Source organism: Solea solea, chromosome 17, assembly GCF_958295425.1.
Source record: "Solea solea chromosome 17, fSolSol10.1, whole genome shotgun sequence".
Lineage (NCBI taxonomy): Eukaryota > Metazoa > Chordata > Actinopteri > Pleuronectiformes > Soleidae > Solea > Solea solea.
In genome coordinates this window covers 14,716,193-14,788,281 of record NC_081150.1, presented here as the reverse complement: position 1 = coordinate 14,788,281, position 72,089 = coordinate 14,716,193, and the positions used below count along the sequence as shown (strand labels likewise).

The 72,089-nt window shown below is 40.1% G+C and overlaps 3 protein-coding genes across 4 annotated transcripts; all 3 read right to left on the bottom strand.

The window, feature by feature from the left end:
• Positions 1-4,103: 4,103 nt before the first annotated feature.
• Positions 4,104-7,932, bottom strand: hlx1 (H2.0-like homeo box 1 (Drosophila)). 2 transcript variants are annotated; one of them, XM_058612645.1, is made up of 4 exons: positions 7,292-7,931; positions 6,557-6,733; positions 6,203-6,387; positions 4,104-4,942 (listed from the first exon to the last, which is right to left on the bottom strand). In XM_058612645.1, the coding sequence occupies exons 1-4, from the start codon at positions 7,752-7,754 to the stop codon at positions 4,604-4,606; spliced, it is 1,164 nt and encodes a 387-aa protein (XP_058468628.1). In that variant the 5' UTR covers positions 7,755-7,931; the 3' UTR covers positions 4,104-4,603. The 2 variants fall into 2 exon arrangements, with proteins under 2 accessions (XP_058468628.1, XP_058468630.1); XM_058612647.1 differs by lacking the exon at positions 6,557-6,733 and having other exon boundaries at positions 7,292-7,932.
• An 8,817-nt stretch (positions 7,933-16,749) lies between these two features.
• On the bottom strand, positions 16,750-22,369 carry slc35f6 (solute carrier family 35 member F6). Its single transcript, XM_058614384.1, has 6 exons — positions 22,167-22,369; positions 19,948-20,020; positions 19,515-19,686; positions 18,996-19,211; positions 18,734-18,844; positions 16,750-18,298 (listed from the first exon to the last, which is right to left on the bottom strand). The coding sequence occupies exons 1-6, from the start codon at positions 22,241-22,243 to the stop codon at positions 17,811-17,813; spliced, it is 1,137 nt and encodes a 378-aa protein (XP_058470367.1). The 5' UTR covers positions 22,244-22,369; the 3' UTR covers positions 16,750-17,810.
• A 15,624-nt stretch (positions 22,370-37,993) lies between these two features.
• Positions 37,994-70,141, bottom strand: kcnk3a (potassium channel, subfamily K, member 3a). The gene is made up of 2 exons (XM_058612648.1): positions 69,747-70,141; positions 37,994-39,325 (listed from the first exon to the last, which is right to left on the bottom strand). The coding sequence occupies exons 1-2, from the start codon at positions 70,027-70,029 to the stop codon at positions 38,409-38,411; spliced, it is 1,200 nt and encodes a 399-aa protein (XP_058468631.1). The 5' UTR covers positions 70,030-70,141; the 3' UTR covers positions 37,994-38,408.
• Between the last annotated feature and the right edge of the window lie 1,948 nt (positions 70,142-72,089).

The window sequence follows — 72,089 nt, the reverse complement described above, 5'->3', positions numbered from 1 at the left end:
AATGAATTAAGTAAACAACGTATGAAGACAACTTGCTTATTATAGTTTGAATACACTTCATTGATTTATTAATTTGTTTCTTTTAAATCTTGTTGACCATTTTCTTCTTTTACAGTGAACAACATTAAGCATTTAACATATTTTTTTTACCACATTTATTCACAATCATCCTTTAATGCATGAGTTTCTCAAACCTGATTTTGGGCACACGCTTTTAAATGATTCACTATTTATTATGTAAATCACAACAAACACATTTGTGCCGAAAATATAACATTTCTGACCATTTTCTTTTTTTGATTTGAATTTTAATATTGAATTTATGTGACATTTTCTATAGTTATGTACAACTTTTATGTATTTATTTAATGGATCTTTCCAAAAAAGAGTGGGGAAAAACATCAGCAAATTTGTTTAATGAAAGTTTTATTTCTAGGAGAATATTATACAGTGATAAGATAAGTTAACCCTGAGGTCAATATTGCTGTTTTAGTTTCTCATAGTTTCATGTTTGTTATTGTATTGTTTCTGAACAAATACATGACAATATTACTGCCTTTATCATCCTAATCTGCGGGGATGAAGCCCAATTCCTGAACCTCCATCATTTGTACTTTCTCAAGCACTTGTTGAGTTATGGTATATCTTTTTCTTCCCATTTCTAAACCCACTTTTACACGCAGTAATGCCTCCTCTGATGCATTACAACAAAATCTCCATCAGCCTATCAAACATCCTCACAGATAATACCTCAAAGCGCGGTGAGACGTCACCGCTTTGAGTCCCGTTAATCCCTCAGGCGCTGCAGACAGACGGGAAGCCCCTCCCTCCCCCTCGTGCTATCACAGAGGCCATTTGTTTTTAACACAGTTACTTTTTCAAAGTGTTAAATATTGAGTGAAATCTGTGAGGCCCGGCTTGTTTTATGGGGGTAACCCTGTCCCGGGGTTGCCAGGAGGGACAGAGAGGACAGTTTCTTTTGGTAACGTACAGGGGCGGAAAGGCTGACATTAAATACCGGCCAGATGGACTTTCTCCTGTCCTGCTCATAAAAGTTCTGAGGACAGTTCACAAATCAAGGCCTCTCGGTATTATGTTAAGCGTTCGGATTGTTATTGTTATTGTACGTTTTGCAAATACTCGCGTAATTTATGGCTTTCCGAGCACAATTCGAGACTTAACCCACCCAGATATTCAATATGTGAGCGTTTAACAGTTAATATTAAGTTGATAAAGTGCCTGCAGGGTTGTTGTTTCTTTTTTTTACTGCCTTCCATGGAAACTGGCTATCATAACTCTGACAACGTTTCAAGCCCAGCGTTGAATTAGGAGCGAGGGATTAAGCCAGAGAGTGCCATCTACTTCATAACGTCACAGGCGGAGTGAGTGAGTTAGTTTATTGGGGGGGGGGGGGTGCTGGCGTTTGTGGGTGAAATATCTCCTGCGTGGAGAGGAAAGTAAATGCAGCAGGTACAGTATACTGTACGACCGAGCCAGAGAGAGAGAGAGAGAGAGAAAAGTGAAATTCAAGATGCTACGCTAAAACGGAAAAACTGCAGCTCTCTGGGGGTCAGTCCTCTTTCCGGAGTAAAGAAAAGTGGACCATGTAGTCGAGAAGGAGAGAGAGAGAGAGAGAGTCTGTGGTGGTCCAGGTTTTTGGGTCACTCACTATGATGTTGCTGCTTAACATCACAACAAATAAACCATAAAGGCTTTGAGTTTTCTGTCCGAGACACTTTAAACCCAAGGACTTGAACACCACATTATAACAAGGGTGCATATTAACCATGATATTATTCTTTACAGTACAGTTAAGTAGTATTTGGGGGTTATCTGCGGTCAATACGCAGTTTATACCTGTACTTCCACTTCAAAACAATTGTCTCAAATCTATATAAAAGTACACGAAACAGTAACAAAACATGATGAAAATAGCACTTGACTGATACTTTGATATGTGATATAACTTTTATTTTTTCTTCTAAGATAAGATAAGTAAACTATTATTGAGAATTAGGGGACACAGCATTGGTTGTTTAAATGACATAAATTACACTATTTTAAATAATCGTATAATGAAATACAATAATAATGGACCTGTTTGTTTGGTCACACGTTATATATAATCTCTTTAGAGAGAGAAGGGTAAAGGAATTTATGCCCCTTAAAACCTCGTCTACGGCCGTGCTGACAGGCGCAGCTCGGCACAAAAAAAGAACATTTATGATTGAAGTGTTTTTTATTACCAGTACTTTCTTCTTCTTCTTTTTTTTTGTACATTATATATATTGTGTGGACGACAGTGTGGCACAGCTAGTTAAACCGAAGTAGGTGATCTACATAGTTAAGTGAGAGCGAGCACGGTGAGGCTTATTTTTCCATCAACAAACCTCTTAACGGCCGAGACAGACAAACGGTGAAAATTATTCATCATTTATACGTTTTCTTAAGGCACTGAAACATTTAAAATTCCTCTGACATAACACACCAATGTTTGTGTGAACTTAAAGGTTTTTTAGACTTAAAGGTGCAATTGAACAACATTTGTTGGTGAAGTTACAATGCAGTAAAATCAGTAAAATAGGAAACACGGTTAAAAGAAGAACAACAACAACGGCAGATGAAGTGATGGGAAGTGTGATGACTCTATAAAGGACATTTTGCAAATGCTGCAGCTGAATTATCCTTCACTTCACTCTCTCAAAGTGCCTTGGAGAAACGATGTAGTCTTCTATTACACAACAACAATTCATTGTGGAAAAAAAGTACAATTATTTCACCTTGAATTAGTGCTAATACTCGGAAAGGCATCATTTAAAGAACTAACTATGACAATTTGGCCTTGAAGAGAAGCCAGCGAGGTTTGTTTTTAGATTTATGGCGATCTTGTAAAATATAATTACTCTCACAGAGACAGAGGGATGCAATGGACATGTAAAAGGAGGGAGAATGTCATGACATCATGTCATTAAAAGCTGGTTTTATTGTGCTGCACACATCAGTGTGTGTGTGTGTGTGTGTGTGTGTGGAGCTCCTCTATCTCCTGTTCTCCAAGTCACCACTGAGCAGATCCTGATAAGGCGGATTGAGAAATTACATTTCGACACTGCAGCATCCTCTTCTAGTTACATCAGAGAGGGCATGGTTTTCTTATTAGTCATGATATTAAACAAACACGAGACAAGTGATGTTGGAATATTAGCGGTTTAGAAAATGGCTGAGGAGGAGGAGGAGGAGGAGGAGGAATGGGGTTGGGGGGAGAAGTTATGAGCAGCACTATAAACGGAGATGTTGATTGTATCTGTGTCTGGATACATAAATTACACTTCATCCGGGTCGTCGCTGCTATCTGGAGCCAGCAAATGTATACAAACTATAAACCAGCCTCTTCTCCTCCTTCTTCTCTCGCTTCTCTGTGCCAGGAGAAATGGATGTTCATGCTCATATAGGAGACGAAGGCCTGAAGATGTATACATTTATAATGGAGGTGGGTCTCGGGGCGACTCAGCTTGTCTGTTAACAGTTTTTTTTAAGTATAAGTAATCTGAAGCAGAATCCCCGGAATCCCATTGAAAATGTGCGGGATTTATGCATTTAACGCATGCTGACGTGCGTAATGTGCGACCTATACGCAAACAAGTAGTGTTATTCATTTTCGGAGATGAAATCACTTAATTCGGCGTGAGGTTGACTTGTCAGTATAATTGTAAAATCTCTTATAATAGGCTCCGGCGTCCATTAAAACACGCAAGGCCCCCGAAACAGTCAAGAAGAGAAGTTGATTATGAGTATATACATATGAAACAAACAAAATAGATTAAAATTATATTTAACTGAAAATTGACGAGTCAACCTCTCGCCGAATTAAGTGATTTAATCTACGAAAGTGAATAATAATAATTATGTGCGTATAGGCTGCACATTACGCACGTCAACATGCGTAAATGCTTAAATCCCACACATTTCCAATGGGATTCCGAGGACAGAATCAGAATCCTGACATAATCATCATCAACGACCGGCTTGCAATTTTATACTAAATGCTAATAATAGGCATTATGGTAATAATAATAATAATAATAATAATGGAAGGAGAAGAGGAATATTTTTTTAAAGTAAGAAACGTTTTATTTACAATACTTTCAGTGCAAATTATTCTTAACAAAAATAACACAATAAACTGTTTTACTCAGAGAAAAAAACAACAACAACATTAACATCAATAGGGTACATGAACACTGCGTGATGCTCTGAGATTTCATTTACAGCGTGGAAAAAAGAGAGTGGTTCATAACCTAACAATAAAATTCACAACCGCATTATTTTCCTCCTTCACATGAGGAGGAAAAAAAAAAACATGATGCACACAGAAGTGACCGGAAGTCTGACTGTTCGACTAAAATACAGGCAGTGGTTTAAATCTGGAAAATAAGAAGAAGAAGATCAAATAAAATTGAATTTGGATAAAGTTCCTGGTTTATGGGCTTTAAAAAAAATAAAAAATAAAGTTCCTCTTTTAGTTGCTTGTCAAAATTCACTGTGGTTCTTCTGTGGAAAATAATAATACAAATTATAATTATTATAATATTGTCCATGACCTCCTTCATATTAACACTTGTGAGGCCGCTGTGTCTGTGACCGAGGCCGCGGCCGCGCTGCTCCCAGGCGCGCCCCCGCTCATGATCACGCTGGGTTTATTCACGTGATCGGAAATGTCCACGTCGTGCGCGTCGGAGTTTTCCTCCTCCGCGGCCTCGTCTGACTCGCACTCGCTCCTGCCCTCGCTCTCACACTCGGACTCCGTGGGCTCCTTGGCGGCGTCCCTGCAGCCGGACTCTGACGCGCTCTTGTCGGGCTTCTCGTCCTTCTCCTTGTCCTTCTGAGCCTGCGCTTCTTTGGAGTGTCTCCACTTCATGCGCCTGTTCTGGAACCACACCTTCACCTGCAGACAACGCACGTGCAAACGCCACATGTCAACAGCAATTCAAGGACAACACATCCATGTATTTTCCTTTTATTTTTCCCCATAAAAATAAACATTATAACAAAAAAATATTGCAACTTCTAACTTTGCATGCAAATTCTGCACAGAATGGATAATATTATTTAACCAAATCATATGGTGGCATAAAACGTACAACTATATTAAAATTCAGCAAGAAAATGTTGATAAAGTGATGGTAATTATTTAGAAATACTCCATGTTCTAATACAAAATCATTAATGTAACAATATGTCTACTTTTATATTTATTATGTCTTTCTTATCTTGTTTGATTTAATGACATGGAGTTGCCAAAAGGCACAAGATAAAATGTTGTCTAGCTGTATAAATATGTATCCTCCTCCTCAGTTAATAATAATAGTAATAATAATAATAATAATTGAAAAACCCAGAATATAATAGCATGGGTAATATAGGTTCTATAGGTAAAATATCAATTAAAAAACAATAAGATTTAACGTTATATACATTTAAGCTGCACCACCTGACGTCAAAAACCTGGATTGAGTGATGATAATTATAATAATAATAATAATAATAATAATAATAGTACAAATAATAATTGATTCATAATGTTAAGGTTTTAAAGTTAAATTTGAATCAAATAAGTCTTTATGAAGACAAATCCTAGTTCCTTCTGTGAGGAATATTGATGTTGGACAAAATACAGTAGATTTTCCTGTGCAGTACACACACACACACACACACACACACACAGGACACTGAGGTCATGACCACCCTGTCTATAATTCTGGAAACGTGGGAGTTAAAGCACAATCTGTCATCCGTGACTGAGTGGGTATTTTAAGAGTCTATAGCGTTTTGCGGGGAACAAACATTCAAAAACACAAATTCTAAACACAATGTAATTAAATATCACTATAAATTAAAAAAATAATGTGTTAAAATGAGGTGTTAAGACCTATTATTTTGTGTTATTTTACAAAAACACTGCAGCCTGCCATTGGTTTTTAGGCCCAGATTAAAAATCAGTATACAATAAGTTGCTAAGGTTTATCTTATTTATTTTTAAAGTATGTCCTCTTAAAAACGCCATTATTGTAGACATGTATAAAGGCTTCAAGTCAAATTTGTTGTTGTATACACACACTATTCCAGAGTGTGTTTGGTCACAGTGTCAGGCTGTGCAGGTCAAATCTAGGCCTCTACATGTTGACCTGTGCATGACTTCTCTCACCTGAGCGTCTGTGAGCCCCAGCATGGCAGCCAGCTGCTTTCTGTCCGGCTTGGTGACATACTTCTGGATCTCGAACCTCTTCTCCAGCCCTTTCCTCTGCAGGTTGGAGAACACGGCCCTCGACCACGACCTTTTCCTCTTGTACGTCTGTGGCATTGTGTCTTTCGTGAGTACAGCGTATGGACCTAAAAGACACGTGAGGAGGACACAGGACATCATGAGAACGCATGGAAGGAAAACCCTGGACCCACTGCAGGTGTGTGTGTGTGTCTCTCTCTCTCACACAGACACTGCAGAGAGAGGACAGGACAGGCCGTGCCTCCTGTCTGTCTCAGTCCTACATGAGTCCACTACCTGGGAAGGTGTCCTGAAACTGATGCTGGCCTGATTGTCTGCTGCTGCTGCCTGAGCTCAGCATGGAGGACGCGTCGCTCATCCCGGGGTCTATGGAGGAGAAGTACTGGCTGGCCGGAGGCTGAACGGGGATGTGGATCCCTGACTGACGGTTCGAGCTAATGATGGACGTGAGATCTGTTACAAGAGCGAGACATGATATGGGCTTCAGTCAGGAGAGAGTAATCGCAGTAAGACACAGGCAGACTATCACTGACTCTGCTCTTTCTCTTCTCTTCTCTGTTTTTTGTGAAGGGGTAAATGGACTCAAGTATGGATGCAGTGAGACTGAGCTGCAGGAGGCAGGAGAGGAGAGGCGAGGATTCCCCCACTCATCTCTTTAAAGTGCTGGTTGATGTCACATAGGATGGAGCATTTAATAAAAGAGTTACGTGTGACTTTGCAAACGGCACATGAAAAGACGCAATAAGGAGAATTGATGTGTTATCTCGATCTCTGTTTGCGCACAGACTCAAAGTGCTTCAGGTAACATAGTCACTGCTGCTCTGCTGCTTCCACTTTCTAAACTTAGACATGTTTTGTCTTGTGTCAAAAGTAATGATGTCATTAATGGCACCAGGATGTCACAGTATATTTTTAAAGATTTAAAGATGCCACGGGTGGAAACATCTCCACACACTTTACTTCACTTTTTTTTTTTAAAGGGGAGTTTTGAATAAAAACCTCTCTGCTCACCTCTTAACGTCGACGTTTCTTTTCCTTTTGGATCGAAGTCTGTCGACAATATCCGATCAATTCCGAATTTGAGGTCCTTGCTCGAAGGCGGAGGCGCTTGCTGGGAGTTAAATTGTCTGGACACAGAGGTCAAGTGTAGTCCGTGTCTGTGGTACGGGGACGCCGGACTGAGCCTCGCGCCGTACGCGGACGGCTCCGGCGCCACGGGGGAAGGACGCAGCGGAGAGCCGCCGGAGTGCGCCTGCTGCGCGCGCTGCTGGTGGTGGTGGTGCCCGTGGTGGTGTCCCATGTGCACCACGAGCGCCGACGAGCCGGGGATGTTCTCCGCCTCTCCAGCCTGCAGGATGTCTGCGATGCAAAAGGACGGCTTCTTTATCGTATCCACAGCGAAGCCGCCCGCGCAGTACGCGGACCAGAGGCTGAAGTTGGACGCGTAAAACGGGTTGAGCCCGGCCGTGTACATCCCGCAGTTGTTTTAGCGCTTCTTGTTGTTTGTCAGGAGAGAGTTTAAAAGCACAGGCATGTGTGTGGGGGGGGGGAAAAGCAGAAGATGCAGTGACAACGCTTTAAAACAGATCTTCGTCCGCTTTGTGCAAGTGCCAAAATCACTCTCCCAACTCTGAGATCCTGACCCTGCTCTTCCACTCCGAAGTTCCTCCACTGACACTGATTGGTTGCTGTCTGGACCAATGGCTGTCGTGGCACTCGCTCACATCACACACACATGCAAATCAGGATGATGCGCAACCACACACACACACACACACACACGTAAAGTAATTTTGATCCTGAGATGATGGATTGATCACTTAAAGAGAACAACTCCGTTTTTTTTATTGCGTTTCACTGAACAGCATATTTATTTCCAAAATCAGCTTTGACAGCGTGAAAAATTAAGAAAAACATGCACACATTTGGGAAATAATAATAATAATAATAATCTTCAGAAGATAAATATTTTGTGGTTAAATAGAAATAGTGCAATCAAACCGCCCGAGTGCGCGCGCGCGCGTCTATTAGCTCCGTCTCATCCTGTTTTTGATGGACCCGTGATTCGTGTTAAATGAGCGGATGCGCCTGTTAGATTTGCCCCCAAAATAGATCCTGTTTCAGTATTTTTAGGATGCAGCAGAAATCCTTATTTCTTCCGGAGCAAAAGGAGGGGTGGGTGTGGGGTGGGGGGCTTTATAATGACTGTAAGAGCTTCCCCTTTTCAATATTTGTGCAACTTTATCTCGAGCCGCAAGTTGCACAGTGACGCAAATCCGTCCCCATGCTTATAATAAACAAAGGAAATCTATTCCCTCTTTAAAACCAAAACACAATTAACTTCAGAGGGCGATACTTCAACCGCGAGGCCCCTGCAGGATTCACACCGTGGGTCCGAGACTGGAGGAGTTTAGATTTTATAATGTGAGCAGTAGAAATTAACTTGGTTAAAGTGGATTTAACCAGTCTTGTATAAAGTACCTTAAGGGATACTTTAAGTACAAATATCTTCCAGAAAATGACTTTGGTAGAAGTTGAAGTCACATTTTTTTTTTAATATGACTTAAGTAAAAGTCTTAAAGTATATGACATTTACTGTCTGTTAAAGTCTAAGTTTTAGAAGTAAAATTATTATTTTTTTAAAAGTGAGAGTTAGGATTGAACCCCATGTTGCAGCATGTGAATGTAAAGCAGCTCATCAAGACTAGAAAAGCTCAATATAAACAGACCATAATACCAACTCTTCTTCTCCTGATTTGATTTGGTAGTAAATGAGTAACAAAGATAGTTAGAGGAAATCTAGTGGAGTAAAAGTAAAAGATGCGAGAAATATAAATAACAAAGCAAAGTACAGATACGTGAATTTTGTACATTACCACACTGGATTTAACTGAACCAAAACCATTTTTTTTATGTATTTAAAATGTTTTTTTTTTGTGAGTTTTCAAAAGAATTTAGTAAATTAAAAAAAAAGACATAGAAAACCAAAAATCACTGAACACCATACATGGATAGAGTATAATAACAAAACTTTATTTGTTTTAACTGCCAATAAAAATGACCCTCCTCCCCCACCATCCCCCTCACACACACACACACACACACGGAGTTCTCATGTGTTGTTGGAACAATGGTTTTTCTGAAGTCCGCGTTCATTTCGCTGTGATTCATGCGCGCGGAAGCGCCGATGACCCTGAGCATATCATGCTGTTTCGAGTGACACTTTTCCTGCAGGTTAAAATTAGAAACGGTATATTTTTCTCTCTCTGTGTGTGTGTGTGTGTGTGTGTGTGTGTGTGTTAACGTTTGCCCTCCATCACGCAGTCAAAACAATCCAGGGAAGAGGATGTTAGCAGCCTGTGGTTATTTCAGGTGCTGATGAGCTTTTCAGATCAGACTTTTTTCAGAGTTACAGTCAAACACGGACGTGATGGTCAGTGTCGAGTATATTCACTCCTTCTTCAGTAATTAATACAGTCTGTCAAATGTGTATTATCAGGGCAAACATACAGTATATATATAGTGCTGGTTTATTAATACCGAGGAGAAGAATGTGAATAAAATACCAGAATTAAGATAAAATAATCCTTTATTAATCCCACAGTGGGGGAATGTACAGTGTCACAGCAGCAAAGACAGCAAAGAGTAAGGTAATAAATCATAAACGTGCATTTTTCACATTTGTAAATGTACAATGGGAACAATAAGACTATAAAAAGGTAAAAAAAAATAGACATTAAGTTACCAGAATATACACTGAGATTGGTAATTACAATATAAACAGGATTGGACATGACATAGTACATGGATGTATGAATTATGTGAAATCACAGTATAGATTCTTATTTTTTTAAGAACGGTAAAATAAAAATAATTCAACCCTCACAACCCATTGAACAAAAAGCAACATAAAGTAGTAATTTAAAAACATTTTTAATTATTATTTTAGTTTGTTGGTTTGTAACATAACTGGAAATTAAATACAGGCCAGAAGGCGTGATGCATAAATTAAAAATTCAAATATTGCACAATGAATACAGAATATCACACATTATAAATGCAGCCCAAAACAAATTGAAGGAGGTTTCAGATCATGAGTGCTGCAGATATTCTTTCACCTGTCACACAGTGTTCAAATAAAACAGGTCACTGTAAATTATGTTTGTTAGTTTATGAATGGCTGAATTGCCAGTAAACAATAAATAGAATGTGAGAATGTTTTTCAATGTTCTGGCAACAAAGATGTGACAATAAAACAGTTTTTAAACCATTAGGAATGCAGCTATTTTTGACCATGTTTTTTTTTTATTTATTTAACCTTTATTTATGCAGGTTATCCCATTGAGACACAGTATGGTCTCATTTCAACAGTGCAACACAACAATAAAGGAGCATTACTGTATTTAAATAATACAACACAAAAGGATTCCATGAAGCATGTTTCCTATACACTAAAGGGTCTAATAATATTTAGCTTTTTAATTACAAAATATACAGAGTGGCTGAATCTCTTATGTACAGAATATTTACACTGATAAGAAAAATAAAAGTTTCCATGGATTGATTGATAGATACACATGCACTCCAGCATCAATGTGTTTCAGCCATCAGAGCATAAAGTCAGCTGTTACTTTAACACATAGAAGAATAAACGCTGAACCTTTCCTCTGGTCTCTCATATTACTGAAGCCATTCTCAGGTCTAAAAAAGTGAATATTGTAAAAAAAAAAAAGAAAAGAGAAGCACATTCTTATCCACTAATCACCTGCAGTATAGTGTGGTATGGCTTTTGCAGCTTGCTCTCAGCTCTGCTGGATACGATTATTCACGTTTATTTCCCCCCTGTTTCCACGTCAGCTCTGTGTGGAGCTGTTTAAATTATGGTATGTGGGATTAGAGCCAGTGCCAGCGACTCTCTTGCCTCATGGTAAAGAGACTGAAAGCACATGAGACGTGAATTTTGTCCTCAGCAACAGAGACAGCACAGACAATAATTGAGATGTTCTTTTTAGCCTGAATACTGGATATTTTATTATATACCGAAGGGTTGTTTTCACGTGTTTTTTCCAAATAAGGACATTTATTCGAAGACTATTCTTCATTTTCAGTTCTAAATATTTTACATACAAACATATGGCTTCTCAATTAAGATGACGCACTGCAAGATTAAACTGCACGGCGTCCCTCGCTGTAATCCTTCTGGCTTCTTAAAAAGGAATCAGTCTCCATCTGAGGCCTCAAGAGTCTGAAGCGGATTTGCCAAACTAATACGGTTTCACTGGAATAAGTGTCTTAGGAGTAAGGGATAAAGGCAATGAAAATGTAATGGGGGGAAAAGGAGGGTTAAATCATTAAATATTAAAAAAAAAAGGGGGGAGATTAATCACTTAAATATATTAAATATTGTACAACAGAACCCAGAAGACTGGGCAAAAGCAAGCCCTCTGTTAAAATGCAACCTTTTGACCTTTAGGATCCTTTTTTTTTATCTTAAGGAAGAGTCCATTAAGTGTAAGTGACAGTCCAAGGCTTTAAGAAGCCTTTATTTTTTAATAAAGTAATTATATGATAATAATTTCTAACGTACTTACCAGGTAACAACTTGGTAAAAACAAACCAAATCGTGAAGAAAAGCACATTTTAACCCCAATTTGTCAGTCAGTCAGAAGCAGTTTTATCTCCAAAATAAAGCTAGTGTGTGTAAATACTGTGAAAGAAGACATGATTTCAAAAAATAATAAACGATGTTGACCCTAATCCAAAGCATTTTTATGTAAAGATATTGCAGTGATGATAGCTTCTATAACAGGCCTCTCAAACTCACCATGTGACCTACATGCCACTGAATGTCTAGTTTGGTTTAATGTCAAGTGGAATAAAATTTAAGTACATTTTTGAGTAAAATATATCTAAGTTAAAATATAGACACATTTATGATGCAAAAAACATATGGAAGTAACTCAAATCATAAATCATAATAATATATTAAGTGGAGGGCCGCATGAAATTGACCTGGGGACCACATGTGGGCCGTGGGCCGCGAGTTTGAGACCTCTATCATGTAGTAATTCTCACTGTCAAGCTATTGGCAAAATATAAGTATCATGCAATTTAATGAACTGTAATATAACCTTTTTACCCTTTTTCTTCCTTTCATCTCATGACCCCTCAGATTTAATTGGTGGCACTTTCAAGGGACGTGAGCCCCATGTTTGGAAACATGCATGGACATCACTCTGCAGAGGGTATAAGCCAAACTTTACTCTAATGCTTGCGTCATAAACGTCACACTTCAACGTGTATGTTTGCTCTGGCTGGTTTGTGTGTCCGAGCTGAATCTTTTATTTTTCATTCTAAAGGGATTCAACTCTTATACGCACATACTTATGTGTAATTCTTACATTAAGATGATCCAAAAAGTACTAATGTATTTTATTGTTTTGAATCATTATTTTACTTGGGTGGGTAATGAGAGGGCTGGTACATGCATACAAGAGTCCATTGCTTGTCAGAGATGTGGGAAAATTGAAAATAAACACTGGCTCTTTCAAACACAAAGCGGTGCTACTGTGCTCTGTTGACTACCTGGGGTCTGGAGCAGCTGACGGGGGCCTATTGTTGTCGCCTGATTGCTCGCTGTGTGTTTTTCAGGAAGCCTTATCAGGCGCAGGAAAACTGAATGAGCGCCTCCGACTGCAGCCCTGCTGGATCTGAAGCTGCCGGACAGAATCAAATGATTACCATTATTACACCGAGAATGATTGCTCCCCTCTGTTAAGACTCCGCCTCGGGCCAAAATGACTATTTCTGGCAATGTTTGCCTCAGGAAGGAACTTTCGCAGATTTAATGGGACCTGGGCCATTGTACACAGCCTTCTGTATGGCACGCTGCCATCATTTCCACAGAGAGGAGAGGAGAGGGGGGAAAAAAAAGAACTGAGGGATGAGTCTAAAGTCAATTCAAAACAAGACTGCCCCGTTTATGTGACCCTGAATACATCTAATATATCTCCAACGCTGAACTCTCGCTGAGGTTCAGATGAACTCACACGATATTTAATTGCAGGTTCAAAGTGTGACAGTGAGAGGACGTCTGGTTCACGACAACATTTCCTACACGTCTCATATTTAAATGAGAGTACTGAAATATTCCACTCAAGTAAAATTACTACTGTTTTGGTCACGTTTTTATTAAGTACAAGTCAAAGTAGTGGTCTAAAAATGGACTCAAGTTAAAGTAAAAAATTGTTTGAAATTTAGTCTGAGTAAAAGTTACTTTTTTAACAAGGTTGGGGTTCTTTCTTGTGTCGTGCAAAAAGGACAAGGGGACACAAATCTCACATGAATTGTTTTTAATTAAAGGCAAACCTTTACAAATTAAAGTGCTGACAAAATAAAATATGTTAACACATAATGTATCAGTCAACATGGGTCAAAGGTCACAGATGTCACTCACTCAGGGACCCTTAATTAACACCAATTCACCTGTCTTCACATGTCCTCATCATTCATTCACCTGTTCTCATCATTCACTGCCAAAGTTTCCAATGCGTGATTTTTATTATTTGAATTCAAGCTAAAAAAAATTGACGCATGTGATTTAAAACGTAGTGAAGTACAGTAAAAATACTAATTAAGTTTTTTTGACTGTGATGTTTCTTATGTTGGACAACAGAGATGCATTTGAAGCATAAACAGGTACAAGTAATTCAAAATTGTACTTGATTTCTACTGCAATTTACCTCAAATTGGTCATAGCTCTGAAGAAAATGTTGACATATACTTATGCAACTTTAAAAATACAGTACAATGTAAGTGTATACAGGCCCACAAAGTCACTATATTTGCAATATGATCACAGGAAAATCTGATGTATGAATTCAATTCAGAATAATAATTTCTACAGACATTATACACCATTTAGTGACAGTAATGAACACTAAATGTGCAAACAGCTCCCTCCAGTGACTAAATCCTTTTACTTCCTAAGGTCATTTTCATTTTTGATGAGGATTAAGTGAATTATATTCCTGCAGTTACACACAATCACATTTAAAATCACATGGATGAAAAGGAAAATGGATGTTTCCCGGTTGAGTTTGTGGCTCTTTGCTTTCTGCTCTGAGTTTAGAATATGAAGTGGTCATTAGAGTGGACATTGGAGTGGTAGACTAATCACACTCAGCACCGCCTGCCCTCTGCCGTAAACACGCCAAGGGGCTGCTGCTTTAATGAAAACTGTTAAATATGAATCAGAGTAAAACCATCCGTTTAGGGTAAAAACAGCTTTAAGCTGCCTCTTTGTGTAGCAGCTCAGGGCCCACGGTGGCTCCGGCGTGCAAATGTACACACACATACTGCAGGAGACTAACACAAACACAAAAGGTCACAATAACAAAGCTTCAGCTTCTCACTGCTGTTTCTCCAGAGAGGTGGCGAGCTGCCATGAGGAGGAAATTACATTATCCTCAACAATAATATCACAACAATAATATAGTTAGCTAGCTATCTAGTGTAGAGATGAAAGAACAATTTGTTACACCAGCAGCTAGCTAGCTAGCCTGATTTTTGACTAAAAAATAATAGCAACAATATTAAAACGTTTGTGTTATTACAACAACACTATCTATCTAGCGTGCTAGCTAGCTAGCTAGCCTGATTTTTGACTAAAAAAAATAGCAACAATATTAAAACGTTTGTGTTATTACAACAACACTATCTATCTAGCGTGCTAGCTAGCTAGCTAGCCATCTATTTTTGCTGTGTTTTCAGATGAAATTTGTCTCAGGGGAGGACACATTTATCCGGCAAACAGCCAAACTGCTACTGGAAATGTTTTTCCATGCTGTCCCAAAAGCGTCCTGTGGTTTATTTATTTATTTATGTAATCAGTGATAGACTCATAAAATTCATTTCCAGAGATACTACTTTGGTTTAAATGCACAATTTAACATACATTGTGTTCCTCTTTTGTTATTACATATTACCTGTAGGCTATTATGAGATACTGTGGGTCGTAACAACATATTTCATCGCTTGTGCTGTTTTGAATTATTTAGTTTGTGGTCAGTTCAGAGCTTAGTTATTGTCCTGCACTGTAACATATTTATACGCAGATTTATAATACAGTTATTGTGTTTTATGACTCCACTGTTACCACGGGCAACATAATGATGTGATGTCGTTTTTTTTTTCTTTTCTTCCCCTCAGTACATTGACAGAGTAGCAGCCCATAACCAAAGCCAGCCACACACAATGAAGAGCTGGCTGTTCCTTGCTTTCCTTTTTCTTTTTTACAGTAACAAACACTGCCATCTAGCTGTGACTGCCCGCTTTACTCAACAAGAATCAGTCGAAATGATGGAAAGCAGTGACAAATAATTAATATGCTAAATGTACTTTTACGTATTTATTATTCTAATTAGTGTTTGTATTAAATGTGCAAATATGTTTACTATAAGAATAGATTCAATATTTTCAGTGTTAAACTGTCATACATTAACTATTATATATGACTGCATTGACTGATTTGTGTGAAATGCATACTGTTTTACACACAAAATAATAATGTAAAATGTATATTTCTCTTAACGAATGTCATTATGTGGTTAATTGAAATGTGTGAGCGAGTGTATGTGGTCAGTTCTCACATTTTCCACGAGGTCATGATCTCGTACAGATCTCGGGGGTCTCCTGGATTTAACCTTTGACCCCATTTAAGTGTGAGAACGGCCTCCGGGGAGGATGTTGGGTCGACTCAGGAAGTGAAGGCAGGTGTCAGCTGCTGGTGTTGGTGACACTGGACCCTTCAACTGACCATTTCATTTTTGTTTCCCCCCTAAACCTTTTTTTTTTTGGCTGAATGCACGTTTGTTGTATCATGTATAGTTTGAGTCAGCATTATTATTATTGTAAAAATACACAGATGAAAAACACACACTTTTGCACAGCATTCGGTGTGAGGACCCTCATAATGCATTCCCAAGCCCCTTAACCTTACCTTAACTATCACAAATAAATGCCGAAACCTAACCCCTGAACCCTGATCTAAACCCAATGCTAACCCTAACCCTAAATCCTGGTATTAACCCGAAAAAAGCCCTTTAAAAGTTGTGTGGACCAGCCACGATGTCCTCACAAATATAGGTTTGCTTGACAATTGGGACACACAGCCTTCTTAAGACATGTACGCACACGCACACACGGTGACTCCCAACTCCCAAAAGCATGTTCTGGGAAAAAGCAGATGTTCAAGTTATCATTCCTTTCCCCTTTCCATGCTTTATAACGACATTATGAGATAACAAAACCAAAACCTGCCAAAAAAACATAATGTATGTTGATGTATCCATTGTTTTAATTAATAGATTATACATGTGTCATTGTTTAGTATATGTAATGCCATTTAAAAAGTGCATTATAAGAGTGTGGGACACTACATGTTGTGCAGGTGTATAAATCACAGATAGTACCATTTAACAGGTTTGATTTAATGACACTTCCCTTTTTTTCTTGCTGTACATTACACTCAATGCCCCAGATACCTGAAAAACAGAAGCAGGATTTACAGTAACAAGTGCAGATCCTGTGTGAAAGTCAGAGAGCAAATATACAAAACACACTTTCCTGCGTACATTTTTGTGTATCAGATAAACTGAGATTAAAAAAGTACTATCTATATGTATAGTGGAGTTACAGTGAAATGGCATCCAGTGTGCAATCCAGTGCACACTAGAATTATCTTTCTTTTTTTTTGGCACACTCATACCACACAGTCAGCAACATTAAAAAAAAAAATAAAACCCATTTTTAAACACATCACATCACATGATGTGAAGATGTGCATACAGGACCATTTAGACAGATTTAAAATCAGCATCAGGAACAATATAAAATGACTCATCATTTAAGTATTTTGTTTGTCAGTAATTCTTACAAAACAGGGCTTTAGTGATTATATCCTAAAAACACTTAAAATCCATCAGTTTGACTTTCTTAAAATAAAAAAAAATTGGGCGCAAATACTGGCTTTAGATCATTACATAATTTCTTGTTTCTGGACAAACACATCTCTAAATTAAAAGAATCCGTTAAAAAAAAAAATTACAATATAAAAGCCCCCTCTATTAGCAGGTTGAAATTCAGGGAAATGCACATATTTTCTTTCTTGCTGGGAGTTAGCTGATGAGCCTGATAGCTCTCTTCTGTCTTCACAGAAATAATGGCAGTGCAGTAATTTAAAGGTAAGCTAACCGTCTTTTGTTTACAGCCTCATGTTCAACCAACTGTTATGAGATCGGTTATCAGTCTTGTCATCTGACACCAGAAAGAAAGAGAATATGTGAATTTCTCCAATTTCTTTTTTACCCTAAATGCTAACGTATCAATTCAAAGATAAAAACTACGACACGATGAGCATAAAGAGGGCTTAAACTGACAGTGTCCAAAACAAGGTGCAGTGTCTTTCCAGAGACGGCTGCGGCCACTGGGATGACGTCTGTGCCAAACGCGTGTGAACCACCAGTGACTTTTAGCTCTCGTCACTGCCCTGCACTCTGCCGGCATTCAGCAGTCTCTCTCTTTCTTCTGGGCTGCTCTCCTCATCTGCACTCACAAATCTAGCACAGCAAGATATCCTAAGCAGCAGGGGGCGGTGCAGTCCATTGTAGAGCCCTGCGCCCAGCAGCAGGACCAAGAAGCCCAGTACCTGAAGGCCGTGAAACACCTCCCAGCCCAGCGCCATGCTCACCACCCAGATGACCAGCGTACGCAGGCTGTCCAGCACCATGCGGGTGGTGGCGCTGATCTCTTTAGTGACGCTGATTCCAGCAAAGTTGAAAAAGGCGATACTGACTGTGTTGCCCAGCAGAGCCAATATGATGAGAGGCTGGTGTCCAATCTGACAGAAAGCATCCAGCGCGTCCTCCAGCACCTGGCGAGGGTTATTCGCAAAGTCGCCCACAGGAATGAAATACATGGGGATGAGCAGCAGTGAGAGGATGAAGAACCCAAAGAAACCTGGAGAAAGAGAACCAAATTTAATGAGACATTTATTTATTTATTCACTGTATTTCTCGACGAAGCAAAGATGAGTGGAAGGTCTAAAAAAGTATAGAACTTTTTCTCGTTTGTGAACTAATTTTGTCTTATACAACCCATAAAAGGTAATATAACAGAACAAATGACAGCCATTTGATGAAAGCAGGTCACAAAACAGTTAAATGGATGACTTTGCTCACTCAAGTTTGGTCAAAACTTCACAACTCTGTTATAGATATCTCCTCTTCTTTGCATGTGACTGTTATCTATTTGAAACCTGATAAACCTGCTCTATCTGTTGTTGTTGCTCCTATTTGACGACCTTGTGTCGTCATTTTCCTCATCCACTCAGGACAGTTTTATCAGTCTCTTTCTTCATGTTAGATGAAACTGCAGATGAACAATTTCCGTTACCTTCGGTACCGACCGCACGTAGAGGGTGGACGTCGTGCCTGTAGACAAACTTTTCTTCTAGGACCATCTGTACGGAGACAATGACCTGAGCCATGATGATCAGAAGGTCTCCTGCAGGAACAAAGACAGAGGAGGTGAATTTTTCAGTACGACTGACAAATTCCATCCTGCAGCCTCTTTGGTTCTTATGGTTGGCATCACAACCAGTTGCCACTTGACTGTGACATTGCATGTTGGCTGACACAAAGAATTTCCGCCTCACCTGTGATGACCTCACTGAGCTTGTGCGAGTCATCCCGGTGGCCGCTGAAGAAGTCGGCGAGGCCAACTATCACCAGGCCCAGGATGGTGATGAAGATGCCGAGCCACTGGCTGGGAGCCAGGCGGCGGCCCAGGAACGCCACAGAGAGCAGACCAGTGAAGATAATAACAGCTCCGCGCAGCATCTGGAAGCTGGAGGCACTTGTCATGTTGAGTGCTGAAAATGACAAGACACATTCATGGAAAACAGAGTCGTCGTTAAGTGCGGCATGAGTTCATGTGTGCATTTGTGATCTATATCTCTTCGTCCATTTCCTTTCCAAGTCACACAGACAAACACTTCAGGTTGAATTGTGTTATCTTTGACCCATTTATTTTTCCTTCCTGATGAAAGGCTTCTCCAAATAGTCAAAAGATTACACTACATGTGACCTTTCAGGGGCAGATAAGATTAAAAAATAAAATAAAATATAAATGAATTACATGTTCAAATGGGCTTGCGGCCAATGTTTTCACTTACCAACATACATGATGGAGGTGGCCGTCATGTCACACATGGCCGGGGGTAAGAAGAGGAGAGGGTTGAAGCTCTGGCCCGGGTTAATCCTGGGCTCCGGTCTACGTCTGTCATGGCAAATTAAGATGTAGAAGACTGCGAGACAGCTGAACTCACCCAGAAACATACCCACGGCCTGAAGAGACGAGAAGGAGTGATGAACTTACAGAGAGACGGAACAGATATTTATTTACTCAATGGTTTTGGAAACAGCAGCTGAGAAGAATTAGACACAGATGCGTCAACTTCTTTCACTTTTTAAAGTTATTGAGGGGATTTTTACATGGAAGTTTGAAGCATTTGAAATTTCCAGTTATAGACTGTAAATAATAATTGGGCTGCAAATACGATAAAATAATCTGCATTCTTCATCCAGCGTGATTCCCCTGAACTGTACCTGCAGAAATGGGTGAGAGAATCCGTGTTCAGGCACATCACGGCAGCCCTTTGCTGAGAACAGGTCGGCCCATCTGTCGAACAAGACGACATTACAACAGTTTAATTATACATTATAGACTAACTGTGTGAACTGTTGGGTTTCTTATCTCTTCCTGATGATGTGAAGTGCATTGAGATAATGTGTATTGTGATTTGGCACAATACACATAAAACTACATTTGCAAATATTTGATAATCATGTTATTAACTACAAACTAATTACTGATCAGTTGTCCAATAGAACCAACAGAAAAACAGCACATCAATTTTACATAAAATACTGAGCATTAAAGCAGACAATCTGTGGTGATGAGGTCATCTGTCACTTGTCACGTTAATGCATAACTACCACACATTGACTTTTATAGTGGAACAGACAGAGGTAACATGACCAGCATGTGAGCATTCTCTGACACAGCACTTCCTTCAAACGCACAGCGAGCGACGTCTGAGCTCGTCATCGATTATCTCCAGAAACAAAGAGGAAATGAGAGAGAGCGATTGCCGAGGGCTGATCCAAATCTGATAACAATCCCTCAAGTTATTTGTAGTTAATGTTCGGATTAAATGTCCTAACATGGGAAAGGGAAAGAAAGAGGCAACTTGCACCAAATACATCAACTGTGCTGAGCTGTAACGCTCAAAAGTCAGCGAAGCAGCAATGTTTGATGAGGCCGGTTTCAAGTGGCTGCCATGAAACTTTAGCCGTTTGTTTCTGTTCCCTTCTGCGAGCAACATGACCGACTTGGTTTTTTCTAACACAGTAAGACACAAACGTGTCAAGCAGTGGAGAGCTGACATCACAGATTATTACAGAAGTAATAGACTTAAAGACATTTGTCAGGAGAAAAAAAACTGCTCTACATCATAATCTATTTTTAAAAGTTTAAGACTTCAATTCTAAAAAAAATTAAATCTTTGGTTCCAGCCGTTACCTAATTATGACATAACTGAATGTGTCTAGGTTTAGGATTTGGCTTGAAGAAAAGCAGAAATCACCTCACTATGATTAAATAAATAAAACAAAGAACACATTTATCATGAGGGAGATAACTTCTAATTTGTGACTGTTAATTATTAATTCTTACTTTTCAATAAGACAAGTCTCTGTGTTTCCCCATTGTGTCTCCATTTTACATTGTCATTGGGAAGTAAACATGTTGTGGCTTCTTTTTTTAACATTTTCTAAGGTTTCCTGAATTAAATAACAAATGGATGCATTAAAACATAAACACAATTTGGGTAAAAATAATTAGTGACTTTTCATGTTCTCATTCTTGGAGGAATAATGCAGAATAGAGACTGTTTTTGGGCATCTGAATTTTCTGCTTTTTCTCCATTTGCAGTCATTTCTCTGCAACTATGCAAACTAGCTTCAGGTTAATAACACACACACTTCTCATTTTAGGAGCATTTTCTACTTTTCTCTGTTTACAATAATATCAGTGTAACTATAACAACTGCCTCCACTTGGCACTTTTTATTGTGAGGCAAACCTGCTGTTAAATTCTTATTGTTTTGAGTATTTTATTAAGTATTTATTATGGACCAAGATGGTTTGTACAGCAAAATGACAACACAGCTAAACTGATTTAGGTTTTTTGGATTGTTGTTCAGATTAAACAGTAGGAAACATCTTTGTGGTACAGTATGAGGAAACAAAAGGTGAAACAACAATAAAACGATAACGAAAGTATCCCATTTATGCCAGAACAGGTAAACCTGTGAGGAAGAAGAAGAAGGTTGAACCTGAGTCCTGAGGTAACAACGACACAACTCATGATAATAACATTACATTGAGGAGAACTATGGGCTAAGATAAAATATCTTAAGGGTCTTAAACAGCCATTTCCTGTTCCTATAATGTTATCAGTGAAAATCATTAGTATTTCCGTCCCTGTGATAAGCACAGCTTTAGCTTACGTCAGCTAATGCTAACTGCTAAAGGCGACTCCCACTGAACTACAAATGAATGAAGTGTAAAAAGTGTCGAGTACGACTGTGTTACAAAGGCGTCATAAACAAAACAGTTTCGAACAACAAAGCTAATGATGACGAGAGCAAATGAAGCCATTCACACTGTGTTAGCTTAGCTTAATTAACTGCCTACTGCAAACCATTGATTTACTTTAACTACAAACACGTGACACAAGTGAACATATAATTAAATGTACTCACTTTGCAGATAGTGTGTTTATAGAGCCAGTTATGAGCATAAGTCCCGCAAGGAAGAGCTGGTATCTGGTCCAAGCCATGGTGGAGGAGGAGGAGGACGTATGAGGACAGAGACAGACGGAGACAGAGGACTCAGAAGACACAGAAGACTGCTGTTTTGTTTTCAAATGACCACAGTTGTTTTTCAAGCTCTCTCTCCCCCTTTCTTTCTCTGTAAATGTCACATGACACCCGAGTCAGCTGATCACCAGCAAAACACGGCGATGCCTTCACGTTCTGTCGGAAATTTACCTTTCCTTCTTGTTACTTGTTTGAGAAGAAAGAGACAGACGTATACGCTTAAGTTATTAACCCATTCCTCAATTTACTCACCACTTTACCCTCTCTCCAGCTATTTACATGTGTTTAATTACTAGCAATGCAGTGAAATTACATTACAACGCTGTAAACGAAAGACTGAGCAACATCACTCACAGTGATTTCATCAAAAGATATATAAAAAAAGATAAAAATCAAAAAAGTGGATTCTCAGAAAAAAAATCTGATGAGAATGATATTAATGAATGAATCAATTAGAGAATCTCACATTTAAAAGATCCTTATTTCTACATCTGTTGACCACAATCACAAGTTCCAAAATGTAAGTTGCACTTTACAGAGAGCACGTGAATGCAACACGACAGGCCTAATGCAACGGTTCATGCATGACCAACAGGGGGAGCCAAAGACCAGACTAATGCAACAGCATCATGTGAAAGTGGGTCCACAGTAGGTTTTCCCCTCTGTGGCCTCACAGTGTTTAAAAATAGAACATGCACTCCACTTTAGATGAGGATGCTGTCCCATATTTAGTTTAAATAGGGTAATTTTCTGTTTTTAAATGTACACATGACAGGTGAAACCATGAAAGATTTCATATTTATGTTAGGATCACAGGTTAATGCATGTCTGTCATATAAGGTAAAAGCGTATAGCTCGTTGTGAAACAAACACAACATCTAACTTTCAACGTTTACAGTACCTGTCACTCTAAAAATCTGACGAGATTAAGAGAGCACACACAGACAGATATACAGATAGATAGAAATAGAAATAGAGAGAGTCTATCTTTGCTGCAGAGAGCTATTCTCATTGCTTCCCTCCTCTGGTGTTACTGAGGGCTAAACAGTATTTTGGTGACGTAGACAGACAGCTGATGAGAACAGCGAGCGAGTCCTTGGCTCGGTGACTCTCTCTGAAAAATGTCTCGTTTCTTTTTTTCCTTTCACTGCAGACGAGCAGTAAAAAACCTTTTTGGCTTCACGTCTCTTCACATTTGGTTACAGTATCATTAGTCTGATGGCATGTCGTCATACCAGCTAAAAAAGAAATAGAGAAAAAGGGATTTGATCTTGTTACAAAATGTCCAGGACAATTACAGTGAGTGGACAGATGATCATCTATATTACAAGCAACGCAATGTCATACATTAAATAACATATAATTTCCACTGACATACAAGTATTTAAGTGAAAGGTCAGTGGTTTACCACAGTTGTTAGTATGTATCCACTAATTTTACAGATATTTGTTCATCTTTTTTTTTAGACCTAGAAAGAGTATGAACGCCAAGAATGGTAAAAACAAATTATATTCAAGAGTGAGTTTTCATTTCTCAAAACATGATAGGACCTAAAATGGAGAAAAAAAATTATAATTATAAATTTCCTGCTGTAACCTCTAAAAATAACAAAATGACCAATGCATAATATTCAGCATGGCAACACATTTCATGTTAATTTGTGTCAATATGTGTCAAGATAGAAAAGACTCAGCTACTTAACCCGTCATGTTAGTTTCAGTAAATTCGTCTTTATTCAAAATGTAACCAACATCTTTGGCAGCCATGAAGAAGACACCAGCACCCATGAGCTTCACCATTTCATGCTGAATGGCGCGGAAACATCTGATTGACAGCGAACATCCAGTGGTGTGAGGTCGGACCTGCGGGAGGACACTTCATACACACGCACAGCTTGTGTGAGGCCACTGAAGTGTCACACGTGGCAGAGTCGGCTGAACATGCTGAGGTGAGCTGAGAGCTTATCGCAACACTTCACGCAAGAACCTTCCACCGAGAGCAGAATAATTCATGAGCGCCAATCAGTTATGCTCACCTGTGCATACTTAATATCGCTGGTTTCCTCTCGTTTTAGAGCTGTTATATAACACGCACATTACTGTGCAGTGCACACGCAGGGCTGCTCTGACCAAACATCAAATACTGTCAGTGTGATCTGTCGTACAATTCACTGTGAGGCGAGAAGTTTTTGTGTCTGTGTTGGAGCCGCTCAGTCCTCTCCAGCACCTATTACTTGTGGAGTGCCTCAAGGTTCTATTCCCGGGCCTCTTCTCTTCTCCCTGTACTTTCTTCTTCAAGGATCAATTCTTTGAAAAAAATGGCATCACATTCCATCTTTATGTTGATGACAGTCAAATGTATATGCAGCTGAAATAGGGAAAGGTAAAATGAGTGCATTGCAGAAATTAAGGCATGGACGTCAATTAAGTCATGTTGTAGATTTGGGTTTCTTTAAGTCAATACAACGATACTGGATTTGATGCACAGCTTTTTTCAACTCCACAGATTAACCATTTATTTTTCTGCATCACTTTTTTAATCCATGCTTTTATCACGACTCACTTAGACCACTGTAATGCACTCTATGTTGGGCTTAGTCTCGCTTAATCTTTTTTGGGGTCTGTACCAAATTGTAAAAACAAATTAGTTGTTTTAATTTGTGTCAATATGTGTCAAGATATATCTTAATCAAATCCACTGTTTGAGTCATCACAAAAGTGTGGATTAAAATCTCAAAGAAATGCTCGACTACAGTTGGTTCATTGGCTCCCGGTTTTTTTTGGGATTGATTTTAATATTTTTTTTATTGGACTTCCAATGTCTTCATGGTCTTGCCCCACAGTATCTGTCCGAGCTGCTTCAGCTGTACACTCTCTCAGGTCGACAGATCAGTCGCTGTTAGTCGTCCCTGAGACGAAGACAAAGCTTGTAGGCCTTTGAAAGGTCGACTCACTTCCTCTCTTAAACACATTTTTTTTCTCTTTGGCTTTTAAAGCAGTCTGAGATGTTGGCTTTTAATCGTTTGACTGTCTTTTATCGTTTTACTTTTGTATGTGTCCTCATATCTGTGCGTACACAGCAATTTGGCCAACTGTGTTCATTTCAAAGTGCTTTATAAATAAAGGTGGATTGGAGGTTTCAAATATTCACTTACATTGAATTGTCATATTAAGGAGACATCCAATGCAATAAAAATAATATATAATATAATAATCTGTCATATACTTTACATAGCTTTATGTTAGCCATATTTTATAAAAGGTAAATCACTTTACAACTGGGGCTCTCAAGCTTATGGTGTATCATGTATCGCTGCTTTTGATTAGAAAATGAAACACATAATCCACTTGTCTTAATAGATTGTTATTACACACTAATGTGCTGTGTTCATTTATTTATATATACAGTATATATATATATATATATATATATATATATATATATATATATATATATATTCACATAAGAGCATGGCTGTAATGATAATGTGGAGAGAAATTTGATATAAAGAAAATTAAAATCCATGTGTTCGTATACAAAGCCTATCTATATGAAAGTCTGATCTCCCTGTGTACAATCATCTTGATTGTTTGGGGTTTTTTTTTTGAGCAGAACATGTTTGTCAAAATTTCATTTAAATGAGGCTGTAATGGTTCATTGAGGAAACACCGTACCTTGCAGGCCAGGAATCTCCAGAATCATAACTCTGATCAAATGCTCTCATGCATGGCAAAGAAAAGCAGACTCTCTCTCTGGTGACTAGATTTCCAATAAATCATTGTCTTGTAGAATCAGGGCGATGGCAATCAGTAACAAATAGATATGGGGATGAGGCTTGATTCTTTTACCGCAGTGGGAACGTGGTGGAAGTTATTCAGCAACATGGAAACATTTAAAAACCACTAAAAATTAAATTCTATCCCCCCTTCTATCTCTCTCTGAAAACAATTTATTTGTCTCATTTGGAAGTTCTAAGTTATTTCTTATTGCTTTGAATATATGTAATGTAATCTGGACCTTTTAGAGTTTGTGCGTTTTTTAGAGCTTGTGCGTTTTGAAGTCTTGAAAAAAAATAAAATCAAATATTTATCCATAGTAACTTGGGTAATTCTTTACTGAAATATAAATAAGAATGGCACAAATGAATGTGCATGAGTTTATCAGGCAGACGACACAAATACAAGGCCCAACAGAGAAGAGACTGCTATCTTTTAATGTAAGTGCGCCACATGTTTTACTGCTTTTACTGAAAGTGTTTTGACCTTTGGCATCATCTGCCGATTTGGAAATGCCAATGTCAGGGAAAACAGGCGGCAAAACCAAGCACGGGAGAGCATCTACATCTACAACTAGGGCAAGGTCTACCGTGGGTGATTTTACACCACAGGCCATTAAGTTGTTAAACTTACACAACGAAATGTGGGCTTCAGCTGGTCAACTGAAGCACGTTACACAACACTGGAAAGTTAATAGTGCTTCAGGTGCAGTGAAGATGTAAATGAGGTGTTTTAAATACGATGGGATGTGATCCTTGTTATTGAGACTTTGTAGAAATGCCTTGTGATTGTTGCTGTAAACCAATTTTCCCACAAGGGGACAAATAAAGTCTCTATATATCTGTCTTTTCTTGTTAATTTGGCCAGAAGGTCTCAGGATATCGTGAGCTCGACCATCTGTCGGAAGGAACCCACAATTGTTCGCCTAGAAAACAGTGGTTCGTCCTCCCAGGAGCATGAATGTGTGTACAACAGCAAAATTAATTACATTGAAAGGCGAGTTTAGAACCTAAAAACGGAAAGAAAACCGATGCAGCATGAAACTATTTCCCGACGCACTGCTTCATAGAGGACACAGAATAAGAGTGAAATCAAAAAAGAAAAGAGTCATTCAAAATGAGCTGTCACAGTTATCTATCCCCGTGCACCACATTGATAAATTACATTGAGTGTCTGTTGAGATGAAGCAGGTGCAAGTTAGTGGCTTTAACCTAATCACCCCTGTTGCTAAGCTACTGTACAGCTCATCAGACCTGTTTGATGACTCCTCTGGCCTCTGTAAATCAATATCACTGGTTTTCTGCGTCATATTTACTTTGAAGTTCATGCTAGCCTCGCGACTGCTCACTTACATGCACACACTTCTACAGCAGTGATGCTCTAATACTTTTTCTTTACAAAATTGTACTCGGAAATTCTCTATCAAATCCAAATCTCTTTGCTCAGAGATTATAATGATCCTATCAGGATTATGTGATGGTTTTTGAGAACCCAAATCTTCCTCAGATGAAAACGATTTCAGAAAGTATAAGATAATGCCTATTTTTCGACAATCCATTAAATCTCAAACGTGTGGAAAATAGGATAATACAATGAGTTAAACATTTATCTTTCATTTAAAAAGGTAGAACTTTCTTTTAACCTTTAGTTGTAAATTGCTGTAAGAATAATACACAACTCCTTATATGGACATCCTGGGGGTGTGTGCTTATAAAATATATAAAAAATGTGTTATTTTCGTCTTCTTATGTGTCGCTGAGTCAAAGTTATGATTAATTCTATATCGCATATTAAAAAGACCTCAAACGGGAGTAGCAATAATTGTGCAGAACTTAAAAAGAATGTTTTTAGATCAGTGGTGTCCTGACGTCTCCTGTTGTCCTCCGGGTTAGGGTTAACCCTAACCCTAACCCCCATACTTTTGTGACATTGCCCTTAAAAGGTCTGATTGCTGTGTACAAGTGAAATGACATCATTGTCATTTCATTTTACTGTCCATTGTCCTCTTAACTGTATCATAATTTACAAAATTAACATAATGTTCTACTGCAGAAGACTTCAAAACTAGTTTTTGAGACCATTGATGATAAGCCTTTTATAACTTATTATAACAACATTGTTTTTCTGTAAAGTCGCTTACAAATATTGGTAATATTAATATTATTGGTCAAATCAATTTTGGGCTTGTTGCTAAAGTGGACTTGAACTATCAGGCTGATATTTTTGATATGCTATTTAAATGCAGGATATCTTGTCCACTTGTTGGATTTCCCACACACACCCTGCTTCTGATTGGCCCTGACCTTGATGGCAACTAGCCAATCGGCGGTAGAGTTGGCCTATTGAGCCTTTGTTTTTTTTTTACCCCATTTTAGTTGATTTAAGATATTTTAGACTTGGTCGTTTGTTCATTAGAGCACAAACCATTTTATTGCTGCAGACTAATGTTGACATTTACCTGTAGTTTCTCCTCTCCTGTAGTCTCTGTAATTCTTCTGCATGCGTGACACAATTTCCAACATTTGTCTGAATGTTAAGTCACTTTATACTGTCTCTTTTTGGTGAGAGATATATTTAAAAGAAGGACAATTGGTTAGTTTTGGTTTTATTTCATGACATATACTGTAAGTCCTGGAACTAAAAGAAAAAAGGAAGATGAGCACATAAGTAATAATACATTTATGTCTGCAAAATGTAATATTTTTCATAATGTTAAATGAATGTTAAAAAGCTGATTTAAGTCCCTCTTGTGGTCATAGTGAGAGGGAAGTCGCTTGTATTGGGCTTGTTTTCATAGGCTCGGTTATTTGTTTCTCTCGCAAGCTCTGGCAACACTGCCATTGACTCATGACACATTCTGCATCAATTACTTTCCCGTAGACTCCAAACAAACACTTATTTTTGCTACCAGTGGAGTAACTCCCATCTTACTTCCTTGGCTTCACTTTTCAAACTACAAGGCTATGTTCATTTTTATATTCCATCCATTTGGCTCCCGAAAAGTCTCATGAAACACCTGTGCTTTCTTTCCGCTGTCCTTACTGGTTTATACAAACAGACTATAGACCGTTCCACGACACAAACGTTACTGTTACTATGATGCACGTGCAGTGGCACCTGTTGCTGCTCTGTTGCTCATGTTGTTGCTGACGTTTCCAAGGAAAACATCATATTTGTCACTGAGGATGATTCACGTTCACTCAGTGGAAAACTGTCCAGCGAACCAATCCACTTGTTTATCTCTTAACCATCCCAGCTGTTTATTCAGTAACATGTGCATCCATTAGTTGGAGCAAAAAATCAGAACCTTTTTCAGCTCAACTTTCAACTGAAAACAGGATATTGCATAAGTGATCACTTAGTTGTAGATTAATGTAAAAATAACAATGCTTTTGCGTTTTCTGATCACTTTCAGATGATCATCCTGTGACTTCATCGCGGCCGTCACTGCTGAAACAGCAGCTCACAATTACCGGCACTGTTTACAAATCCATTTACTGGACTGACATGTATCGCATGTGCTTTTAATACGGTACTATAAAGTCCACTGCAGACACAAAGACTTCCAGGCAGAGCTTATAAATATTATTCTTTCCATTTATTAAATCTTACGCTGGGAATAAAAAGTCACAACAAGAGCCGAATTGAATCCCTCACGCCTTCACTTTGCCGAGGTTTGAAATCTCGAAAGGTTACGATACTGTTCACCATTGTTCCATGACAGAGCCGCGGCACGCTGCAGACGTGCAGGCCAGTAACTCAGGTCCATATTTGGACACAGTATCATGAAGACGTGTCTCACTTGCAGGGGGAAAATTCTCTTTAAGATTAAGGGGTGTCAATTTATGGAATAGGTTTTTTAAACCATAAATAGTTTATAACCTCAGCGCAGGAATCATCTCATAGCTGCTTTTCTAGATTCTATTTTGTATTGAGTCGTTATTGTCTGTGTGCATACTATATATACATATATACATATATATATATATATATATATATATATATATATACATATATACATATGTATATATATATATACATATGTATATCTTACATACTTCATATATATATATATATATATATATATATATATATATATATATATAAAATCATTTCAGAATCTTTCTTAACTGTGTGGTTGCAGACTGAGACAGAAACTAATTGCCTTTTTCAAAATACAACAAAACCTCTGACGCAGATGCTGCCGACCTGTGACCCGCTGTCTTTCCCGTCCACTCGTCCTCTATTATCTCCCGTATCAGCAACAACACCGGGACAGTAGTTGTTTATGCATCAGCCGCGGAGGCTGCAGGAGCTGCTGTTTGCTCAAGTGCCAACGTGGCATGAAGACCCCATCAAACACACAAGGTTTTATGGAAAAATCTCTTCCTGAGAGAATGTTAAAGCTGCAGTGCATAGCATCTAAAAATACACACATGTCTGTTCCAATCAAATTATTGTCAAATGAGTTCACACAATTATGATCAAGCCAATCAGTGCTACATAACTTTCTGTGTTTCTCAGTTTCTCAGCTCAGATCTGGTCCTTTCCGACAATTGTGGGTGTCTTCCGATTTTAGGCAGATTTGAACAGATTATCTGGCCAAATTATCCTGTAGTGTGAGGGATTAACAGACGCGATGGCATCTTTTGTTTAGAACTGTAACTTGTACAAACAAAAGTTGATTCCAGAGTTGTTTTACATTTCTCAGTGCAGAACATCACACACACAACAGCTATTAACTGCCGACAGTCCGCCTCCATGTCTTTTTATATTCTGAAGTCACGTTAAATCCCTGGAATCTCCTTTCCTGAAATTGTCTGATTAAATGCCAGGTACGTGGTCCTGCGTCTCGACTGGGTCGTCTAGTCTCTGCTTTCTCAGGAAGTTTTTGAAATCAAGTCAAATTTGAAAATCCTCTTTCGTGTGGGGGCAGGCTTAACGTGACACCCAGAAGCAGATTCTACTGCTAAAAATAAACCGAGATGTTCAGGTTCACGCTCATATTTTGCCTGGTCATTAACATGATCGTCTTATATTAAAAATGTGTGCTCCGCCAATAACAGTAATGAAGCGCTCCCATATGAGCTGCTTGACTATGTGCCTGTATGTTCAAACACAGCTGCTGCTGTTACCTTCACCATGCAGCTCCAATTAAGGTTTCTGGGACACAGTATGGATAAGTGATAATACATAAAAAAGACAGCTGTACAACATATAACTCACTAAACCAAAGAAACACATCAGAAGACAGCATGCTTCTTTCTCTTTGTGGGTATGAGTTTTGTTTCAGTGTGTGTGTGTGTGTGTAGGCAGAAAGGATAATGCAGCCTCTGATCGCCACCTTGGGACTGCACTCTATTTTTATATTATTGGCTTTTATGTTTTAGCCTGCCTGCCATTATTGTCAAGAGTTGCAATGATGAAGTATCAAAGAAGAAGAAGAATCAGAGGAATCCTCAGTGCATGTATATACTGTATTTACATCATGTTAAAAAAATGGGGTTCACATACAGCTTATTCAGCATTTTCAGTGAACAATATTATACTTTCTATTTAATTTGTTTCAAGATTGTCTGCATTCATTATAATAGCAAGAGAAAGTGCTTATTCTTTGATCAATTATATTGTTGTTGTTTTTATTTACAGGTGTCTTTCGCCACGTTTCTTGTCGATCTGGCACACGCGGTGTGTATGGATTTCACAACAACCATATCACGGCTGATTATCTAACCATTGAAAGGGCTCAGGAACATGGCGGGTGTGTGTGTGTGTGTGTGCGGGCTATGAAGGGGGCCTGGCAAATTTTCCTCCTCCGGATCCTCTTGGAGGACATCTAATCACAAGTGACATGGGAGCCGCGCTGCAGTTTTGATGTTAATCCATGCTGAAGTCAGAAACATTTCCAAGGGTCTCAGCAGTTCTCCCTGGATAAAAAGGGCACAATTGAAATTGCGCCATGAAGGCTGTGATTTGATATAGCGCCCATTTCAAATCATTCACAAATGCCACAGGCCCCCCCCCCCAAGAGTGAAAAACTGAACTATTGGCGTTAGAGTTCAGAAATGGGGGTTTCTGTCGCTCTGGCAAGTGCTGCTTCACTTGGCATCCACTGTAATCTCTTTCTTGTCCTTTTCATACATGCCATTAATTATTAAATCTCCATGGATGTGCGTATTATCCCCCTTTTCTTACCCCAAATCTATTTTTATAACATTTCAATCGGTTTGGAAAAAAACCAAAATGAAACCAGATATTTTTCACTGTCAAAGCAGCGTTGAGGTTCCAAGGTTGACATGTGACAGAGCTGCCCCTGAAGGCCTGTCTGCTCTTGTAAAAAGACGGGTGTTGCTTTTTTCCCAGTTTTGACAATGATGAAGGAGGAAAAGGGGAGTGGGTAAGAAGGTGATGTAATTACTGGTGTAAATATGACAGGACATAATGAATAATTTCCTTGATGTGATAGTTATTGGTGAAAACAGATGCGAGACCTCCTGCTCGTGTGGCTCCTCCTCGGCACGAGCAGTGCGTTTGTTTTTGATCTCCTGACTTGAACCTGTGCAGCGCCGCTCAATCAAATCAACCTGGCACAAACCACATTAGTCCTGTGTCCAGGCCACGCGAACGCCAGATACGTCCGACCAGATCTCACATGTACGTAAACCTTCCCCCCCGCGCTGTTTATTCAATCCGTCTCCACCAGGTTAGGTCTGTTTAGAGACGCGATGTCTCACTTGGCAAAGACAGTGGAAGCACATTTGCAGACAGAGGAATAACACAGTTCAGTATGAATAAAATATTATTGAACACGGAGAAAGGAGAGGAGATGGCGGAGGAAAACAGAGCAGAAGAGACTCTCTTTTACAGTTCATTTGGTTGATCTCTGGAGTGTACGCTCTTACTCAAACTTCGGCCAAAGTTTCCACTCTCTTTGTGCCAAAGTGAGCTATCTGGTTGCTCGTGGTGGCTTTATTAATAAAATACAAGTGTGAGAAGGCTTTCATTTTCCTAATTTCATTTTAAGAATGAACATTTAAGGAAAAGTAAATATTAAAACACAGGCAAACATTCCAACTCCTTCAATGCTGCCGCTCGCCTTTTAACGGGAAAAAAGGAGAGAGACCACATCACACATCACTGTGTTGCTCCTCTCTCCACTGGCTTCCCATTTGTTTTAGGATTGATATTAAATCTCTTAATGGTTTGGCACTGTCATACCTCTCAGCACTTTTTTTTCTTCACGCTCCATCGTGAGCTCTGAGGTCTAATAACAGGCCGCTTTTAGATTTTAGTGCCAAATTCCCTGACTAAAAACCCAGGGCGATCAGAATGGGTTACCCGTGGAAATGAAATCTGCTTTTAAAGACCCACCTCTTGTCCTTGGCCTTCACCTCAGGATAAAAATAGTCAACCCGGACACTTCTCTGTAGTTTTTTACCATTTTACTATTCTATTATGTCACTATTTTACTTCTGTTATTATTGATTTCATGTTATATATGTTTATGTTGCTGTAAAAGCACTTTGGTCATCCTTGGTTGGATCGAAATGTGCTCTAGTAATAAAGTTGACCTGGCTTATATTTCCAGTACACCAGTGTTTATTGTGAAAATCAGTGACATAGCCCTCGGTCTGATGCGTGCTCTCGTGAGCTGGCTGCTGGTTCCTGCTCGCTCTCTTCTCGGTTGATGGCGTCAGCTGATCAAAGGAACATCTTGGCGAGTGCCAACAGCTTTTTCAAGCAACGGAGCTGGGCTTGTGTCTCAAGCCATGCATGCAGAATGATTACAGAGGATATGGGCGACTGGTGGTGGTGGTGGTGGTGGGAGGAGTAGGTGGGGAGGGGACAACACCAGCAGAGCTGGAGGTCGCTCTTATGTAACGGCCACTAATGTCAGACCGTCACGTAAGATGAGAGCCTCCGCAGCCTCCCTGTTGCCATTTTCTCTTCACATCACTTAAAATAATCACATCCTTTTACTGTAAATGCAATGCGTCTGCACATGGACTCCTGTGGATTTGCTCTCACAATACCAGGGAATCAGTGTTGTATTAAGGAGAAGAAGCAAGTAAGGAGGACCTGCTGTTATCTGCAGATACACAGAAAGCGCCAGGTGTAAGATGGAAATCTCGAGTTAAAATGCCAATAAATGAGGGGAGAAAATATCCCTATCATATCCCATTTTGCCTTCAAAACAGCCACGTTCCTTCCCACACTCAATGTTATTGTTCTGATGTCAATGAACATGGCAGAATCCTTCTATATTATGTCATGTATTTGACTTTTATAGATTCTTTTCGTAGCGTGTCACTCAATCACACACCTGGATCGCTCGGGCAAACCAAAGTGTCGAGAAAGCACATGTTCGGCGTGATGTTGCTTATTTGTGGGTCTCAAAACTGGTCTTAAGTCTTGGTAGGAAGACAACAGTCCCACTAAGATAGATTATAACATGAAAGCAAACCCATCTATCAACAGTGTGTGTGTACAAGAACTATGCAATTTATACATTTTAAGGGGATAAAACGACATGTTATGCTGCTCCACCCTCTGCAGCGTTTGTGTGAGAAATAGGAAAAAAAAAAAACTTTAACAATCAATGGAAAAACAACCCATAACCCTGAAAGAACAGAGACATTCTCGCAGCCACAGCCTGGAGTGTTGGCAGGGAACGGCCACTGAAGGTGGACCAATATATAGGTTGAGGGATTAATGAGGGAATGGGCAGCAGGTGAGAAGGTGAGTGTGAGCAACAGCAGGTGAAAGGAGTTGTGTGATTCACGTGGAGGACAGGCATGGTGTGGAATGACAGGGGAATTACTTACCAAGACCATATCAGTGATTCTTCACGGCAGAAATTCCCGTTTTGAAGATGAATAACGAGCAGTACGTGTTTTTTTTTTTTTTTTTGTGTGGCATCTATTACTCTCTTTCTTTGCTGTCAATCACACGGGAGCAAAACATAAAGTGGTTTAGTGCTTGGAAGATCAAATACCACACACACACACACACACACTGACTGAAAAGAATAAAAAAAAAAAAAAAACACCACAGCCAAGTGTGCAATTTGTAATTTTGACATATCATTTGGAAAACACACTTAATCTTAGTGGGTTTTTTTTTTCCTTCCAGGAGAGACAGTTTTCAACACATAAAAAGACATTTCCTCTCCACATGATACACAGCAGAGAGTTGAGCAGGCTATTAGTGGAAGTGCTCGCCTCGAGAAAGAGAGAGAGAGAGGGGGGAGAGAAAAAAAAAGGTTCTGGCAGCTGACAAGAATATTTTCAGTTGCGATATAATTGAGACGGGAGAGGAAGTAAATACTGGACGTTTAGAGATGAAGGCTCCGGAAAGATTAGAAACCTATCACCCAACAAGCGTAATCATCCTCTCCTTTCATTCCAGTGAATATGCGCCGCTTCCTCTGAAAAGGACTCATCTGCAGAACCAGAAATACAAAGAATTCACACATTTCAAGCACAAGTCCCACACGTGTGGTTTCCAAAAAAATGGCCCTTGTTCGTGCGTTTCTTCTCCAATCAGTTCCTTAAACCTTCTTATTAACTTAAAAACACTTATGTTGCTTCTTCTCTCAGAATCAATGCCTGGTTTTGACAGCTGATTCCAAAGTGTTGTATGGATTTTCCGCTTAATTGACACAAGGTGAAGATTTACCGTTTCCAGCTGGCTCTTTTTGTCAGTCCATACTATAACCGCACTCTTTTTTTTACACTACAAAACCCTAAAAACCTTTAGCCTATAGGGATTTGCACATCTTATTTCACTTATCTGCCACATCTAATAGGCTTAAGATTTATATCAGCCTTATATAACCTTAAATAACAAATAGAGCATCCATTCTGTATGCCTGCTTTTAAGGTATCTTGCGTTTCCAACCGCAAAAAAATGGTTCAATATAAACATCCCAACAGATTTTCCTCAACTGCACTGTTCCAGAGGCCTGAGCGTTTAAGCGTGAAGAACTGCAGCCTGTCACATGCCATTTGTGTCCTGAAAACACACGAGTGCTTTACTGTAGTTTGTCGACGTCTCATTCACAGTCATACAAAAGTGCCGGTCAGTGCTTTTTTGCACAAGGGCTGAGAGTGAACATTTAGAACAAAAGGACTTCACGCATCAGAGATTAAACAAATAATTTATTCCCTGTGTTCTTTCGTGGTGTTTGGAAAAAAAAACCTGTATTGTTGTTGTTTATTCATGTAATTTCTCCACTAGACTTGCGTGATGAAATTGCTGGTTATAAAATCTGCATCATTTAACCCTTAACATAATCTTAATCTATCCACTTTCTAAGGCTTCATCCTCCACATGAGGGTCGCAGATGGAGCTGGAACCAATCGCAGCTGACATAGGGCGGGTTACACCCTGGACAACCCTTCACTCTCACACCTTTGGTCAATTTAGAGTGTCTAAACAACCTAATATAGAGTGGTTTTGCTCAGGTGAACTAAACCTGAACACTGAACTGTCATGTGACCACTCCTTCATGTTCTTATTTTTCAAAAAAGCTGACGCAAATGAGGTTTAGAGGGAATTGGATCCCTAAGCACACATGGTATCTGTGCAGTGATAGTGTATAATTAATGGTGTATTGTATTAATATGGACTGGGGGCATCAAACGTGTTTACACATTGGCTTTTTAATACTCACCGCATTCTAACTTTGGTTACGTGAAGAGGCAGCGGTGGAAAGTTAGGCGTGATGGAAGCAACAGTGACACAGTCAAAAAGTAATCCAAGGAAAAAATGTGTCCAAACAGGCCACCAACTTCCCTGCGATTGATGGAAACGTAAGACTAAAATTCACTGAAAACAAGACCAAATGTTGTTTTAAATCATATTTTTATTGTCAAAGAAGAAACAAAAAAGAACATACTATGAATGTATAGTCACACAGACTGCAGTCCCCTCTATTGGGTATTGAAAAATGCTGAAGAACATCAACAAGCTAATTGCAGTTCATAAGTTAATGTTCCAGTAAGAAAAAAAAGAGGAAATGTGACATGACTAACATATTTAGACATCAAAAAAGCAAAATGACAACAACAGGTTATGTTATATTACTCCCTTCGGAGGCCAGAAAAATAAATACTACATGAAAATGAAGTTGGCTGAGTTAAGTGACACTTTTTTTGGAGAAAAATAAGTGCATGAGGTGCAAATTCTGAGGCCATGTATCTGTGAGGTGTACTGCTATTATTCAGAGACATCCACATCACGGAGTAATGGTTAAAATATTTCAAACTGAACAATGAATTAATAAGGGCTTATCGTTTCCATTAGATTCTAAAAAAGAATAATAGTAGTAATAAAACCAAATTCCAGTGTCCTAAAGCATACAAGGTGCGGCAGTGAATAACAATAATGACCTACGAAATGCACAACGTGAGCAACCAAACAAGGCTCCATGTTCAACAGATCAGATTACAGTTGTGCTATGAGTAGCAACAAGTGACACAAGGAAAAAGAAAATAGCGGTTTGTACAAAACACAAAAGATAAGGAGAAGGAGGAGCAGCAGTTAGGATGCTTAATATCCCCACAAAGGGTCTTATTTTATTTTTATCTAAAGGAAAAACACATGAAACAGTTGAGACAATTTGGCTTGAACGATGGAATTCAGTTAGAGACACACAGGTGAAGACGCTGATATATAATATCTGAACACTTTCGCTGAAAAAATAGGCTTTTCCCCATGAACCACTACTAATGAAGTGCCTGAATATATATATATATATATATATATATATTATATAATATATACATATATATAATATATATACACACATTCTGAAGTGGCTTTAATATTTACAACCTAAGATTGCTTTTTGAAAGTCTTACTGAAAACAAGCTAATTTCAGATTCATCAATAAAATATGTCTTAGTGAATTTTTTTTTTATATTATATATATATATATATATATATACACAGTTAATACACCCACAGTCCCTCTTTAAAAACATGTCTCACAGTGTATTTTGTCCCTTTTGAAATGTCCTCGACTCTGTCTCATGACCAAAGAACTATTGGAATCAAACGATGTGACTCCTTAATATTAGAAAATCAAAGATTTTCAGAGACAGTTTCTGAGTTTGCTTGCTTAATAAACAACCATTAGCATTATTTCCCAGGAACAACGTGAGTCCTAAATGGTTTGTGCTAAGCTAATGGAAGTTAAACACGAGGCTGACAGTCTGGAGACTGCAGCTCCACACTCTCTCCACCCTGATGTCCGCTGCTAATATAGTACCACAGTAGGAGATTCCCCCCCCTTCGGGTGCCAGCCACAAGCGGGATTTGACCTTTAAGAATGAAGTCCTCCCGTTTAGATCGAGCTTCTGCGCTTATTGAGTCTTCTGTAGGTATTGATGCTGTGCAGACCGGTGGAAACTGAGCTAATGCCCGAGTGACACTGCAGGCTGCACATGCAGCCGTTCGAGTGGAGCGGGTTGGAAAAAGCTTCTCCCTGCTCCATGTACGTGTCCGAGGTGGAAAGGTCACGTGAGATGATCATGGGGATGGAGTATTGCAGTTTCTCCCTGCTCTTGTACCAAAGGCAGGAGCACATGGACTGGAAGTGGAGCACCTCGGCGTAAACGTTGCGGAGGCCTCGGCTCGCCGCGCCTCCCCCGCTGCCGCCCACCGCGTTCCCGCCGCCACATCCAGACGGCGTGGAGGACGAGGAGGCCGGATCCGCCGAGCAGTTGATGTGCCCCGCCTGACCGTTGTGAGTGAGCAGAGCCCTCTGCTCCGCGTCCCTCTTCTCGTCCTCGGCGTTCATCGTCATGAAGCGCAGCACTACCAAGTTGAGGAAGGCTCCGATCACAGCCAGGCCCGTCAGGATGTAGATGAAGCTGAAGGCCACGTACTCCGGCTTGTTCTGCAGAGCTTGTTCCTTCTGCAGCGCCACATAGTCCCCGAAGCCGATCGTGGTGAGCGTGATGAAGCAGTAGTAGTAGGCGTGAAAGAAGGTCCATCCCTCAAAGTGGGAGAAGGCCAGCGCACCGACACACAGCGTGCTCATGCAGAATATGAAGCCAATGATCACCATGTTGACCATGGAGACCTCGGTGTGTCTCATGCCAAGGCACACCTTCAGGCGATGGAGCAGGTACCTGACAAAGGTGTTGATCCGCTCACCGACGCTCTGGAACATGACCAAAGTGAGCGGGATGCCCAGGAGGGCGTAGAGCATGCAGAACGCCTTCCCTCCGTCTGTGCTGGGGGCTGCATGGCCATATCCTGGGGTACACAAAGAGAAACGGCCACATTTACTGGGGCAGAACTAATTACATCTACAGTGCAGAGGACATGAGTCGGAGAGGACAAGGCTGCATGCCTGGGACGACTGTCAAACCTGGAGCAGACAGATATAAACGATTAGTATTCTTTGAGCCGCACTTGTGATAAATCCAAAGTCCCTTCATTTCGGCAGCGGCAGAATGCAATTGGAAAGGAGAATGCACAGCAGTGTGACAGGAAAGGCAAAGCACTGATGCCAAGGGAGAGAGTTTGAATAATTCATTGACAATTTGTCTCTGCGTGGTGGCCTCAGCTAATGAGTACATTTGCACCTAATTAATCCTCAACATTTTCCACATCAAACAAACAGAGCACCAGTGGATGTTCTGCAGTCCTTTTGAAAGTTCAGATTATAAAACCCTGACGCAATGATCACAAAAGGCAATATGTGTGTGTGTGTGTGTGTGTGTGTGCTGCGACTGAGCCTTAGGAACTCTACCTTTTACTATTGCTTATTATATTCCTGAATATATATTCTGAATTTGTGTTTTATACTCTCACTTTGTTATCTTATTTCAATGCTTATTCTACTCCTGACCTTGATAGATAGACAGACGATGGACAGAGGGAGAGACAGATAGATAATCCATCTATCGTCTATCGCTTTATCCTCCACATGAGGGTTGCTGGTGCCAATACCACTTGACATAGGGTGAAAGGTGGGATCGGCCTGGACAGATCACCAGTCCATCACAGGGACACATGGAGGAACACGACCATTGTGTACAATTTTCCTAATCCCCAAATTTGCATGTTTTTGGACTTTAGGAAATACTTCCTGCACTGTTCAGCGAGGCAGGAGCAGCCTGTGACTTGGCTAATTTTATAAAAACTCACTTCAACTTCCACCAAAGTAATTTCCTGGAAAGATACTTGTACTTTTACTCAAGTATCCCTTTAAGGTACTTTATACAAGACTGGTAACACGTCAACAATCAAATCAACCAGAAATGGAAAATGTATTCAAACAAAATGGTTAAATAAGCCACTTCATGGTGCAAATGGTTACAGGAGGACCTTTCCCTCCATCTACTCTCCACAAAACAGTGAGTGAGTGATAAACCACTTAGTGTATAAACATAATGCCAATGACACATGTATTTACTGTAGTGGTCACTTAGATAATACCAGTGAGTGCTCAACACCAGCCAATTCCAGATTATGGCACGAGTCACATTTCAACTTTAGCATCACCCCTTTTGTCTCACAGCGTCCTCTTTATCGCTGCTCTCGTCCCACAGGACGCGAGTCCCTCACCCGCAACATCATTACGGCCTGAAACACCGTTCTCCACAAGTGGACCTGTTGCACACAGGAGCTGAGGGATGAGTCTCTGATAACAAAGAGATAAGCAAATGGAAAAACAAAAAAAAAGCTTGACCGATAGTTAAAATGTAATTATACGAGGGGTTGATTTAATTCTTCGGGCTCTGGGTTTTATTGTCACGCTGATCCGTGCAGTTGAGCCATCCGTCTGCCCGCTGCCAAATCTGTTTAAAGCTTTTCCCAGTTGTGCTGCCAAAATGAGAGCCATTGCTGTGTTTTCTGTGGAGGGAATAAGTCGACTTTTTTTTAATTTTATTTTTTTTTTAATTAACGAGATATGACTTATAAATCCTCTTGTGATGAGATTAATTACATGCTCGTTCACAGGCTAAGGGATGACATTAAACATGACCTTGGTATTCAGCGCCTCTCAACATTCACCGCCTCCCCGGATGAGTTCAAGCACCCCTTTATCAAACACCAGTCATGTTTCAAATATGTCTTTGTAATGTGTGGATAATGACACATCAAACACAATATGTTTGATCCAGGGTTTTTTTTTAGGTGTCAGTGTTTAGGTCAAATTTGCATTCGTACAATTGGGCTTTGACATGTTGTGAAGTGACATTTCAGTGGTGCATCCATTAACTGCTGGATGAACAGTCGGAACAGCGAAAATCATTTATTTCAAGCTATTTTTTTTTAACAGTTTATCTGTCAAATTAACATGAATCAATGGACCTGTTTATTCAATAATTGTTATTTTTAAATAGTTTTCCACATTTAGCTTTTAAACAATGTTTAAAAAGTCTCAACCATCTCAAGCTTTTATTTTGGTACTTCTGCGGTTAGCTAAATATTTAGTTTCAACCAGAACATTTATATTAAGCATTTATATTTAACATTTAGATTTATTTTTAACATTTGTATTCATATTTAAATTTAACATTTCGATTTAAAGGTTAAATATTTAGATGAAACATTTATATTTAGCATTTAGATTAAAGATTGAAATTTAACATTTAGGTGTAACATTTGATATTTAGATTTAACTATTTAATATATGTGTAAGTTAGATAGATAGATAGATAGATAGATACTTTATTCATCTCACAGAGAAATTCAAGTTAACACATATTGGTGTAAATGTGGAAAAAGTTAATGTTAAAAAATTCACAACACTTTTTAATAAACATTGTTTAAAGCTAAATGTGGCAAAATGTTGATGCTACTTTCAGCTTGAGCCTCTTTACAAACGGCACCTCATAAGGTTACATGTTTTATTTAAACTGTCATTCTTTGCGCAACTACTCAGCTGTTTATACCATTGCTATCTATTTCAAAATGTATTAAAGACTTCAACTTTGAAATTACGATTCTGTTTCTGCGATACCGCCATCACCTGGAACTGTTGTTAACCGTTTATAATTAGCTTACTGTCAATTATCTATGTGTAATTTCATCTTAACTTAACTGTCTTAACTGTTTGTGCTAACACTTCATCTGGTACTTGTAATTTATTTTTTTAACTGTTATAACTATTTTTCATACACTTTTAAAACCTTGTGGGATTTGTGGTTTTGTTTTGTGAAAAAAATCACTGCATCAGTGACAATATGTCACATCCCAGCCTTTCTTTTGACCTTTATTATGAGTGACTGTACCGGCTTGTTTTTCCTCCAGTGGATTGTGTGCTTATTAAAAATGTATAAGAAATGGTCAGTCTGTCGAGCCACATTGCGGCGCAAGTCTGCGAATATAAATGTGCTCCATTCAGCCGCTGTGAATACATTATTGAAATAATAACTTTCTGACGGCATTTTGCATTATTCCTTACATCTGAGAGGGAGCAATTTACTCCGGTTCTTTGCCACTTTTGAAAGCATTTATTACTTTCCCCTCAAGTACGACATCAGAAAATGTAATGAACTTCAGTCGCGTTTGCTTCCACCTTGAACAGTTATTGACTATTCCCCTGCTTAAATCCAACAGACGTCTGTTATGACGTGAAAACAAATTGCAGCATCTTAAATGGTGGTTTTGTGGCTCAAATACTGATTTGTTTTTACTATATAGAATAAGTAGAAGTATTCCCCAGCCCACATTGACTTACAAGACACAACTGTTGAGAGAAACAGAACAGTCAGTCAGACTGGAACATAAATTGCAATAAATATTAAACAACATTGATGTTTTTTTTCGTCTTTTCTTTTCTTTTGTCAGTGTTTCTCAATCCTGGTCCTTGAGACTGCTCCAACACACCTGATTCAAATGAATGGGTCGTAACCAGGCTTGCTTGACGCGGTGTCTATTTGAATGAGGTGTGTTGGAGCAGGGAGACACGCTAAAACATGCATCATGTAAACATGATCAAAACCTACACCCCAGCAAACCGGCGTGCTGCCCCCTCACTGAGAGGATCGCAGAGGCATTCACAGAACTCGAGACTGTTCACTGTCCGAGCTCCCAAATGGTGGAACAAGCTCCCCACTGACGTCCGGACAGCAGAAAGCCTCCACATCTTCCGCCGCCGACCACATTTCTTTCGACTCTACCTCGACTAAGACGACGACGACTACAAACAAAAAAGAAAAAAAAGCACTTGCTTATACATCGCACTTATGACTAGCACTTTATAGTTTGGCTTACTTACTTCTAGCTCTTGTTTGTACCCAAATGTTTAAATGCACTTATTGTAAGTCGCTTTGGATAAAAGCGTCTGCTAAATGACATGCAATGTAATGTAATGCAGGGCTGTTGATCCTGAGAACCACGCTTGAGAAACCCTGCAGAACATATCTGGATTTTGAAAATACGTTTCATTCAGTATAGAGTACAGAGATCACATGTGGCCAACCACTTAATATCAAGTTATAATGACTTGTTTCTGTAGGTTTTTTAAATTAATAGACACATATTTCATCATAAATATATTTATATTGTATGTACGCTATGTATCGGTACATATCACAATAAACACTTTTCACTTGACCAGCCCCGTGCTAGGTGTTCTTAAATTAGCAGGATTGTATCTATCTATCTATCTATCTATCTATCTATCTATCTATCTATCTAGTGTATAGATGAGAGAAGATGATGAGAAAGAACGAAAGAAAGAAAGAAAGAAAGAAAGAGGAAAATGCACTTATTATTAACCATTGATTGTGGAGTGAGTGGGACCATGTGTTGAGATGAACGGGGCTGCAGGCCTGTCATGAGCTGTCAGCACCAGGGAGCAGCTTATTGAGACTTGTGGGGTGGGTGACCGGAGTGACAGCAGCACTCGTCAACAGTGGACATAAACGCTGGAGGCGACAGGGCAGCGGCTCCTGCCGCCACGTGTGTGAGAGAGAAAGAGAGAGAGAGCGGGAGAGACTCGCATGACATCACCCCTTCCTCCAAACTTCTCCCGTGACAAAGTTATCATCAGACGCGACGTTCTGCTTACATGAGTTACTGTCAGAGGGAAAAGTGCAGCCTCACAAGATCTGAAAGGTGAAAAAGAAAAACAATGGGCCACAGCAGAAGCTTGACCAACACCTGAGGAAGACTCCTGTGCTGTCAGCTGTCTCACGCTGAAACCTTAATATTGAGTGTAGCTGTGTCATTTTTGGCAAAGTGGCTATTTGCTCACATTTCGTGGACAAACAGAGAAAAGACATGGCGGAAATTATAGTGTATCACTTTTTTATTTCCCTAGGAAAACAGCAACTCCACTGCTATCAGCGCAGATTGTCTTGTATCGCAACCTCATTTCCATAATTATCATGTAAAAGAAAATATGAAAATCACACAACATTGAAAAGCGATGAGAGGTTTTAAAAGCGGGTGGTGGTGGTGGTGGGGGGGGGGGGGGGGGGGGGGGTGAATAAATGTGAGCTGAGCACAGGTGCACCACACTCCATACAGACTCTCACTCCCTCCTCATCGGTGCCTCTCATTACTGAATCATAATTTACAGCCAATCATTTAATGCCTCGAGCAACAAGCTGGTCCCAATTTAAATGCTTCAAAACAAATCATTACATACAAAAAAACCACAAATTTTCCGTTACAATATCCTTCCCCCCCACTCCTGAACACTGCCAAACATTCTGTGATTCCAGAGTCTTTAATCCTGACCTGAAACACATTTTTTACCCACTAATTCATTTCACTCATTTTTTAATCCTCCCATATTCATTTGAGCAGATGGGCACGCTCACAGATTTATTCACCGCCGTGTCATATTAACCCTCGCTCAGGCGATTTAAATGAAACGTCTAATAGTGTGCAGCACAATGCAAATAATTTCACCACTTCACTCAACGTCTGACAGCTGAGTGAAAGCGGCTCCGTCCCTGCATGTGGCGTCTGAAACACGACATCAGCCGCCTCAACCACTACATCTAAATATCTCATTAGTCTGATTAATTAGGTGCGGCTAAAAACAGGCTTTGAAAATACATCAAAGAATGGCATGATGTGGCTGTTAGGGCTCCAGTTCCTCTGTCACGCAATCACATTTTCATTGATTACCGGGCACAATTTGTCCCTGCCAACGACACGGGAGACACAAAGCGTATTCATCAGGTGCATCAGCTCACCTTAATGGGTGAGAATCCTCAAAGAGACGGCGCACTTATCGTGCTCAAACGTTCACATTATGCAAAACAATGCAACACCAAATGAAAATGTATGATTTCGGGAGGCAAAAACTGGAAGAGAGAGAGTGGACAGAGAAGAGGAAACTTCATGACATACAGACTCTGGAGTTCACCGGTGACCGATAATGTCCTCAGATGTCTCTACTGCTCCTGGAGATCGGCCAGTGCCACACTGAATAATACACTCGTCGGTGTGTAGAGCAAGAATCCACTCAAGACAAAGAGCCAAAGGTGGAAACAGTAAACTGCTACGTTCAGGAAACAAGTCATTAAGTGTTTTAGTGAACTGTTTCTGCTGTAAAACAAACATAACCTTATACATTTCACTGGACTCTAAATCAGCGTCAATGTAATGTAACCACTCTTTAATCTGAGATTCACTTATAGTGACTTATGTGTAGAGGTGAAACACTTACTCGATTCATCGATTATTAATCGATTACTAAATGAATCGTCAACTATTTTGATAATCGATTCATCGGTTTGAAGCTTTTTTTCATGATTAAAACAAACATTTCTGATTGTTTTAGCTTCTTAAATGTGATTATTTTCTGGTTTCTTTGCTCCATATAACAAAGAAATCATTAAAAGTGGAAACATTTTGGTTTGTGGACAAAACAAGACCTTCGAGAACATCATTATTTCCAGGTTTGAGAAACACTGGTCATCGTTTTTCAGCATTTTCCGACATTTTCTGACTCGAGAGACTAACGATGATGAAATTCATCGTTAGTTGCAGCTCTACTTGTGTGTTTAAAGAAAAAGAATGACTTTAGTTACTTAAATTTCGATTTAAGTCCCAGTGAAACAATGTTCATAAAGTCTGACGCAGGGAATAGTAACTCTACAACAAAGTGGAGACATACAACATTTGTGTATATTTACATCAATCTGCCCAAAAAACTCCAAACTGGAATAAATCGTTTCCTGTATTTTGTGGTTGTCAAAAAAAGGAAAAAAAAAATCTGTCGGTGCTCACGTAGCATAGGTAAGACGTGACAGCCACGAATCAATTAATCAACTCAAGGACATGTAAAGATTTGAGTGAGTAAATCAAACTAAAAGCATAAAAGTAAGTGAATGGGACAAGGGTAGGAGGTAAAAAAAAAAAAAAGAGGGGACATGTCCTTCACATCCTGGTGATAAAAAGATTTGCAAAAGTGATGGCGGCGAGCCAAAGTGATGATTCACACATGATATCATCAGAAACTCTGTGCTCGCTCTTTGAGAGAACACACAGAGACAAACAGTGGTGACGCCACAACTGGTATTATTATTCTTTTTTAATCCTGTTTGTTTATCATAATTGAAGTCGTTTTTTTTTCTTACTAATTGTTTGGACCAAAGGGATGTTTAATGAATCAAAAAGTCAAAAAAGTAATTAAGTAACTGAATAAATAAATTCCCCCCCTCGTCTCGTTCCCGCCCCCTTCCAGTCAGACACAGACAGTCTGGTTTCCATGACTTCAGAGGACATGACATTGACTTTCATTCATTCATTCATTCATTTCCAGGAGACTCCAACCTTAACCATAACAACTGCTGGCCTAACCCTAACCCTAAAACTAACTTATCTTAAAACAAACCTCATCCTAACCATACAACATGTCTTCACCTTAAAATGTCATAATTTACATTATGAGGACTTGCTTTTTGTCCCCATAAGGACGACAAGTCCCCATGATGTGACTGTGTAAACAGATTCAGCCACTAACCCTAACCCGCCCCCCACAAAAAGCCCTTTAAAGATGTGAGGACCAGCCAAAATGTCCTCACTTTGCCACAATGTCCTCACTCCGTATGGTTTATACAATTGTTGGTCCTTACAGAGCCACAAATACAAGAAAACATACTTCACACTGTACATACTACTCCATTAAGTTATGTGATGTTTATTAGTATTTTATTGTTACTTAAGACTGTGTCCGGGACACGTGCAGGCAGCCAGTTGTGTAGTAATATTCTCATTTTAAACTTTTCATGGGCTCTTCCCAGTCTGGTATAAAGTGCCTTAAAGGGATACTTGAGTAAAAGTACAAGTATCTTATCAGAAAATTAATTTGGTAGAAGTTTAAGTCACTTTTCTTATAATATTACTCAAGTAAAAGTCTTAAAGTCTATGACATTTACTGTATTTAAGTATCAAAAGTACTTTTCTGAGATAAAATGTGCTTGAGTTTTCAAAGTGGGGAGTTAGGATTGAGTCATGCTGGCTCAGTGGTAGGGCAAGTTGTCTTTCAACTGGAAGGTGGTGGGCTCAATTCCTGGCTCTGCTAGTCTATATGTGTCCTTGAGCAAGACACTTAACCCCATGTTGCAGTGTGTGGATGGGTGAAAAAGTAAAGCAGCTCATCAAGAGTAGAAAAGTCCTATATAAATACAGACCATAATACCAACTCTTCTTCTGATTTTATTTGCTCGCAACGAGTAACAAAGACAGTTAGAGGAAATGTAGTGGAGTAAAAGTAAAAGTAAAAGTTGTTAGAGTGAATTTTGGGATGTTTTCAGCCACTGTGCTGCCGTGTGAGCGGTGAACCCGTCTCACATTGTACGCGTCCTCTGCTTCGCTTGAATGTGTGCAGCACGGGAATGTGGTCACAGACACGAAAACAAGCGATAAAGAGAGAGACTCACGCAGGGATGTCATGTGGAGCTGATAGGCTAAATCAACACTGTGTGAACTCGGTTTGACAATGGCGTGAACGTGAGAGACATTCTAGTTTATATACGAAAGTTACACTATACTGCAGCGTTCACACTATTCAAATATTAAAAAAAAACTCCTTACATCCGCAGCTAAAGAGGACGTCACAGTCTGTGTGTCTCCCTGTAGTGGTCAGTAAACAAATTCCCAGAGGTGTCACACACAATCACAACATGAAGCCTTAAATGGAAAGCGTGCCTCTCTGACATACAGGTGGCCCGGGCAGCCGTGCCTGTGTGACATCACCCGCGTCAGCGTTTACACCATCGCCGAAACGCTGCGTAAATCGGGGGAATGTTCCGTTGGAAAGTGCAAATAAACACTGATCCACGTCGTCTGTTGGGTACAAGCTGTCTCTGAGCAGCAGTCCACTCTGCTTCCCAGCATGCCTTCTATCCCCCAGCTTGCTTTCATCTCCAGCTGCGTCTGGTCTAAGATATCATTACACGACCCCGGCAATCTGTAACTCGAATCCGCTCCGTGTGGACGTCAAGGCTTTTTTTTTTTTTTTTTTTTTTAACAAAATGACACCCCGAGATGTTAGGGGAGAGGTTTAGAAGATTCTGGATTTCCCACAAAGCGTGAACTCGCAGACCCCCATCAATTCTCAGTCACAGACACCTCAAACTCCAGACGACCCCGCGGCTGTTTATTTAGGCACTAAAACACTAAAACACAGCTCTGGCTCTCCCACCTCCCTCCATTATTGCGTCCAGCTTGTGACCCACAAGGCCTCACTGACAAACGCTGTGTAATGTCCATGTAATGAGTTTGAAGGAAAAAAAATGATAGGGATACTTTGCAGAGTATCCCTATAATTGTAGAGTGTTGTAGAGTCAGTTGAGTTCAGTCTTTTCTTTAAATAACTGATGAGAAAGTGTAGAATTATTCAGTAAAATATATGCAGAGTGCCTTTTTCTTTTGACAGCTCCCAATGTTTGGAGGTCACAGCAACAGAATTTCTTCAACAGTGCTGATTTGGCACTTTCATTTTTACACTGCATGTCCAGTCTGATGCAAACGTGTTCATTTATCTGGACGCGGGACAAGCACCAGCACTTACGAGCCCCCGGTCGCTGAATATGTCACCCAATTTTGGGATTACGTTCCCAGTGTGTAACATTTAGTTGGAGCTAATGGCATAAAGTATGTTTGTACAAGTATTGGAAAACGATTTAGTTTGTTTTGAAGCCTTAGGAGAAACCTTTGCTATGAACTAGATTCAAGGGCTTTGCTTTCTGGAGCTGTTTTAACAGCAGCACAAACAGACTTTCAGCAGCTCACTACATTTACGATTCCGAGCACCCACAAAAACTTTAACGACAAGAAGGAAACAGAAGACAGAGATTTGTGGAAGACATTTTACGTGCTTCCTCTAATGCAGAGGCCACCGTGCTGTAGTTCCCTGACAAATCTGGGAAAGGGAAGGGTGACTACACCTTGCAGTCTCATAACGTTGGATGTCATTAACACCGGACCACAGGAACTCTTTTGGTTGGACGACAACCGCTCTGACACTGAGTGACAGACACCCAATTTTCGACTCAGCACAAAAGGCCCACTGACATGAACGAATTTCCATCCATTCCTCATCCATCCATGCTGATCCATGCACACAGGGAGAACATGCAAACTCCTGGTTCCTGGTAGGTGCTGCCAAATAAATGACCCCCCAAAAATCAGAAACTGTTTCTTCCACCTCTCACGTCTGACACGCGTTGATCGTCATTTACACGATCACAAATGGTCAATGTGGCAAAAATGGGAACAAATAACCAGTGTTTTTTCTGACAAATACGTAAGGAGGTCGACAGCATCGCTCATCATCCAAAGTAGCACACTCTTGCTCAATCACAATGGACATTTACTTGGTACATGGTACTTAACTGTGTTTGCGAGTGGGTGAAATTGGCAAAACACACTTTGGATAAAAGCAATATTTGAACACAATCCTTTCATCACAAACCAAACGGAGATGTTGTCGGTTGTTAAGCGATTTGCCACTACATATACTGTAATGGCCTGTCAACTTAGATCATGTTCAAGGGGGTACTTTGTCATATTTGTTAGCGTGCCAGGTATAATCTACACTATACTACCGCTGCTGTCAGCAAACTGTAAAGTAGGAAGAATAATCTCTCTAATCAAACTTTCATTATAGGAAGCGACAGTGAACAAGGAGCCTGTCCAGCCCGTGTAACGGAGAAGGGGAAGAAGGAGGCTGATACGGGATGTATTCATCACATGTAGTCTGACGCACCGCCAGAGGAGACAGCACATTGGCAGAGCATCTGTCTGGGTTCAATCTAACTTGGTTACCCCTGTGCGGACTCCAAATCTGGGCCTGGGAGCATGTGTTCTCATCAAACGCACAGCTGAGGCCCAAACACTGAAATATCAAAAGCTTGAAGACCAAAGTGAACGAGGGGGGGTTAGCTGCAAATGTACCTGTCTGGTAGCAAAACCCGCTCGTCATCACGCGATGCACCCACTAACTTTTTAACATCTGTTTGAAAAGCACTGATCTGAGCCGGCGTGTGTGTGTTTGGCCAATATGGTCTAATGTTTTCCTTTCACTGTGAAAAAAGAAAAATCCTTATCAGGATCTATTTCCAAACCTACTCCTTAGGTTCCTTTTTAGGGGATATGAGAGGGAACCTTGGCAGGCCGCAGTTTTCCATGAGGTCAGTCAGCGAGGCATTCCATGAGGAGTGTGAGATCTCCCGGGGGGTTTAGCTAATTAAATAAATCACGTGATTTATGTACCTGATACACAGTTGACACAGATTTGTTTTAAAATGTACAACACAGCTGGATTATCGGACAAGAGTGGGGTTAACGTACACAGATGCTGTACACAAAAGGAGCGTTTGAAGAGGAGGAGGAGGTGGAGGAGGAGGCAGAGAAGTGAAGCCAGATACTGTCAAGTAATGAGACTGAGAGTAAATTCAGATTTCACATAAGTTACCCTCTGTGCTGTGTGACACATGTAAGATAAAGTTAAAGTGAAAATAGCCGAGACATAGTTGAAGCTTTGAAGTTTAATTTATACGGTAGGAAGTCTTTAATTTGTAGTCATTGCTAATGTAGGAACTCCAAGTTGGGATTTGTTTCCAAGCTTTTAAGAGGTCAACTCAAATAACAGATGTATCTGTTTCAAGTGCTCCATTTGGGTTATCGGCTTAGAAAGTGTGCCTGTGTTAGAGTGAAGTTAAAGTTACAGAGAAGAGAAAGAGAGAACATGTTTAATATCATATTGATATTTTAAGTAGTTTTGTGAAGACAATGCTGGTGCGTCTGTCATTGGTGACTTCAGAGAAGTCATGAATACAGTATTTAGCATTTTTTTTCATTTGAAATGTATAAACGTAAAATAATTGCCTATGGCCTGTGCTGGAATATTTACAGAGCATGATTGGACCGGCTCGCTTATGCTAGCACTTGGAAAAGTGCTTGTCATTCAGGAAGAATGACAAGCACTTAAGTTGACACCTTCACCACGTGAGTTCCCCCGCAAAATACCTGCCTACCAATACTACTGTAAGAATAACAGCACATAAGGTCAAAACTATGAACTGCAAACAAAGATAGAAAGAGTAGACCTTTTCGAGTCTTCTCTGTACAGACATGAAGCCAATTATCATGGTATCATGGTTGCTGCCATGTAGTTTTCATGACATCAACTGTGCCAGAGTCTGCAACATCAAGGTCCAGCTGATTCACCAGCAACATCAGCCATTTGTATGTCAGTCAGTGTGTTTACATGCATGTTAAAAGTCCAATTTCAGTCAGACTAAGACAATAATTTTGTTTTCTTAATGGCATGTTAACAGTCCGACTAAGCGTATACATGCAGTAAAGGTAATCAGACTAGGAATTGCATTATCCAGGTATGTTAGTCCGACTAGCATTAGCTCGATTTTAGTCGGACTAACATACCTGGATAATGTGATTCATAGTCTGATTACCTTTACTGCATGTATACGCTTAGTCAGACTGGAGTCGATTGATCAACATAAAGGTCAACGGGAAACTGATTTGGTACGCACTAGCTTATAGAGAGATACAGCGCCACCTACAGAGGTGGAGTCAGATGTACGCGGTCAATAAGTGGATTTTCTCCTTCGCATGTGTACTCAGACTCAACAAGTCTGATTGCCTGTCTTACTCAGACTACAGCCTTAGCTCTATTAAACTGTGCATGTAAACGTGTAAACGAGTGTCAGGTATCAATCCTGATGTTTACCCTGTTTTTAACATGATATTGGACCAATACCCACTTTTATTTTTGTGCTTCTTTTAAAAGGAAAAATCTGACTTAAAATTCATGGGAAACAGAGACAGACTTTGGGCTACAGATGTCACAGCTGCCGATGATGATGGTGAGGATGACGAGGATCATTTTCTGTGTAAAATATAAAAAGCAGAGACACACTTACTTCGAGGCTAGGAACTGGGCCAAGTGTGAACGCAGCCAATGATTGCTAAAATCCACACACCCTGTTAACTGTGCTCTGATCCCCTCTCAGTGCAGTGGTGCTGTCTTTCGTCACACATGGTGTTGAGCAAGAGGCTGATATCGTGCATCATAAACAACATTTTATGCTTGTTAATCCTGACACTCTGGAGGAAATCAGTCTGGTCCAGCATATGGAAAATTGCATGTGAAAACAGCCCGGCTCTGCATCATTAAACAAAACATATGTGACAAGCTTGCTATCATTTGACGTGGTTATTTCACGCCTGCCTGGTGATTTCTGGTCATTTGGACCGCTGCCTGGATGTTTTATTCAGCTAAATGCTCCAAATAAAAATAGCTTGTCTCGAGCATATCATGTGCCTTCACTCATATATTTTCAATTTTTTTTTTTTTTTTGACTCGTTTGACTTTGTCTCCTCTCCTCCGTGTCTTTTTCTCTGCAAATTCAAAGAGATGCACCACAGCCGGTGCAGCGCAGTCACCTGCCTCTGTCACCTGATTCCACTGATGAATTTGTACATGCTGTGGTCGCAGTTCAGCTCATTCAGCTGCTCTCGGGGAGCAGATGCTGTCCTAAACTGACATGCTGGCCAATGGGAGGCACCGTGGTCTGGTATAAAACACACACACAAGGATCAGTTTACGCAGCAAAAACAAAAAGGGAGACAACAAAGACAAAAAAAAAAACAGGATTAAATGAGAAGACAGAAGGTCACACATCAGCGCAACATCAGCGATTATCGTGCCTGTTTACAAAGAGTTTTAATTGGAAAAGTCAACCACAAATGACATACTGCATCTAGATTGTATGATATATATATATATATATTTTTCACCCTCGACAGTTATGAACACTCTCTATATGTGTGTGTTTTTGTCTTTATACATGAGTGCACTTCAATGTCCTGGCTGTATTTTCTCACTGGGCTCAATGCCACGTTAAAAAACTGAAAAGTCTGTCATCATGTTTCTGGCTGGTTGAGGTCTCACATAAGCTTTTTTTGCAGACATAAACTATGGGGGAAATGTCCAGGAAACTGGGACTGGACATTTTACGTGTATTTCTTTTTCCATCTTTTTTTCATCCACACAAAAAGAACACAGCAAGAAACTGTCTGGGTCAGACAGTCGTGTACGAGAGCGGGAATATTTCTGAAACACTCAGGCGAGGGATTATCGTGCCTGGGGCGAGCATGCTGTATTCCCACATGCTGCTCACAAGGACATTCTCCGAAAATTTGACTCGGGGGGGCTAACAGGCAAAGTTCCATAAAATGTGCACAGTGACATTTGCGGACATTTGTGTTCTCACATTAGAGCCTCTCTGGACACTTTCGGGTACATACTGGACTTCAGTGTTGTACTGAAAGCAGTAAAAAAATGATCGCAAAAATGTGATATTTGTTAGATCATATATGTTAAATAAGAAGAAGAATCTTTAACGTATTACTTAATTGTAAGCCCATTTGACGCACACTCCATCTATACTCCTGCACGAACGAGAAAGTACACAGCTCTTTCTAGTTCAGTCGGGACACGATCAACATCCTGGCTGAGTCGTCTGAATGTGCTCCTTGAAAAACTATCATATGTCGTGTTACATGATGCATGAGAGTAATACTGGCACCTGACTTAATGACCAGAGGCAATAAAATCAAGTAATGGGTCTCATCAAGGTGTTACATGAAACCTCAACTGGTGATCGTTATGCGCTCTCTCTATCACAAAATAAACAAGATAATATTTGAAGTCACTCAATGCTGTGTGACTGCTATGGTCTATTTCAGCTGTAGCTGTAACTATAATATAATTGCTACATTTTCTTCCTGCATTTCTTTAAAATTGTACAAAAACAGTGCTTACATTTTAGCAATACTTATTGGTGAAGTTGCACATCGCCTCTTCCTTCCCTTCCACGTGTATTGTACACTAGTAAAACATGAATTTTAATGATTTCATCATCACTTGATGTTCATTTCTGTGAAAAATGATTCCACTTACATTTACACACTGCACCTTTAGTGTTAAAGAAGGTCAATTCAAATGTATGCAGGTGAAATCAGCCATACAACCATGCAGAATTCCCCATTGAAGTGACCTTGAAACTACCCCCTCGTTGTGACACAGAAAACATTCGCAGTACACATGGACACACACCTGATGTCCAAACTATTACGGAGTGACCGTCCAGTTTTAGCTGTGTCTCAGGTCTCCTTGTCACCTTGGTGAGGTAACCGCTTGCCTCGGGGCTGCACATATGGTGAGAGCAGCTGAGCATCAGTTCCACCTCCGCTCAGTCTGCAGGTTCACCACACCAGACCTGGCTAACACAGTTTCTGCAAATACATCAGTCTAGTACGTAGTTTTTTTCTTTTGGTGTGCGTGTGACTGAACTGTATGAGGTTTGTGTTTCTTTGTGTTATTTTTACCCTGTTATTGAACTATTTTCTATGACAAAATATAACCCCTAACCCTGATTTTCAAGCCCCTAAAGCAGGGTTTCTTAATCCTGTTCCTGGAGACCCCACTGTCCTGCAGAAGTGTCCTTGCTCCAACACACCTGATTCATATAAATGGGTTGTTATCAGTCTTCTGCAGTGCTTGTTAATGAGCTGACCATATGAATCCGGTGTGTTGGAGCAAGGAAACATGTAAAACATGCAGAGCAGAGAGTCCCTGAGGACCAGGATTGAGAATACCCTGCCTTAAGGGTTTGTTTGGCAATTGTCCTTTATATCGTATTGCAGTGTTTCCCTATCCTGGTCCTCGGGGACCCACTGTCCTGCATGTTTTAGATGTCGCCGTTCTGCAACACTCTTCATTCAAATAGTCAGCTCGTCAACAAGCTCTGAAAGATCTGAATCAGGTGTGTTGTAGCAGGGCAGTGCAGGACTGATATTGTGTGTGTATTATTATATTATACTTACAATGACCTTATATAGTGTCTTTCATTTCTTTTTTCTGAACGTGAAAACAAATAAATACATTCCATCTAGTTTTACTTTACAGTACTTTATCTATCAAATAAAATAAAGAACAATCGATATTAGCTTCTATTCTTCCAAACATGGCTCAACTTAGTTACTCAGTGAAATTTCTAAAGTGGAAAATCCAGACAGCCTTGGGCCCACAGAAGCAAAAAAAAAACCCAGAACACTTTAATAAGGACGCGTAAATGTCACTTTGCTCAAGTGTATGTTTCAGTCTGTCCTCTGATTCATTAATGACAGAGGAAGATGATGTCCAATATTAATTAAACAAAATACAAGAGTGTGTCAAAACATGGACAGTGGACACTTGTCTTGTTTAGATGACACAGATCTCACTCTGTGTCATCTGTGCTACTCTACTATTGTTAAGTACAGTAGATTAGCAGTGATTTATTTTCTCTGTGGCGATCTGCACATAATATGTGGTGATGCGGAGCACTAAACACAGACGGTAAATGTCACTCACTGTTATTTGTTTTATGTTGTCATGATAACTAGTAGTTTTACTAGCAACCAAGTGTAAATGGGATTTTCTCTTTAGGGTTGTTTAGGGCAGTTTTATGTGACCAAACCTGAAGTCTAGTACATATTCTGCAATTTACAAGGACAAAGAGAGTCAGTGCTCGGCAGAGATGTGTCAATTTTCTACACACAAAGGGACATACACTGATCTGAATGACAAGGAAGAATGGTCCTTCATGTTACGACAGATTATCTGGTCCATACCATCTGCATTACTAGATAATGCAAAAAAACAGATGTTTACAGATGTCATGACTACGTAGGGTCATGGCAATAGAAAAATGGTAAAGATATGAGAAGATTAGATATGATTACAAATCTAACAGTCTCTCCTGTAAGACATTCATGGTGTCAAAACAGTGGCAGTTTACAGTAAAGCTAAAGTGTGTCAGAAAGTTGTGTGAGCTGGACAAACATTTCAGATCACAAGCCCCATTTGCACAAAGTGGTACAGTGCAGCTCAGAAAGTCAAAAGTTGTGAAGGATATCAAAATAACTGATCTGTTCCAACCCACTTTTTGACACTGCTCTGTCGGGGTACTTCCAGGCGCCAATGGGAACGAGAATAGGGGGTAAAAGTCCAAGTTTGTGCTCTGCCAGCTCAAAGAATTGAATATTGTAAAGTTAATTGAGGTAGACTGGGAATGGCGTACTGAGTCTGGAAAGAGCGTAGTGGCCTCCCACTTTCAAGAGGCGTGACCAACAAATGTAGATGAAAGAGTCTCTCTACGCCATTGGACAGACCTGCTACCGATCAGGTCCAGATGACATATGAAGTATGGCAAAAAAAAAATGGATCAACAAACGTGAAACATGCTGAGATGGATTATGAGTCAGTGGGCACAAAAAAATACTTTAAACATGTTAAAATGACAAAATATTCTGGTTGTCATGTAAGGAATCTCCCGGTTTCTCACAGTGAAGGCCTACATCTTGCTAAATGGGCTTTTTGTCAGGCAACACCTGGCCAAAAATAATGAAAATAGTAATATTAATGATAATGATGAATGATTATAATGAAGACATCAGGGGGGGAATAACATGAAGACATCACATAATTACCAGTGTTATTTGGCTTAATTGCTCCATTAAAATATCGGGATGAATAACATAGTAGTAAAGATATTGGGATCGTAGCGCAGAGGCTTCGGCTCCATGGCCCCCTCAGCCCCCTCAGCCCTTGATAGGCCCGTTCAGTAATCCGTCCTTGCGTGCTTGGTGTAGTTTTCTAGGAGTGATGGCTCTTTAGTAACGGCCTCTAACGACTATTGCCCGAGGGAACTCCATGGAGCAAGTCACTTACAATGGAAGCAACAGCAACATTGATAGACAGTGGCTGCCATGTTGGACGCACAGCTCTAGCTGGAAAACAGCTAGGTTCACCCAGGCTAGAGGCAGACACTTTATTCGATAAATTGATTCCCCACTGGTGTTTGTAAACTGGGACAATGAAGCTTCAAATGTAGCTCTATTAAACGCAAGCCAGGTCAGGATTTACCGAGCAGAAATGAACAGGTACCAGTGGGTTGAAAGTCAGCTGAACATCCTGGCACCTTCAGGCCCTGATTCATCCAGTGCATACAGTATGACCTCAGCTATGTGGCACACAACTGACCAATTAAGCACATGTGGGCACACATACCCAGCAGATGACTTTGCAACATCCGTGCTATAATAATACCGTTCACTTCACAGTCAGATACGCTCAAACCAAACTTCCTGGATTATATTCCATGATCTCACAGGTACCCGAAGCTACACAGCCTCAACAAAGAAGAGCTTTTTGTTCAGAATCATCTGATCCGGGTAAGTTATTCAGTCTGCGTAAATTAAAGGACATTCAAAACACCTTTGTGTCAATTTACCGTGAACGACAAACACCCTGGTTATGTTTCCCACCACACGCACATCAGCGTGCAGATTGCGCGCAGACACATCATCTCTGACAGCGACAATACTGAGATGATTCCGGAAAAAATAGGTTAGCAGCTTGTCGTTTTAGCCAGAGGTTGTCACAGGCATTTTTTTTTTTTTTTGGTGTGTGTGGATATTAAATGTGTACTCATAAGCCCACGTTCAGATTGCAGCCCTTGGGGATAAACACAACTCACCTTTCACTGTTATTGTTATTATCATTATGCCCCAGTGTGTGACAGTCCACTTCATCCAGGTTGGCTTGTTGAGAGATTAAGCAGATGCTGGAAACAAATTGGAAAACAAATTCCCCCTGGGAGACAGTATATAAGCCAGGCGAGCCGCAGTCTCTTCGCACTGTCGGACCGAATCATTCCAGCGCACTGAGCCAGTTGGAGTAGTGTTAAGCTAATACAACACCCGAGTAACCACAGTGTTCAACAGTCTCCCTCCCTCTCTCTCTCGCTTCACTCAGAGAAGGTTGAAGTCGTCAGGAGCCAGTGAGTTGTGAGAAAATCACTTACTTGTTATGATGAGGCCCTGACCTCAGTGTTTAGACACTTTCCACACCATGCTTGACGTGGAAAGCTATTTTTTTCCTTTCTTTACACATTGTGATGTCCTATATGTGCAGTACATACTGCAGAAGAAAAGCTCAAGCGACTGGAGCTCCACCATCTCCAGGCACTGGGGGAGACAGCTCAACGCTTTGGGCATATAATCAACACTCAGCTGGTATAACACCCCCCTCCCATCTGAGAGAAGTGTGTGTGAGAGAAGCATTACATGACATTGTGTGTTCCTCGGGAAGAATTTGTGTATGTGTGAGTTTGTGTGTGCTTTGGCTTTTTATAGCAACAAAGGGACATGTGTGTTGTGTCTGCAGTAGATGAAGAAATTGTAAAATTTCTTCTAGCTTTTGCTATTGTTTTATTTTCTTAGACGAACCGATTCTGTCGCACTGGGCTGTTCCTGTGTCGTGCTGTGGATTTATACATGAAATGTTACACGAGAGAGTTCAAATTGCAAAACATACAAAAGCACACGCCACACACATGGTAATGTTCAAATAATGAGCTTCTAAGCGCACATTTCTTTTCAGCTTTCAGGCATCTTTGTAAGAAATAAATGCAGACAATTTGCAACCGAGTGTGAGCCATAATATTGTGTCTCTTAAGCATTATTGAGGAAAATCTCTTGATGCTTTTATGCCTTCTCCGACATTTCCCTATAATTTGCTCAACACAATGCAAGTGGTTCCAGGCAGTGCATATGAAATGGCTCGAATGGATGGAAAATCAGGATTAATTCTTGCACAGACTACAACCTGCAGCAGCTATAACTGCGTTATAATCTCTCAGACTAAATCTTAAAAGTATATACTGTTGACTTCATATAAATGAAACTCATTTATTTGAAAATCTTCATTTATCTTTGGTAAAATCTCAGTATAAAGAAGAGAAGTGAAGAATGAAAGCTTGCCAACCTGGACTCTACACCATAGGTGTGTTTCCAAACCTTTGGACACTGCTCCTTCAAATTTGACCTTCCATCCCTGAGCAACAAGTGTCTAATAGGTGGGATCTCACTACAAACAAGGGACAGATTGGTGTTCAAAAAGACATGGTGGCAAAAAAAATGTCAATACGAGTATTGAATGTCCAATAGTAAACATGTATAACAACAACGGCCATTACATTTTGGTTAAGCTAAATTCCATTCATGATCTCTACCATGTCCAGCTGCGTGTTGCTAACTGACAAAAATAAGGACAAAGACAGGACAAGCGGATTATCCAATGGGGAAAATGTCCATAGACCAGATTGTCTCATTTCAGTTTGACTTTCAAAAGCGAAATTGGAGGCCAATGAAAGCAACAGTCTTGGGACACAGATCACCACTAACTTGATGAATTTGAGATGCAGCACGGGATCATGAGCTTCAGCTCACCTCCTGATTAGGTGACTGATCCTCTTAGTCTCCTTCTCCAAAGTTGCTTTGTATTCATGTTATCTTAAGTTGCATATACCACGCAACAATAAACTTTCTATGACACTGACCGACCGACTCCCCCTCCCTCTATCAGTCTCACTCCACTCATTACTGAAGAGCATGACTAGACACCTCACTACAGCTGGTCAATCTCAGCTCTGCTGAACAGAAGGTTAATGATTTCATCTGCAGCATGTGTCACAAACACAACACGTTCTGTACCTGAGTGAAACACTCATTCCTCTTCCCCGTATCCCCTCATTGTTTTTCAACAAGGCTTTCATTGTGACATATTTGCCAGGACCAGTGGAGGCACGGCTTCACCCTGAAGAGTCCTGGCATTTTACTGAGTACAGAGCACTTAAAAGTACACGATATATCTTGTGTAAAACATAGCAGCAGCTGCACAGAGTGGATGATGTTATTGAAAGGCAACCAACATCAATGAATCCTTCAATACAAATAAAGATTTCTATGGATTAAGGAGTATAGGAAACATTTGGGCTAATGTAGGGCACATTCACACCAGAGCTGTTTTTGTCTGCTTTAAACAGACCAGAGTTAATTTCCTCCGATAGTCTGCTTCATTTTGGCAGGTGTGAAAGTTCATCTGAACCAAACAAGTGAACTCTGGTCCACCTGGACACATGTAAGTGAGCCCTGGTGTGGTTCACTTACAGTGGGAAATGCAAACGCGCGACATTGTCCAAGTGGTTTGGTCTGCTTACAATATTGCAGTAAGAAAGTGAACCAAACCAAATAAAGGAGTGGAATTTATCGGCGTTCCCCTGGACTATCCTGGTGTGAAAGTGCCCATAATTGCACTACTCAACAAATATAAACCATCCATTATCTACAGCTTTATCCTCCATCAGAGGGTTGCGGGGGGTGCTGTGCCAATCTCAGCTGACAGATAGGCGGGGACAGTCAAATATAAACCATTCATTCTATTGTTTTTAGATAATTGATTATATATTTAACCATAACTGTAGTTACTATAATAAGAGAGAACAAAATGTGAATTAAAAAGGTATGGCTATAGAATCACATAACTATAAACTGTACCAACAATAAGGTTGGGCTACACTGTCTTCCTTCACATGTTGAACTTCTCCTACAAAGCCTTGCTTTCTTTGGTAAACTCCAAAGAGGCACAGTAGCCACAACCTTTTCATCGGCCTCGTTCCTGGAAACACATCCCAGCTCTCTGAACTCTCCTGAACAAGTTTGCAATACCTTTCCTTTTCAGGTCACAAGAGGATGAACACAGTAGCAGGGCATTATTTACAAAGACAGCCTCGTCGGTTTACTCTGCGCAGACAGTCACATAATGTGGTTCATTTTTCCTCACTCGATGCTTAATGATCAACCTGTCAGTGCAACACAGACACGCGCACAAATCTAGTCGAGGTAAATATTCAACATCATTGTAGTATACAATGTTGTTTAATATTTAGATAAATGTATCCAGTGTGAAATAACAGCTGGACTCTCGGTATTCATCAGCACTGGGCTCCATTGTTGTCTGAAAACTAGTAAACCATGTCGTTACTCTAAGTGACAACTTCTTCCATTATGATAAACACAAGCACTACAGTGCATTTTAAAACAATACCACATTTTACCATCCTGTAGCTATAAATACTTAAATACTCACCACAGCTCTGCATGTGTATAAATCCACTGCTAAAAATAGTTCCCATCAAATACATTATTTAACCCAGTTTGAGAGACATTTTCACAACTATAGAGCAGTTGTTTATTTTAGCAGTTTATTACATAGCCTTTTTTTAGAAGTCTAATCATATAGTAATATAAAACAGAGAGTAATGCAATGCCACACATTCTGTTACCAATAAACTGAGGCGCTATACTGAACTTCCTTTTCGACATTTACAGCGCTAATGGAGTTGTAACATATATTTATTGTCTGGAACGCTGGGACACTTCTCAGTTAATCTCAAATTTCCACTGGAAAGATTACAACAATAATCGAGTGGCTATATCCAGCCCTCACTGAGAGCTCTGGGTTGTAAAAGAGGCACATAATTCAATATACTGCAGAACCAGGATATGAGATGATGCACATTTTCCATTTCCATTCAGACGAAAACAGAGAAAGGGGTTCACACGTCTGATCAAATAAACCTTGGAGGAGTTAGACCGCCACAGTACAGCTGATACTTTACATGTCCTGTAGCCTATGTTTACCCTCTGAAACAGAACCGCTAAGATACTGCAGGATCTCACTACTACTGTGTACTATTTTATTTGGTTTCAATCCAAGTCCACCCCAGCTGGATTTAAGAAGCCTAACAAATACAAAGTCATGTTTTGTTTAGTGAGTCAGGCGAGCACTCAACTTTCCATTGAGATGGCGAAAGCATAAAGCAGACGTAGAATAGGTAAACATTGGCTGGCCATGTGAACAGAGCAGCGGCAGCCATGAAAGTAGCTTCTATCAACTTTCTCAAGACATTACTCCTTTAGATCCAGAGCAGCAACAAACTCTGTCGGCCAAAAATAGCTCCAGCACTCACAACCTCACTCTTGCACTTACATTATACAGTAGTTCAGTGTAATAGAGGAAAATCTAAAATGCATGCATTACCAAGCCTGGATGTGATTTTAATTAAAGCAAATGGATGTTGGAAATTACACGGAAAATCAATCAAACACCTTGGAACACAGTGATTCGGGGCTCTATTGTGTACTCTTGTTGATAACTTACTTGATTAGCTGCTCACTCATGCCTACTAAGTCAGGGTTTGGTCAATCCTGGTCCTGGGAACCCTCTGCCCTGCATGTTTGAGCTGTGTCCCTGCTCCAACACACCGGATTCAAATGATCAGCTCGTCAGCAAGCACTGCAGAAGCCCTGATAATGACCCATTTATTTGAATCAGGTGTGTTGGAGCGAGGAACCTTTTAACATGCAGGGCAGTGTAGCTTCTCTAATCCTGCTGTTTGTCTACTTGTATAAGTAAATATGTAATTGTTATTTCCGAATAACCTCTCAAAATTCCTTTTCAAGTGCAAGAATAACATAATGTTACAGATCCATATATATATATATATATATTGTGTTGCCAGGGTTTTAGTCAAATTATAAGCTTTTTTTTTCAGGTGAACAGCCTCAGTTCCTGTTATTTTACTCAGCTCACAAGCTTAACGTGTTGCATAACCCTCCATCAGATGCAGTAGGATGAAAGCTGCGGACTTAAGCTCCCTATGTTTCCCTGTGTAGCGAAGTTTCTGATCTTCTTTTAACCTTAGCAACATAAAACAGCATGAATCAAACAAAGAGGCCCCAAAGAAATCCCTTTAGCTCTTTGAGTTTTGACAGCCGCGTGACAGGGTGGACTCAAAGACACAGAGTCCAGGTTGATTTTTTAAAAAATAAATGTTATTAATGTGAACATATATATGCTGTAAATGCCACACACGGCTTGCACTTTTAGGACCTCAAAATGTGCATCTTTGTTCGGATGTCACACTACATCTCAGTGCTTCTCTATAGCCGTGTTTCCATCATGGTCCAGTACGGTACAGTTTGGAACCATAAAGCCTTTGGTAAGACTTGTTTTTGGACTGAGAACAGTACCTTTGTAGGCAGGGTGTGGGTTGTGCCCAGTGGCAAGATATGTAGCTCGATCGCAACAGCCAACATCCAGAAGCTGGGTTTTTTCTGCTCTGTTTGTGGCTGTTTGTCTCACAAGACGTCAAGCTTTGTATGAGAATAGACTGCGGGCGTTCAAGAAACACCGGTCACAAGGGAGTGACGCTTTTCTGTCGCCCAATCCGCTGACTGTCGTGGGTCTAGCTCCCCCCGTACTGTACCATTACTCCGGTACCCTAAGGATAAGGGTACCAAAAAAAGGAATGGTTGGGGCCGTATCAAACTGTTCCACTGGGTGGAAACACAGCATAGGACTCACTCAACAGCACTCAGCACTCAAGGCAATGACAGGAAATGTGTTCTGTTTTGGGCTCCTTCATTCAACCACCACAGTGTTAACTGTTACCTCATCTTATGAATCATCTATAACCAATCACAACCCCAATTCAATCAAAACTGTAAACTGAAACATGTTCTTGTTGATTATAAATCACCTCCGCATGCCTATTAGTGACCCATGGGCACCCATGGCCTTAAGTAAGTACTAATCGGTTTGTACCAAGAAAAGTGGAAAAGGAAAGAGTGTGAAAGAGAGTGGGTACAGTAGTGTAAATGCAATAAAAATGTGTCAATATTGACAGAGAGTGTCAGAGATGGAAAGATTGCCTCTGGTCATCTGTTACATATTTTATGAGTGCATCTGTCCACGCACATCTGATGAGGAGCGTTTTAATAACCCGTGGACCAAATTCAAAAATCAATTACTCTACAATATTTCCAGCTATCCTGCCGACCACGGCTTTAAGCAGTAGTAGAGCTGTCACTTTGAACAAAAATGAAGTTTGAACCAATATTATGGGACATGCTGTTCCTTCACAGATGTTTGGATATGTCCTCTTATCCACACACAAACACTGCTTTACATTACTTTGCCGTATAGTACTGTCATTTTCACGACTCTTTGGTGTCGTGATTGACTGCTTTGACTTACTTGTCTCCTCCATTTTCACGGCAAAACAACACAGCGTTGCAGTGTTATTCTTCAGTTGGATTCAAAGTGGATCTAAGGCCAAGGTGCACTCACAGTTCCCTCTATTCAAGTTTTGTTTCTCCAACACACCTGATTCAAATAAAGAGCTTGCTGATGAGCTGACTATTTGAATCAGGTGTGTTGGAGCAGGGAAACACCTCAAACATGCTGGACAGCGGGTCCCTGACGACCAGGTTTGAGAAACCCTGATCTACTGGACCACACGGTAACTACTTCAGAGGAGCTGGTGCACTTCTAGGCTGTATATTTTACTGATAACTATCTGAATTTCAGTTAAAAAGTGACGGCCATAAAGCAAAATGCACTGGAGCACATTGCAGTTACTTTCACTGGTGTTCACGAGAAACAAAATTCCATTATTGCATCTGCACTGGTGTGAATGTACAACCAGAGGTGTTTTTACTGCCACACACACACACTACTGTAGCTGTCTAATGATTGCTGCCTGTGAATATGAAAAAGCCGTCAAGGCGTACGTTTCTTTGAGCACTCAGCCACTTACTGCACTCACCTCTTAAGATGACTAAATAATAACGAGCTCACTACTGTAAGTAATTACCATTAATTATTCAGGACACACCCTCTAATTATACAACTGCCGCAAATGAACTCCTCACGTCAGTGCTGACTCAGAGGCCACGTCGGCGGGTGAAACTGCGGGAATGATCGGATAATTTATTCATTATCAGAGCACACATGAAGAGACATCAGATTCGCTCACCCAGAGAGGATTTACTGAGCATGTCAGCAACAGTCTGGTGAATGTTAAAACACTAATGTGCTTCCTCACTTTGTAGCTGCCCAGTACATCAGCGAACTAATGTCCTCGTGGAGACAGAGCAACTAAACCAGAGCTGGAATGTCCTCAGTTCTCTGATCCAAACTACTTTTAATGTGATGGAAGGGCAGCGAGCCCCTGCAAACCGTCCTCCATCTTCACAAATCTGTGTATTTCACCCAGACCGGGAGCTCTCTTGTGGGAATATAGCCCCCGCACGGGCGCATTTGTATTCATTGTTTCTCTTCTGCCATTGTTTACACATTCAAAACGATGAACTGCTCTGTCGAAACACTGAGCTCACGTCTGCTGCTGCTGCTGCTGCTGCTGCATCTGAATCAGCAAGTGGCAAACGGCCAAATGATCTTTGAACAAAAAAACTATTCAACAGGAGGTGATTCACAAATATATATATAAAAAAAAAATCCAAGCAAAAGCATGCAATTTCCAAGAAATGTTTGAATAAATAGAACCATATGGTGACCTTTATGAGTCCTATTCAAAATAAATGTTCTGTTTGTTAGTCCAAGTGGAAGGTTAATGGCTTCAGAGATTTGAAATCTCAGTGAGATTAATTGACCAAAAAGGCCGGTCCGTAAAGATTACAAATACATCATATTCTCTCTTTTTTTCTCTGTCTCATTGTGCCTTCATTCTCCCTGTATGTGATGGCCATTTTTAATGGTAACAGTACTAATAGAAAACTCACTTTTTTGCCTTGTTAGTTGAAAGATTCAAAGGTGGGTAATTGTCCATTATTAACACAATTCTTTGAATTACTGTAAAGGTCTGATGTTTTCATACAGGTACGAAGACTTGTTTTTGAACATATTAAAATTCCATTGGCAAAAATGAATTCTATAAAAGCATATCTGATCTCTCTGTGGCTCAATGTCAACCCAGGTAAGTGACAATAGAGGGTTTGGTGTGCGTGTGTAATTAGGTTGAAGGTAATCCTTTAATTTGGCTTTTGTAATCACACTGTTGTATTATATGGCCCGTCACACAAAGACCACTGTGCTATATGTCAACATGCGCCTAAAAAAACACGAGCCATCTGCCCGCGAAGAGCAAACGTATGTCACACGTTTGTCGTAGGATCACATGCTTGCGCTCTTATCAGCCATCTCGCAGCACGTCGGATACCACACACAGAGGATATGAGACACGTCTTAAGATGGCGCTTTCGTGTTGTGTCATTAACAGGCCAGTGTGTGACATTTAGGAAGGTTCGATGGCAAAAATGTGACAGTCCCACCTATAAGTGTGTTTGTATCTGTGTATAATCACGTTTGCCTTAGAATAAGCCATTAGGGAAGAACCTTGCCTTATGGAAGCCTGATGTGTTATTATGTTTCTACTGCAGACCAAACGGGCATACCAGCCTGAGTGTGAAGACGACTACTATACATACAAGGAGGAATGACATCCTTGCTGGTATGTAAAGGCCACCGTAGTTCTCTGATCTGCATGGGGAAGGCAGGAGTGAGCGAAGGAATCCTCCATTAGATGTTACTTAGGCTGAATCCCACTTGTCCTTTTTGCCCCTTGACCCTTTAGAGCTGTGTTAGCCCTTCGAACAGAGACAACCCCTCGGGAACGTAATTCGCGGAAACATTGTCCCCCGCCGTTAACGCTGCAACGACTCATCGGTTCATCGATTCTTTTCGTGATTGAGTACAAAAAAAGTCACAAAATTGATGATCTTAATTGTCATGTTTTGTCCACAAACCAAAATGCATCAGTTTTACTGATTCCTCTGTCTGAAAAAGATTCACATTGAAGAAACTGAAAACTCAAAGAGTTTGTTTGAATTATTAAAGAGAAACCCTCAAACTGATCAAGCAATTATAAAAGTAATTGTCTGAAGGAACTTCTGCGTATTTGTCACATTGCTTTGATCTTCCCTCAGACAGTTGGTGAGTAAACGGACACCCTGCCCTCCACCCCCCCTTCTTCTTTTTTCCTGTGGAAAATGATGACTGATTACTGATTGCAGCGTCTCCTCCCCTCCTCACTTATGTTAAATTATTAGCAGAGCGTGCCAGCGCCAGATCTCGTCGCGTGTCTGCAGCTCTCCACTCGCAGTCGTGCGCGTCAGAGATGTAAAACGAATGTATATTTATTCATAGCTTTCCTGGAGCATTGTTTGCTTTCATACAACTGACTGGAACGCATGATTAAAAATGGGAATTTTAAATTACGTATTTGCTCTTGTACATGTTACAAACTCTGACAATAGAATTCAAACATCGGCTCAAGCAATCCATCCGAGTGTCCTGTGTTGGATCCTGAGGCCTCATTTCTGAAATGTATTAATATGAGGTTCAAGACTATTTTTATGCTTTAGCTGGTGGTGCAAATAGTTTCAATCTTTGTTTTACAGCAACAAAATTTAAATGCATCCCTGCCTTAGTTAAAGAAAAGTTGATTAAATTGTAAATTTCAGTGTGTGGATGACAGTGTAAGACATGGTGGCGTGATATCAAGTGTACAGTACAGTATCTACAGTGCTAATGTTGTGTGCCAGAAGGCCAATGGAACAGCAAGGGTCTGGTGTTGTCATTAATACTTGATGGCAGGCTGAAACTCCAATCACTGTGTTTGTAGCAGCCTTGGGGGCTCACAATTACAGAACGTGGTTACACACACCCGGGGTTGGGTTTAGTGTGCAATTAGTCGGCTGCATCTGATAGGGTTACAAAGTCACAGGTCACTACTGACAACCGGCCTGGTTACTAAATACAGGAGGGAAGCTCGGACGGATAGATGGAGATTAAGACCGCCTCTGGAGAGATGAGAAGATGTTATGTGAAGCTGATGTGAAAACAAACCATACATGGTTCTCAATTCAATACCACATAGATCATGGTGGCAGATGCCTTATACGTGACATTATAACAATATATGGCAAATGCAACTCATATTATGTTAGGACAGAGCTGAGTGAAGCTGAGCTGCTTGTGTAATAACATGAGTAAATCGCTAGGAGCCATGTGACGTTGTGGGACGTTATGAGACAGAATTGCCGTCAAGCATATGATAATCTTAAATTGAGAGCAAGCGAAGATTAGGTTATATTTGGAGAGAGGTTGATGCCTTTACCTGCTGCTGAAAGTGTGACTTTGAAATGACCTTTTTTTTTTCTACGGCTGGCAAGCAAATGATTCTGGTGACACTGATTGTGGGACAATTTCTCCCAGTGTTCGGTCTCCAACAACAACAGCAGCAGCAGCAGCAGCAACAACAAAAATGGTGATGCATTTCAAAACTGTAAAGGCTCCAGCAACAATACAGCAGTGACACATTTTACATATTAAAAATCACAGACATATTTGCTCTCTATTGTGAAGCAGCACACATTTTTATGCCACAGTGACGGTGTGTTAGACTTCTATAAATACCTCTGCCATGTTTAAAAAAAAAAAACCATACTTAATAATCAGTGTCTGTCTTATTCGATATGGGTCTTACATTTTTACAAAATAACACCTTTTACACAGCGTATAATAAACTGCAGCTATGAAGTCAGAGGTGTTTAAAACACAGACATTCTCAGTCTATACAGCAGTCACAGATGCCAGAGATTAATGCCTCATCTCTATTTTCTACAGTCTTTTGTTTGTTCGTTTTCTACAGCAGTTTGTCACAGTGTTGCAACATCAGCAATAGTTGCAACTCTGAAGATGGATTCATGACGTCATGGTGTTGCCTGTTGCGTCTATGAGATGCTGTGATGTCACAATGTACAATTTAATGTTTTCTTTTAGGCATTGTGGTTGCTAAATGTCCAAACAAAACTGTGTGTGTGTGTGTACCTGTGTTGTGGGGACCTTAATCTGTTTACGCAGTCACATTATGGGGACTTGTCTTCCTTAAGGCGACAAAAATCAAGTCCCCATAGCGTGAATGACTACATTTGAAGGTGTTTTAAAGTTAGGCTGAGGTTAAGGTTAGAGTCATGGTTAGGATTAGGCCAGTAGAAACTATGGTTAAGGTTAGAGTAAGTCTCCAGGAAATGAATGTAAGTGAAAGCAATACCCTCTGACCAGTGTGTGTGTGTGTGTGTGTGTGTGTGTGTTACCTGTTGTTGTCTTTAATTGTTGCTATTATTCTACTGTAAAGCACATTATTACGTTTATTTGGAATTCACACACTGTTTTTAAAGCTCTTAGTGTGACACATACTGTACACTCACCATAAATAAGGCTTTATGAGAAAAATCTCTTGTAAAAATTAAAGCAAATTTATCCTTATTTGACTTGAATTAATGATATTTTAAAGCAAATTATAGCTCTGAGCTTTCTGTGGACACGTGGAACTCACATATGATGAATCCTTATCAACTTTTTTTTTTTTTTTTTGCTGAAGTTAAATAGAAGACAAAGTTGACCTCTTACCTATGGTGGTGATCACAGTGATGGCGAAGTAAAAGGAGCCGGCGAATTTCCACTGCACGCCGGCTTTGTGCGGCTTGAGCTGCAGCACCACCTTCTCCAGCTTGTCAAAGTCCCCCGTGGACAGGTTGAAGGTCTGGAGCAGCTCCTCTTTTCGCAGGTCCAGCTCCCGCCTCTGGCTCCTCTCCTTCCGGGACTCCAGCGCGTCGAAGATCGCGGCGCCGACGATCAGGTAGGTGAAGGTGCAGATGATGAGCGCGAGGGTCCGCACGTTTTGCCTCTTCATGGTGTGGCGCGGTGTGCGTCAGGCGCGCAGGGGCACGAGAGTCAGCGCGGCTCTGGAGGACGGGGAGCTCGGCGGGCTCATGGCTGTGCTGCTCTGACTGACTGAGCTCCGTGAGCTCTCTGAGGACTTTATGAGCGGAGGAGCTGTTCATTCAGCACCACCCCCTCCCACCTCCATCCAGCCCTCCCTCCCTCCCTACCTCAACATGCATCCATCCATCCTTTCATCCATCCATCTAATCCAATATAATTCTTGTACATGATTGGATTATTTCATGTTGCATATGTTTTTCCCCTTATGGAAACCATTATTAAAAAAAAAACTTTTTAAAAGTTTATACTTTTTTTAGTTATTGTTGTTGTTTTTCTCTTCTCTTTTCAAAGACTGTAGTCCGGAACATTCTAAATAATAAACTTTTATAAATAAAAAATGTCTGTTACACTCGGATGACTTCATACAGTACATTTTCACTTTGTCACCTTGAGTTAAGGGCTTTTTACACTTGTCACTTGTTACAGTTGAAATTTAAGGCCGAAATTTCTGACCAAACCAAACGTAATAAAATCTCAAGGTCAAGGCTTTTAAAAATTATGTGACGTCACTTTTCTGTAGACATATTAAACTGTTTATACCTTAGTGACCTCTCCACAGAGCAGCCGGGTTAGATTTTCTTTCTTTTTTATTTCTATGAAAAGGACATTTCTCCGTCTTTGAGCAAATGAATGAATGCATGTTTATTTGTAACATAGTAACAATGCAATAAACAAAAAGTATTGTTCAAAAAGGAGAAGATGTCCAGTCCCTATTCTTTTGTTTTCCAAGGTAAATTCAACTTAAATCAGGTCTCTAGAATTTTCTTACAAAACTAGACAGCACTGGACCATATTACCATACTATACGATATTATATTATAATATAATATAATATACTATATGTACTATTCATTCAACACCTCCCCCTTCCTCTTTATATCTTGAAAATAATAGTATGTTTAAGCATTTTCTTGAACTGTATAATAGTTCTGATTCCCTTGATTTCATTATCCAAACACAAAGTCATTCCACCAAAGTACGTACGCACATAGCCTTTCTATAAATTACATTTTCCTCTGAGGTTACACCCATCTTCTCTGTCAACGAATACATTTTGAATGTTACCAGGAAGTACATGATTCTTAGCTTTGTACTTTATTTTCTACAGCTCTTCAGTAAACTTAACCATATCCATAAACGTTTTTTTCAAGACTATTAAACTTCAGAAATAGCAGTTTGTGTTGTTCCCTATGTCCTACAATTCTAAGTGCTCTCGACATGACTCACCAGAGCTGTTTAAAAGCATTCAGCTGTTAATGTGACTCCAAGGAAAACCCTGATGACGGCTCTTTCTGCCTTTCCCCCACCAAAGCCGTGCATCACCAAAAGCATTTTTTGACAGTAAATAGATGTCACGTAAGAGTTTGTTATATTATTGTTTGTTTACACTGACTCTTTAATGTCCAGAGAGAGAGAGAAGACTGAAGGGTGAGAGAAATACATGAGGGTGATTTGACGCAAAAGAGACAAAATGTCAAGTGAAAGTCTTGCTGGGGCCAAATTTGATGACCTTGAGTGTCAGTGGTTTCCAGGCTGTGGTTTTGCTGACGTACTGGATGTCAAAAGGAGACAGTGTTTGGGTAACATGCTGTGAAGATGTCTTAATTATTCTCAAACACATCCATTTGCACACATACTACTTTATATTCTAATCTGGGTTGACTTAAAATAGTATTTCAATGGCAATTTTCAAATTTGTCATTTTGGAGAAATCTCACATTATGTCATCATTATTTCAAATGCTTTCACAACCAGACTTCTGTCAACCTGTGACAGACAACGCCATCTAAAGTGCACCTCGCTGCCTCTTTCACTGACTCTGCCAAATCTTAAGTTGCACACTGTGCACCGTGATGAAAATAGCTGTGGCTTCAGTAACCAGGTCAGGCAAGTCAGTCAGTGACTGAGCCAGCGTAAATCCTACCATCACAGACTGAAGGGCTGCCGGCCTTCATCAGATCAATACGT

Bases quoted from the DNA above. Each gene is read 5' to 3' on its own strand.
- hlx1 (XM_058612645.1), bottom strand. From the start codon at position 7,754: ATGTACACGGCCGGGCTCAACCCGTTTTACGCGTCCAACTTCAGCCTC. The intron at 6,734-7,291 runs GTGAGCAGAGAG...CTCTTGTAACAG, and splicing joins AGAAACGTCGACGTTAAGAG to ATCTCACGTCCATCATTAGC. The intron at 6,388-6,556 runs GTAGTGGACTCA...CGTGTCTTTTAG, and splicing joins GTTTCAGGACACCTTCCCAG to GTCCATACGCTGTACTCACG.
- slc35f6 (XM_058614384.1), bottom strand. From the start codon at position 22,243: ATGGCTTGGACCAGATACCAGCTCTTCCTTGCGGGACTTATGCTCATA. The intron at 20,021-22,166 runs GTGAGTACATTT...CTTGTTCGACAG, and splicing joins ATAAACACACTATCTGCAAA to ATGGGCCGACCTGTTCTCAG. The intron at 19,687-19,947 runs GTACAGTTCAGG...TCGTCTCTTCAG, and splicing joins TCTCTCACCCATTTCTGCAG to GCCGTGGGTATGTTTCTGGG.
- kcnk3a (XM_058612648.1), bottom strand. From the start codon at position 70,029: ATGAAGAGGCAAAACGTGCGGACCCTCGCGCTCATCATCTGCACCTTC. The intron at 39,326-69,746 runs GTAAGAGGTCAA...TGTGTACCCCAG, and splicing joins CACTGTGATCACCACCATAG to GATATGGCCATGCAGCCCCC.